Source organism: Urocitellus parryii, chromosome 12, assembly GCF_045843805.1.
Source record: "Urocitellus parryii isolate mUroPar1 chromosome 12, mUroPar1.hap1, whole genome shotgun sequence".
Lineage (NCBI taxonomy): Eukaryota > Metazoa > Chordata > Mammalia > Rodentia > Sciuridae > Urocitellus > Urocitellus parryii.
The window spans coordinates 64,455,066-64,526,770 of NC_135542.1; the positions used below are offsets into that span (position 1 = coordinate 64,455,066).

Here is a 71,705-nt window from a genome sequence, read left to right on the forward strand (position 1 = left end):
TTGGAACTTTCATATTTGCAAATTACTTAATGAAAAAGCAGAACAAAAAGAGGTTTGCATAAAATGTCCCTCACACAGAACAGGTAGGAAGACCCTTTCACCTGGTAAATGCCTGTCTTTTTTTTTGGGGGGGGGAGACCCAAATGTGACTTAAATGGCTAAAACAATTGTCCTGTGTTATATTGAAGTCAGGAGAGGAGGAAGCAAGGATAAGCAACATACATAACCTCGGTAAATTAGTAAGTTTCCTTCCATGAATTTCTCTGTTGCCATAAGAATAGTACTTAATATTAAAGTACTGAAAATGCCTGAGGTCTCATTTGACCCCAAAATATCACTAAAGCTTTAATAGTCACCGCTATTTTTTTTTTTTTTACTTTTCACTACTAAGGCTGACATTTTTTAATTGCCAAAGAGATGCACTGAAAACAATGGTCATAAATTTTTCTAGAGATACTTCTATGAAAAACTTTCTGTATGGATGGACATTACTAGCTGGATTATCTATGTTCAGGTCACTGCACTTCTCTGTGCTCAGTTTTCTTATCCACAAAATGGGCATGACGATGACTACCTCCCAGGGTTTTGTGTGGATTAAATAAAGTTGAAATATGTGAGAAGCCCCTGAGCCCAGAGCCCAGCCTATCATACATGTTCAGTCTATAATAAGTATGAACAAGAATAACAGAAGGAAGAGGAAGATTGCATTTATAAATTAATATTTAAGTGAAAGGTAATGTTGATGAGATCTCAATACAGGCACTCAATCCCAGTAAGTACTTCAAATCCTTCCACAAGAAGATTAAAAAAACAAATCAGTTATAGAAAATGACTATGTCAATTCATTTATCACTGAACTATCCAACTATCCAACCATCCACATGATAAATATTTGTGATATGCTGAATCAACAATCCAGTTGTGCTGAAAGACAATAAACAAGAAAATAAGCAATAAGGATGATCGCAAGTTTGACAAACTGCAATAGGTTCTATGAAGAAAACAACGAAGGTACGACAAGAGATGATGATGGAAAGAATTTTTAGAGAACATTGCTAGGAGGGTCCTGGCAGATGACATTTAAGATGAAATTAGGAGCCCAGCATGGTGGCACAAGCCTGTGATCCCAGAGGCTCAAGAGGCTGAGGCAGGAGGATCATGAGTTCAAGCCAGCCTCGTCAACTTAGAGAGGCCCTAAAGCAACTTAATGAAAATAAAATATGAAAAAGGGCTGGGGCTGGGGCTCAGTGGTTGAGCCCCCCTGGGTTCAATCCCTGATACAAAAATAAACAAATAAATGAAAGATGGAATAAGGAGGCTAAACAGAGCCAGCCAAGCTAAGAATGGAGGAAAGTATCCCAAATAGATGGAATAGGATTTGAGAAAGAATTCAAGGAAACCAGTGAGTCTGGAACATGCAGATGGAGCAGAAAGAGGAGAAGGAGGAGAGGGAGAGGACAATGAGGAGTTGAGATGAGGCTGAACCCCGGGTCAGGGATCCCATTCCACAGTCTTCGTAAGCCATGGTGAGAGGCTTGGTGTTCCCTTACCTGTGACTAGGGACCAGTGTCTACATTTTCTAAAGAAAAGAAATATAATTCCCAAATGTTAACTCTTCAAATTAGAATATTAGGCAAAAGTACATCGTTCCTTCATTGTTCAAACTAACGTGATCTTTTGATGTAAATTAAAAAGTCTTCTTGCAAGCTTACCACCCACAGAAGGGCCTGGGCTGCTGTTTCATTTTCTCTAATTATTGATAATAATATCCAAGATTATACCATTGGGAAAAACTGGGTGAACAGCACATGAGCCCCTGGATATTTTTCTGAAACTTCTTGTGACTCTATAATTATTTTAAAATTTAAAAGTTTAAAAAACAATAACATTAAAATATTAGATAGCCCTGCCAATTTGAGTTTAATTCATTCTATCCTATCTTTCAACATCATCTGAGCCACCAGATGGTATTTTAAAGACTCTGAAGCTGAAAAGCTGCTCCTTCCCATAAGTTTGTTATCATTCCAGAGGGCAATATAGAAACATAGCCTCCAAAGACTGCTTCCAAATTACAGGCATTTGCAAGCTATTCAAGACTTAGAATTTGCAAAACATCTATTTTTCTTCCATTTGAAAACTTACGTAGTGGGGGTAGTCTTTTGGAAACTTTTCCCCACAAAAGAATTGCATTGAAAGGCCTAACCTTGACCTACACTTTGTACACATTTTTGGTTCCATTTACATCTGGGAGTCAGTATTTTTTTCTCTTTCATAACTATGTTTAAAAACACAAGTGTGGAGTTGTGTTAACAAACATGTATTTAGGCAGTCTGGGTTTGCAGTCAACAGAGGGGAAAAGCAATCTCTTAACTTTGAAATTTTGCTAAAAAATTATTGAAAAATAATGTCATCTTTTTGGTTGGGGCTACTAATGGGTTCTTCCCAAGAGGCTTTTAGAGTCCCTCAATGATGCCTCCACTTCATTAGCTTCCCCCCCAAAAAAAGATTCTGAGCACTATTCATGTACTAGCCACTGAACTAGCCACTGGGAGCAGCAACTAGGCCAGGAGACCACATCCCCATGTCCAGCCAATGTATTTCAGGACAGAGTTGGATCTTCTAATAGTCTAACAGCAACAGATCAGACTACCAAAATTCACAGACACAGTTATGGAAACGAGTATTCTAATGTGTACAATTAACATGGGATTGACCCCTCACTCCCTTACCAGGGATCAAAGTACTTAAGTTCCCAGCCCAAATATCCAACTGAATATGCAAGTGCAAGGAAGTGTCTAAAAGAGGGAACCCAAGAGCCCAGCTGCCTGGGTTTGATTCCCAGCTCTCTCATTTATTATCTATGTGACCTTGGATAAATTCATTAACCTATGGGGCTGGAGATGTGGCTCAGCGGTAGCGCGCTCGCCTGGCATGCGTGCGGCCCGGGTTCGATCCTCAGCACCACATACCAACAAAGATGTTGTGTCTGCCGAGAACTAAAAAATAAATATTAAAAATTCTCTCTCTCTCTCTCTCTCTCTCTCTCTCTCTCTCTCTCTCTCTCCTCTCTCACTCTCTCTTTAAAAAAAAAAAAAATTCATTAACCTCTCTGTGCCAGTTCTATCATCTGCAAAATCCAGGCAATAATAGTAACCTATATCATTGATTATTGTGACAAATAAATGAGATAATACATGGTAGAGGACTCAGCACAATATTCTCTACCTTTGGTCTCTAAGTGCTTAGAAAGTATTCCCTAGTATTAATCAGTTGAATTCACCAGAAGGCTGTTTGTGAGCTTAGCTCAGGAATATCATTGAAATATCCCTTATCCCTCACACCAATAAACACTGTCTGGTCACCAGGCTGCTCTTGCATTCCACAGCCTATATTCCCCTCCTCAGCATCAAGCTGGAGAAGTTTGGCCCATCCATTTTGCTTTTATAAACCTCTTTTTCCATGTGAACCGCCTCTTCTCTGTTGGCCTGTTATGGGTTTGTTTGTTTGTTTTTCCCCCCATTTAAAGTGCAATGTCTTCCCACAGTCCTCGTAGATATTATATCTCCGCCCCATCCTGATCCAGTTTGGTGTTGATTCAATTAGAACCACTCTCCGAGCTCTGGCTGAGGCACCCAAGGTCAGAGCCCATGTGCACAAATCACATTACCTTCCCTGTGAGTCACAACCCATCATTTCATATTTGTGTCAGCACGATTTTTCAATAAAAGCAGCACATGCAATTTATAGTTGTATAGTTCCAGCTTTCTTTCTTTCTTTCTTTTAGTTTCCATTACTTCCATTACTCTCACAATGGAAACCATATATGTTTGCATAGTGTTTTACATAACAGGTAACCACGCTGATAGCTCCTTGCAGACTTCTTTTATCTCAGTTTTATTGTTTAGCTGAAAGCCAACTACTTCTTTTCTGGCCATCATGCTTTTGGATAACTGGATTTGGAAATCTGGCCTGAGCATAAAACTATTGACTTGACATTTCCACTTTGATTTCCAAAAGCTCCTTACATTCAAAAATGTCCAAGATAAAAATCTATGCTCCAAACTAGATCTTCCTCCAGGATATCCTCATCTGAATAATGGCACCTCTATCCGTGCATAGAGAGCTAGTGGTCATTCTTAATACCTTCTCTCTTTTGCCTTCTGTATACAACCCTTCTCCAAACTTTGAGTTCCTGAACATCCTCTGAATCCATCCACATCAATGCCTCAGGTTAGTTCAAACCAGCCTGGTTCTGAGCCAGATGATAACAATACCTTCCTGACTAGTCTCCTGGCCCTTCTTCCTGTCATTCTCCAATCTCTCACCAGGAAGTGTAACCGTGGTCCCCTTCACCTTTTGAAAATAGCCCTCACAGCTTATTTTAAAAGGGACATGTTTTTCTTTTCCTCTTCTCCCTCTCCCCCTCCCTAACATGGGTTGGGGAATAAGATTATCTTTTCCCATCCTAGGCCCAGTTATCTGTCCTTGAACAGAAACATACCACAGGAAGGAGATGTCACCAGAAGATCTAGGAAGCAACCATCTCCCAAACTAACAAGTAAATTTCAACACACCATCAGAGCACACCTAGGACCCTCCATCAGGGCACACCTGGAATGCAGCCTTTGAAGAGCTTCTTGAAAAACCCTCTGTTTTCCCTGATGGGCAGAACCACAGCCTCTGGGACTGGAGTCCCCTGTGCTTCTCCTTTACTAGCAAAGCAATGAACCTTCTGTTTCCTTTTTCTGAAAACCTTGTCCTCCTTATTAAATGGGCATTAGAGACAAGGACCAAGCTTCTGGTTGTATACAGAAGGTTCTGTTTCCCAGATTGTGGAGGCGTGGCTTCTAAGTTTGTTGCACATGGAATCGCCAGGTGCCCTTGCTAGTACACAGCATCCAACTTGTGGGGATTTTATTCACTGGGTTTTGAGAGACATTCCAGAATCTATTAAATAAGCACGCTAACCACTTGGGAAAATGAAGCAGGAGAATCACAAGTTCGAGGTCAGCCTGGGCAACATAGTGAGAACCTGTCTCAAAATTAAAAGAGGAAGACAAGGAGGAGGAGGACAAGAGGGAGGAAGAAGATTCCTAAAGTGATTCTAATGCCACTAATCTGTGAAGTAGCATAGGAGTGTCATTGGCTACAGCTCCTCAGGACCATTCCTGGCCCATTTTAGAGATGGCCAAAGTAATAATCTGATAAACTGTGCCCCCACTATGTGCCAGGCTCTTCAGGAACTTTTAGGGAACTAGTGATACACTAATGCGTAAAATGGACAAAAATATGTATATACACTTTTCTTCATGGAGATTACATTCTCAAGGTAAAAAACAAAAATAAATAAAATATATGAAATGCAATAAGTGCTATGGAGAAAAATAAGGTAAGTTGAAGGATGAAGGGTACAGCTGTGGAGGGAGAGATAGGTTGCAGTTTAAAATTGGGTGGCCAGGGAAGACATCACTGGGAAAGGGGCAACTGAGTAAAGATTCAAAAAAGAAGCAAAGCCAGCTGTAGGGATGCACACACATCATCCCAGCTACTCTAGAGGCTGAGCAGGAGGATCACAAGTTCCAGGCCAGCCTCAGCAACTTAGCAAGACCCTGTCTCAAAATACAATAAAAAGAGCTGAGGATGTGGCTCAGTAGTAGAGTGGGCCTGGGTTTGATCCCCAGTACCAGGAAGAGAGAAGGAGGGGAAGGTGCAGAGAGAAAGAGGAAAGTGAGCCATGCAAAGGGAAAAAAAGGCTTACCTCCATGAGCTCTAATAGAAGGAAACACACTTTGCCCTTCTGGCATTCTCCAAAAGAAAATATCTATTCTGCAGTTCTCATGTTAATCCTCAATTCAAAACTGGACAAGATGGTCCCAATAAAACGTGATATTTCTCACCTTGTTGTCATTGCTCAAGTCTTCCCTTTTTCTGAAAACCTGCTCTGGACCCTTCAGCTTGGAAGCTTTGCTAACTCACCTCTCCTAGGCTCCACCATGTCTGGATGAACTTCTACTATGGGTATCTAGGATACAGCATTAGATTTTCTGCTTGTCTCCTCCATCACCAAGACCAGACTTCAGGTTGTTTCTTTACCTTATCCCTTATAATATCCTTAGTACACAGCAAAGTATTGGGCCAGAGTAGATTCTTAAGTGTTAAATGCAGAAGAGAATGGGGAAAGAAAGAAGAATGGAAGGGGGGGTGGAGAAGGGAGATCTAATTTAGCATTAATGCAAAGGTAGCTAGCACAGAGTAGTAAATCTGTAAACCAGGCCTCCTGCTGGCTAGTCCTGAAGGAAGTGACACCCTCAGTCTTCAACAATCTTTCTACAGTCCCTGTGGAATGGCCTGCAGGTGCAGGAGAGGGATCAGAAGATAAGGTAGTGATAACCGTAATCTCCATGAGCAGGTCTCTCTTGGGCCCCTCCACATTGTCCTTCCCTCTCCTGTTTTTACTGACTGGTCTCTTGCTTTTCTTAGCAGGGATAGGGAGAGATCCAGGCCTTCAGAGCCCCCATAATCTCTTCAGGAGCTCAGGGAATCTTCAACAAAGCTCTACTCAGAGCAAAGGAAACAAGGACAGAAACAAGAGAATCTTCTTAGGGAGTTTGGGGAAGGTAGCTGGACTCGGAATTGGATCCAAGAGAGATGTAAAATCAAAAGGTTTCTAAGACAGACATGTCTTTTGAGTTGGCCACCAACAGACTTGGGGATGCTCAGCCCCCTGGTGCTGCTATAGTGGTGTTTTTGAGGTCCACTTATCATCCAGGGCCACCATGTTGCATATCTCCAAGGGTGCCAGTCCTCCTTTGTTGCAAGCAGTAGATTTCTTTTACTGGATCACCAGACCTGAAAGGTCCGTATGTCCACAGGATTTCTTATGCATTGCACAGAGACCCTTTCCTTCATCCCACCTCCTACATTTCCCACATTCCCAAGAAAAACCTTCCTTTCGTTGGGTTTTTCACCACCTGAAGAAGAAAATGTTAACTGCAGAGAGAGAGGATGAGGTACAGGTTCTTAGGTTCAGGGAGAAAAGACATGAAAAAGGGGTCTAGTTTGAGCTGCAGGCAGGGCCTCTGAGTCTGAGAGCTCTAAAGAAACTCGACACCAAGGCCAGGTCCAGGCCAGGATGGGGGGGAGGGAGTAAACCATCTTCCCAGAGCAGGAAGTAAGGGAGAAAGAGTGAGCTAGCTGGGGAAGCACTTTGTTTTCTTTGGCCTCCTCCAGCCCTGGAGGGAACTGGGAGAGAGGGAGAGAGGCTAGAGGGAGGAGAGATCCGGCTTTTGTGTCCTACCCTCTGCCAGGAGATAGAGACTTAAGGAGGATAGAGGGCCTGGAGGGGACACCCCAGCCAGGCCAAGGTTTCTTCCTGCTGCTCCCAAAGGGAGCTGGGGACACAAAGTCCTGGAATCAGAGGCCAGTCTAGTGAGAACGTGGAGTGTAAATGGTGGGAGGGATGATGTGTTAGACATGGAAGGAGTGGAATTAGCTGAAAAGCAGAATTCAAACACTCTAGGCAACTCCAGTGAGGTCCCTACCTTCCCTGAAGCCTTGCTCTCCTGCTGGAGGGAGCACCATTCTCTCCACCAGAATAAAACCTGATGGTTGGGGGCTGGGGTGGAGGGCATTACCCTGGGAAAAGCTCCAGGTTTAGGCAGACAGACAAGGGTTTCCCTTCAGGAAGTTGGACCTTGAGCAACCCAACGTGTCTCCTGAGTTTAGGCTTGAATTTACCAAGATGTCGTTGTTCTTTTCCTAAGAGAAGGGACTTTCTGAAGGGCAACTCTCTTCCTGAGCCAAATTCTCTCCCAGTGACTTCCATCCCAAATGTCATTCTAACCCTGAACTCAATCCCAACACTCATCTCTCACAGGAATCCCAAACCAGTCTCAACCCTAACTCTTCAAAATTGCTGAATTCAACCCCATGCCTTTATCTGCATCAAATTCTGAACTTTACTACTGCACCAAGTCCAGATTCTTACACCAACCTAAGGTGGAAAACTGATCTACATACAGGTGTCGTTGAGGAAAGAAATTTCACAAAAATGAAGAGTTAGCTGGGTGCAATATTGCATTCCTGTAATCCTAGAGCCTTAAAGCAGGAGGATTTCAAGTTCAAGGCCAGCCTCAGCAATGTAGCCAGACCCAGTCTCAAAATAAACAATAAAAAGGGCTGGAGAGAGACTGGGGTTGTAGCTCAGTGGTAGAGCGCTCACCGAGCATGTGTGAGGCACCGAATTTGATCCTCAGCACCACATAAAAATAAATAAACAAAATAAAGGTATTATGTCTATGAACAACTAAAAAAAATTTTTGAAAAAGGTGGGGTGCTGGAGATGTAGCTCAGTGGTAAAGCATGTGCCTAATATATGGGAGACCCAGGGCTCAATCCTTAACAGCAACAGAAGGAGGAAGAGGAGGAAGACAAGGAGACAATCACAAAGAAGATGAAGAAGAAGAGGGAAGAAGAACAAGGAGAAGAGTTAACATGTATTGAGTAGTTATGAGGCATTAGGCACCAAAATAGGCTTTTCTGGTATTCTGTCAGAGTTATATCATGCCAACCTATGAGTTAGGCGTGACTATAATCACCATTTCAGAGATGAGTAAACCAAGTTTTCAAAAAGAAGGTCGGATACTCTGGTAAGGCGCCCCCAGCCTCGGATAGGACTAATGGTAGCATGCATTCCCGCCCGCAGTATCTGCAGAGTGAGGGTCAGGTCTCAGCTGGACATCTTCTATCTACATGGGGAACATTGTGCTGCTCTAGAAGCCAAACCAAGCCCTGTCAGATGAGATCCAGATGGGGCCTCTGCTCAGTGATCAAGTGAGAGTTGGCCCTGAGGCCTTGGAGCCTGGAAATATATAGCAGAGGGACACAATTACAGTGTAGGTGGGAAGGATTGGATCCAGGAAAATGACCCCAAGCCTGATTAACCCTCAGGTCCACAAAATTACTGAGAAGCCCACAACTTCAGCCCTGACCCCACCACTTTGGGGGTATTTTTTCTGATCAGCCAACCCAAACTGTGCCCAGATATTATTCTGATCCATCCCAGGGATTATGCAAAAAGGCATTCTAAATGATAAGGTCCCAGAACCTTCTAGAACATGGTGAGGGGCTACCTCCATCACAACAGGAATCTTAACACAGTGGTTTAACCCACAAACATCTACAGAGGGGCTTGTTCATACACTCACACAGTGTTCCGGTCAGGATTTCTCCTGTTTCTTCTCTCTACCCCAAACATGATGATTCTCCAGGATGTAAAGGGAAGCCAGTAGGAGGTCTATATCCCTCATCCTAGAGGATCTCACCTAGGGGGACACTGGCCTGCAAAGATGCATAGACATTAGCACGTCTGGGCCCGACAAGAGGAAAGTCACCTACTCCCTGAAGTCCTCTATTCCTTCCTAGGTCAGGCTTTGTGTTAGGGACTTCATGGCCAGGGATCTGTCCAACAAAAGGACCACATTAAGAAATGCTCAGCACACCCCACTCCTATGACTCTCCATCAATCTTTAAAAATTGACCTAGCCAGGTATCCCTGGCCACAAAGAAGCCTGGTCAGAGGCCAAGTGGGAGACCCAGCCTATGGCCTAAGGATGCTGTGGCTTAAAAGTCAGCAGAACTGGAAACTCCTAGCTCTGGAAGCACTGAACACCCTGGCCTTGCACCCCTCAGCCTCAGTGGTGCACATTGATATTACCCTGAGCCTTTCCCAAACCCATCTGGAGACCCCCAACATAGCCTAAGAGTGACTTCCTGAAGCCACCTGTGTCCAGTCCCATCTCATTCTTCCTCCTCCCACCTCCCACATTCATCTCCCTCTCACATCTAACCTCAGTGTTCTTCCACCGCTGTCCCCACTTGTCACATGGGAGCCCTCACCTGGAGTCAGTAATGACAATAAGTATAATTATCTCCTGGAGGAGGAGGGGCAAATGGCATTCGCAGAGTAGGACCAGGAAGGGGAGAGAGCCTGGGGAGGAAGATGTGAGGGCTCAAATGGGATGGGCCCCCAGATGTCTCTGTCTGGAACTTGGAAGCCAAGAACCCGGGACTGCAGAGAGGTGGGGGTCTGGTCCTCCCAGCCCTCCCCTAGAAACTGACAGCTCCTGGAGCTGAAGACCCACCATCCACAGACCCCCTCCAGATTTCGACAGATGCAGATAAAAGAATAGAAATAATCAGCTTGCAGAGGGGCGGATGCAGATGTGGCCATCAGAGCCCCAGATGTGGCTCAGCCCCGGCCGCTGCTAGGGCTGCTGTGGCTGTGAACAGGAATGCACACCCAGATGGGGCCATAGGAAGAGACAGAGCTGCTTCTGGTCTCCAAGAGGGGCACAGCTCTGGGGAAGAAAGAGATCTAGTGTCTAACTTCACCAAAAAATGCTCAGCCTGCTTTTTCCTTGGGAAAATAGATCCCTACAAATGCATATTCCACCATCACGCACCCCAAACCTCCTCACTTCATTCTATTCTCTCCTCCAACTCCTGATCGTGACCTCAGCTTCACAGAGACCTTTCTCCTTGGGCACCTCCTGCCACTGAAGGGAGAGCAGCAACAGCTCTCTCTGTCTCTGGGATGGGAGGGACATGTCAGTTTCAGCCCGGCTGGTCAGCCTCTGTCCTAAGCCTCACTAATACCCAGCATTCCAGGCACCACAAAGATGAAGGGGCCCACGGCCCTGCTCAGGAGCCCCTGCACATAAACACCCCCAATGATAAAGCTGCCTACACTGTCACTCATCAGGCACATTCACTTCCCACTTTGTTTTCAATTTTCATCTCGGGAGAAGTTTGCAAATTGCTAACAGCAGGAACTTTCCAGAAGTTGTGGAAGATAATCAGTGCCTTCTCGGTCTTGCCACTTTCTGACAGAGCTCTCCCAGGGAGTGTCTTGCCAGGGAGCAGAGGAGACTGAAGGTTGACAGAGCCTAGAGTGGGAAGAAGTCATACAGGATGACCTTGCCCAGCCCCCACCCGTAGGTGAGCTTGGCCTGTTCCCAGCCTGTTTGTGAAAACACAGAGGCCAGCCCACACTTTGCTATTCCAGGAGGATTAGCTATCTCAACATAGAACGTCTGCCCTGGGCAGGAAGTTCTTTAAATATAGCCTGAACCCCTCCCATTGCAGAACCAGCTACATCCTTTGGAAGGACCTAAGGAGGGGAGACTAGACAAAGACAGCTGTCACTGTCATCCACTGAGGAGCCACAGCGATGAGATGGCCAAGGCCCCCAGCCTGCAATTCTCTTCTGCCTGCCCCACAGACTTGTTCATATGCAGAAATCTCTGGGATCAACCAGCCTTTGGGTGGAAATACCAGGACTCTCCGTGTCAACCTGTCTCTTCTATGGGATTTCTAAGGACAGCTTACTGCATTCACCACAGGAAACAAAAACCTATTTTAGGAAAATTAACACCCTTCCCCCACCCTAGTTTTCTCCCAAAAGCCAAACATTTCTGGAGCACCTGCTCTACGCTTCACGTACTCTCTTACATCTAATTTCACCTCGACAGCCCTACAAATGCAGAAATGCCACCAGTACATGCAACATGAGGAAACAGCCTCAAAGAGGGCAAAAAATTTACCTGAGGTCACCCAGCTACCAGATGACAGCACCATGACTGAACCCAGGTCTAATCAGCAACCTGTGCCTTCTCCTCCAGGGACAGGTGGGCAAGAGGGCTGGACCTTGAGGGTCACTGGGTGGCAGAGGAGCCCAGGCATCACTGCTATCAGATCCTCACAGTCTCACCTTCCTGACAAGTAAGCACCTGAGCTCAGAGCTGGACTCACCTTCCCACAGCCCAGGCCCAGGGGTCCCAGCAGCTGAGGAGCAGCCTCAGCTGAGGCTGAGGAGCAGCCAGAAACATTGCTCCCCATCCTCCGTCAAAGGAAAATTAATTGTTTTTAGAATTACAGATTTATAGGGATTATTCACGTCCAGTAGATTTAAATCAAGGCAGACTCCCAGGAAGAAGGAGATCACAGACAATTTTACAAAGACATGAAATTCTTTGGGGCAGAAAGAAGGGAGAAGGAAATCCCAGAGCAGAGAATAGAGCAGATCAAGGCAAGAGAAGTGGGCCCACCATCGTGCGGAGGAGGTAGGGGGTCGGGGCGCACACCATGTGAGGTTCTACCGGCCATCTGCAGTTCTCCCATCCCAGAGCCCAGAATCTGGATCCCGGAGGGGGCTGCAGCAGCCCTCTTCCTGCGGTCTACTCCACATTCCTCACATTCTTTACGCTCAATTAAGGAGAAATAATCAGGGGAGCAAGCAAGGCCGCAGCAGGCCGGCCATGCCCCAGGCTGCCAGGATCACGTGTGTAGGCCCCTCGGGCAAGCAGAGGAGAGCTCAGACCAGAGGGTCAGCAGGGAGGAGGAAAGCAAGCAAGCAGGACAAGTGTCCCTACACTCTTTACAGAGACCCAGGCAACAAAAGGAAGGAGGCTGGAGGGACCTGCAAGGAAAAGTCACTGAAAGGACAAGGTCAGAGCTAGCCGGCCTCAGCTGTCCACTTCTTAACCACGCTATTGCTTCACCACAAGCTCCGTCCAGCAGCATCATAGACTGCCCAGGATGCTTCGAATGTGATTCACCTTCGTCAGTTAGTGTGTGCACTAAGTATGTCATAGGGATAGCGCCTCTCTGTGGTCTTCAGAACATGCTGTCTGTCCTCTGTGGGCAGGGGAACACCATTCTTGACCTCAGTGGAGTATGCATGCTATTTCCCCCTCTCGGACCAAATAGGTCAAGCTTCTGCCCAAGACTGCCTCCCCTTCCCAGAAGCCTCTCTGGACATCCCAGCAGACCCAGAATCTCTTTCTCAGTTCCTCCCTCTTCTGCTGCGTGTAACCAGTTCAGTTCCTCTGCTGCTGTTTTGTGATTTTAGGTGTGTATTTCTGTATCTCCAGCAGAATAAATAAGAACTAAGTGAATAATCATTATTATTTATTGAGCATGTTCTATGTGCCAGGCCCTGTGTTAGCATTTGATAGATGACTTCATTTAATCCTGTTAGCACCCCAGAGGCCATTATTATCCCCACCTTCTCCTGAAGGAAGTTGAGACTCAGATAGATTAAGTGATTGGGTCCACAGTGACCCAGCTAGTAAATCTTCCTTGATTTACTTAAAGGGGCACTCGAACACAGAATGGTAAAATGCCAAAGCCCATGCTATTAATCTAACACAAAGTTTAAGGATAGGGTTTGTGTCCGTCAGCTTTTCATCACTGTTACCAAATTACCTGGCAAGAACAACTAGAAGGAGGAAAGATTTATTTTGGCTCACAGTTTCAGAGGTCTCTGTTCATGGTAGGCTGACTCCATTGCCCTGGGACTAGATGACCCAGAGCATCATGGTGAAAGGCTATGCCCCAGTGACCTGCCCAGAACGCACACCCCAGTGACCTACTTCCTCCAGTTAAGCCCCATGTCCTGGTAGTCCACTCAGCCATAAATGGATTAATCCACTGATGAGATCACAGTCCTCCATGATCCATTTGCTTACCAAAAGTCCCACCTCTGAACACAGGAAACTTTAAGGGACATTCCAGAGGGTCTGTCCGTATTTAGCCTTGCTTATCACCCCATAGCAAAGACTAGGTGCTTAACATAGGATGGATGTATGGATGGACAGACGGACAGGTAAACAGATAAATGCAAGGATGATGTGGGTTCTACAGAGTTTTAGCAATGGAACTGGGCCCCACAAAAACTCTTTTCTCATCTTTCTTATAACCAATAGGTCAAATGTGTGAGTTGACTTGTTAGACCAAAGACACATTCTATGCTCTGTGTTGGTTCACTGATCATGACACTAGTCTGTGGCCTCTTTGGGGCTTGACCATATGACGGTCTCAGTTGATAGCCACCTTGGCTTTTCTGAATGTGGTCAGAAACAGGAGCCAGTTTACAATCATTGTGGGAATCAGTCTGGGCCCAGGTTAAAGGATCAGTCTGCAGCCAGTGGAAGTCACAGGAAGAGAACACATCTCCAGCAAGCTGACTTGCTGCTGAATAGCATAAGCATAGCTCTCAAGTGAAGTCCCTTGTTTCTGGCCATTTGGAAATGCACAGAAGATGTGTATGAGCGTAACCGGGTGGTGTGTGGGACGGGGCAGGCCGGAGCACCCTGGGAATGGGGGCAAGGAGCTGGACCCACCAAGCGTGAAGCATGTGTGCTGAGTCCTACTTTCGTGAGACTGCACAATGTGGCACATGTGTATGCTGTGCGTTGGGGCGACCGGGGCCGGGTAGGGTGTGGGAGAGACAAGCACACACCTGTAATAACATTGGCTTCAGACGCTGGGAGAGAAGAAATTCCCCCAACTGTTTTATCAGAGCCGAAGTTACCAAATTATGTTGTTGTTTTAAATTTGAGCTTCTCTGCCTGCAAATGGGGGGATCTCAGGTTCACGAGCTTAATGCTTGGCTAGGCCTGGAGCTCCACTTCCCAACCCAACCAGGGCTCCCAGAGCTCCCAGGCCTGAGGAACAAAAGTCTTCTCTCTCAGGGCTTTGAAGTGGAAACACTAACTGCTCCCTTTAATTAGAAAGAAACCCCTTATTGTTCCTGCTTTATTACTGATGGATGAAGACGTAGCAGGGGGGAGATTGTGAAGAGCAGGGGTGCAGTGGGGGGAGGTGAGGTGGGGGCCAGAAATCTCTGTTTAGAATAGAGAATCTCCACACTCCTCCATGCACCAAACCAAACCTCTTTGTTCATCCAACCAACAAAGACTTCACTGGGCACCCAGCCTTTGATTAGGCATTTCTAGGGAAGAGAGAAGACACTCCCAGTCTGCAAAATGTTTATCATCTGGGTAAGAGAGGTAGGGCAGGGGGGGTGAGAAATAAAAACTAATTGATACAAAATTAGTCATGTCAACATAAGCAGTAAAAATTAAGGATCAACTGGACCTGGTGGTACACAATCCCAGCTATTTGGGAGGCTGAGGCAGGAGAAATGAAAGTTGGAAATCAGCCTGGACAATATAGCAAACATGGTCTCAAAATTTTATAAATAAATGAAAAGGGCTGGGGAGGTAGATCAGTAGTGGAGTACTTGCCTAGCATGTGCAAGGCCCTGGTTCCACCCTCCCCCAACATAAAAAAGAAAAAAATTTAAGTTAAAGTGAAAGACAGCCCCCCAAGGCAAAACCTCCTAGGAAAACTCTGGGGACGGTGGCTAGGGACTTGAGCTGAATGGTGCATTCCAGAAAGAACTAGCAGAGAGATTGGGGGAGGGTGTTTCCACGCCACATTGGATATATGGCCAGAAGAAGGAACAGGCTGAGCTTCTTTGGAAAACAATTAGAATATGGGCCTGGTTTTGAGGAGGAAACCGAGTGGGTGAGAGGAATTAGAGAAAATCCAGTTTAAAGAACAGGTAGAACTGAAGCACAGCACGCTTTGAAGGCATCCAGGGAGAAGGGTCTTGATGAGACCCCCGAGGGACCACTGGGCCTTATAGAGTGAGGGAGTGACCCAATAAGAGGTGGCCCTTGGGGAGAGTCAGCTGGCAGCCCCAGGGCAGAAGACATGAGGCAAAGAGACTTCAGGGAGCTCCCGCAGAAGCTAAGATAATGACGACTCAGACGAAGGTGACAGGTGATGGCACTGAGACCAGGAACATAAGGTGAGTCTGGACTAAATTTCAAAGGAGGAAGAGAGACATGTTGACAGAATAGCTATGAGGGGATAAAGGAGCGGGAAGAGTCAAAACGCCTCCAAGATCTCTAGTCTGGGAGACGACGAGGGTGGCAGAATGGGAAAGGAGTGGAAGTTGCCCTCCAGGGGGAGTGGGGGGACCAGAGGAGTTAATTAAAGTCCCCAAAATCTTCATTGCCCTTTCCAGAGTCGAAAGAGACCCTGAACCCTGTACTGGGGGAAGAGCAACTCCAGGGTAGGAAGGTCCTATTCTCCAAGGCCCAGAATACCATTCATGAAAGCAACCTTTGTACAATCTTTCTTTCATGCACTTCAAAGTGATTCACACCTGTGCCTCATTTGATCCTCAAAATAACCAGAGCAGGTGTCATTATCCCATTTTGTAGATAAAAAACTGAGACCCAAGAAGGCCAAACAATCTGCTCAATGTCCCACAGCTAGTTTAGGGTAGAACTGGGAACAGAAGCCTTCTAACTTCCAGCTCAGTGCCTGTCGGCAGTCCAGGGAAGAGGAGGGACCCCGGCAGCAAGTGCCCTGAGTCACTGGGGGCAAGGAGTCTGGGGCTCAGAGAAAGGGTCCAACCCCAGACTTCCACCACACCCTCTGTCTACTCCTCACACTCGCATAGGGCGTAAGTCGGGAGCCCGGGGCTGGAAACGCCAAGTCTAATCAAACCTCACAAGCCCACAGATGGTTTGAATCAAAGTGCTACCTTGATAGGAATAATGAGGAGTCCTGAAGACAGTCTTCTGCCAGCTCCGTCCGTCTGGACAGAAAACCACGACTTCCAGGAGGGTTTTCCTGTCCAGGGTCCCACACCCTCCAAGCCAGGCAAATCTTTTATGAGGAAATTCCCTGGCCTCACCTTACACCTGCCCCCGGTCCTCCACCAGCAGAACCACCCACAGATTTGCCAAATATCTCTGGCCTCAGGTTATGATTTGACAAAATAACTTCTTAGAACTTTCTTGAGGCCAAAAATGGCTCCTAGGGAGACTAAGTAACAATGGGCAACAGGCAGGGGAGTGGGCTGAGGGTCAACACAGTGGGGTAGATGGACCTGGGTACAGACAGATGAAGACCAGACAACTGCTTCTTAGCAGAAAGAGTGTCCCCAATGTTCATCACTCAACATGATAAATGTCATCATGACATTTCTTTTCATGGGACACCTAATCCAGGGTGCCTAAATCCCATGAAGACTAGGATTAGTAAATCTATGAGGTCAGAGTCCTAGAAACAGAACCAGATCTGTTACTGCGGGAGCCCATTGAAGCCAGGCCCCCCAGAAGAGCAGCAGTGGCCCTTCTGCAGAACAGCTCCAGCCCCTGGTTCGCAGTAACCCTCCTCCCCCAAATGCAACCCTTAGGACAGGAACCTGCTTTAATGAAAATTTGGCCCTGCCCAGCCCCCTTGCCTTGCAAAGCTTGTTTTGAAGATTAAAAAACAATGAAGTTAATTTTTAAAAACCTTTCATTGAGTTCCATGAGACCTCTATTAATTTTATTGTTTCAATAAAGCATTGATTTAATTGTCTCCAGAAGGGCCCTGCTAAAAGCACAGATGTTACCTGAGTTGGAATAGAGGGAGCCGGGAGCCTGAGCCGGGTTTTTTTCCACCCTTTCCCGTTAGCACATTAGCAGGATTCTGTTATTGGATTAACTGATTGTCACCTTAAAAGTCACCAAGTAAAGCCCTCAGGGAATGAGACACAAGGCAGGTAAATTTGGAGAAGGGCAGGTCCCAGTTACAGGATAAAAAGACTGCGTTTGGTTAAGACAGGACAGGATTTTTTTTTTTCCTTGTTAGTGAGGAAACACTTGGTTATTTAGCCTCTGACATGCAACTGTTGCTGCTGAAAAGTATCAGAAGACGAGTGCATTACTAGACGTTCGGTGCCCAAATCATAGGAGGGGAAGGGTTTGGATGAGCTGGTGAAGATGTCTATAATGTTATGTTTCCATTGCTGAAATCCTACCAAATGTGGTAGCTGCTTGGAGCTTGAAGTGCACAGTAATGAACCAAGAACCCTACTCTCCTGCTCTTGATACAGGGAGACTGATGACAGAAAAGTAAAAAAATGTGACAGATATAACAAGATAATTTCAGAAAACCAAGTGTTCTGAGGACATAAAACAGTGATGTGACAGACAGTGGCCAGAGAAGGCCTGTCTGATGAAGTGAATTTTGAAACTGAATATTCAAGAGGCAGCCAGCCACAGAAATGCCTGAGGCCTTGGATGTTATCTACAGGAGAGGGAAGAGCAAATGCAAAGATCCTGGGGCTCCATTGTGAAAGGAACATTATCAAACTGTTGAGCCATCAGAGAGGAGACCTCAGAGTCCTCTTTCATCAAGAATATTTCAAGAAATGCCACAGGAAATACCTCCATCATTCGTCTTTGCATTCCTGGTTATTTGCTTGGTATCGGGTAGATGATCAATAAATAGCGTTGAGTCAGGGGAAGGAAATGAGAGGGATGGGGAAAATGAACACACAAGGAGACTTAATTGAATCAGATTGTTATTTATTTACTACTACCGAGCTACATCTTTAGACCTTTTTTTTTTTTTTTCTTTTCTGAGACAGGGTCTCGATAAGTTTGCCCAACAAACTTGAGGTTGGTCTCAACAATCCTCCTGCCTCAGACTCCTGAATGTCAGAGATTACAGGTATGCACCACCATGCCCAGCTCAGATTATTTTTTAATTTGACAAGCCACTAAAGCAGAAAGAGAGTCACCATAGTGGCACACACCTGTAATCTCATTTACTCAGGAGGCTGAGACAGGAGGATCCCAAGTTGGAGGTTAACCCAGGCAACTTAAGGAGACCCAGTCACAAAATAAAAATAAGAAGGGTTGGGGATGGAGTTCAGAGGTGAAGAACTCCTGGGTTTAATCCCTAGTACTGAGAAAAGAAAAGAACAGAAAAAAAAAAATAATAAAACAAACTAAAAAGTCTAGTCTCTCCAATAGGTTATCTGTTAACCTAGCTGGGGAAGCAGGACTAGGGATGGGAGGCTGGCTTTAGAAGAGGTAAGAAAGGGTGTCATCAGGCAGGGGTAGAACAGAGCTTGTTCCAACATTTCTGAAGCAACCAGCCAGGCTGCACGGAGGAGTCAGGAAGTACTCGTGTGTATAAGAACACAAGAGGTACGTTGCGACCGACTTGAAATGCCAGGCTAAATTATCCTCCAAATGATGGGGAATCATCAAAGATTTTTGAACAGGAAAATGATGTGTTGGAAGCCGTGTTCTTGGCAGATGGATCTGGAGCCCATGCATGCTTTGAGGTGGGAGAACACTGAAGAGACCCAATCAACAGAGCAGATGTGGGAGGAAGAACCTAGACTGAGGCGGTGAGGGAAAGAAGGAACAAGTCCAAGAGGTGTTTTTAAAAAGCACAGGACTTGGATTTGAGTTTGGAAACATCAAAGAGGCTCTTGGGGTGTCTAACCTTGAAGCCCAGCGGAAATGACAGAACCCAAGGAAAACTGGCAGAGCAGGGGATGATGGGAGCCCAGGCATCTGAGGGATCCTTTATACTCTTGCACAGGTCATGAGGGTTAGTTACCCCAAGGATGGGGCTGGAGGGGCAGGCAAGGTGGCTCTCACATCTTACTATAGATAATCTCTTTTAATGGAGGGATTTTGTATCATTTTGACTTCCTTTTTCCTGCTTTTTGGGGAATTTTTCAAATAATTATTTTAATTCCACACAGACTCCCAGAGTCCCATGAACCCTTTGTAAACCTTCAGTCTATCTCCCCTGGGAAAGGAGGGGGAGGATGATATGATTACAGGACCTTCTGGGATCCCTGGAAAACACCTCTAGGAGTTCAGTTCTCCTGCTGAGTCGATGGTTTTCCCAACTGGGTAAAAGAGGGGAGGGGTCTAGTCAATGTGTAATCTTGTCCCTATCTTCCTTTCTTCCCCCAGCCCCTCCCCACCACCCACCCCAGGAGGGCCCACCTGTAAGCCTTAAGGGCTCCAACATCATCACACACTTATCTGTTAACCAAGATTGAAATGTCAGGCTTGGAAATACCGCCCTTGAGACTTTTGTAGCTGAAATTAGTCCAGCCCATGAACTAAAATACTGGACAGAATAGGGAAGAGCACAGACTCTACCGTCAGAGGCAGCTACGCCCAAGTTCAAGCTCTTTCTCCTCATAGCTGTCTTTGGGCACCTTACCTAATCTCTCTTATGTCAATTTTCTCATCATGAAAATTGGAGATAATAATAGCATTTATCTCCTACAGTTGTTAAGTGGATTAAATGATAATGGAAGGCATTTAATAAGTATGCTCTATCATTATTATTAATAAGAACAATAAAATAATAAATCTTTATGACCAAACTTTGTTGCCCAGAGGCAAAAATGACCTTAATGAACTTCCAACTTGGCTCCCATCTTGGTGCTGATTTTCCTCTTAGCCTTGAATTTTTCCCCCTCCCACTAAACTAACAAAGAGCTGAGAGAAGAGCCCCAATGGGGATCTGAGTCATTGTTTTTTTTTTTTTTTTTCATGATGCTGGGGATTGAACCTAGGGCCTTGTGCATGTGAGGCAATCACTGTACCAACTAAGCTGTATCCCCATCCCAAGAGTCATGGTTTCTTGATTTCATGATCATCTACTCTGCCACTTAGGATTGTTGCAGCATTCAACAGATTCCAGAATCTCACGAGCCTCAATTCTTTCACCTATAAAATGGGTATCATCATACTGACTGCACAGCATGTGTCAAGGGGTCACACTTCCTGGTGCACAGGAAGCTCTTGGGCAGGACAGTTCTCCACCAGGGTTCCAGGTATGGGCCAGATCTGTCCTGCCTATCCACCCCCATACACAGCACACACACACTCCCCCTCCCCCAACCCTGTGACCTGTAGTATTGGACAACCTAAGACAGGCATGGTCCCTAAGCCACATGCTTGTTGTTTAATTAAACAGAAGGGGGGAGATGTTGAGAGCCACAGCCAAGTAGGGATGACACCTGGCATTTTTGCCAGAAGGAGTGGTTGAGAGGTGACGCCAGTGAGCCATTAAGATGATGATAATTAAGTTAAGCTGTGTGTAATTGCTGTGACTGGATGATGCTGGATTGAAACAGGCTGTGTATTCAGTTGTATATAGACCCCTGCTATGGGCAATAGGGCAGCTCCAGAATAGGGCGACTCCTACTGCCTCAGGTGCCCACTACTTTTGAGTTCTCGAGGAGTTCCCGTTGAGATCCGGTTGAGCTCTCACGGGGATTCCTGGAGAGTTCGAGTTGGTTGGTGAAGTTCTGGTGGAGGGTGAAGGGAGTTCCGGTTGGTGTGTGGTGTTCCTATAAGGGCCTCGTGGCTGCTCGATTATTCTGTGCCCAGCCAGACTGCCGCATTTGGTGGCCCGTACGGGGACACCACACACCAACTGGTTGATGTCACCTCTCAACCACTCCTTCTGGCAAAAATGCCAGGCGAAATCCTGACTCGGCTATAGCTCTCAACAGTGACCTTCCACATTCTCCTTCACTTTAGACCCTAATGGTTTAGGGTGATTTTTCCCAATTGCAATGTAAGCTCCTAGAGAAGAGGCTAGCCAAGGCCTCCTTGAGTGTGAGGATCACTCTTCCTCCTGATCCTAGATCCAGGTGGCCTCCTGGGGGGGCAGGGAAGGAGAGGTCCAGAGCCTGGTGCACCAGCTCAGCAGCCTCTTGTAGCTTCCCTTTCCTCTCTGCTTCCCAAACAGCAGTCCTGATGCTGCTCAAAGGAACTGCTTTTTCATACTTGAACATAGCCTAGAGAAGTTGCCCCATCCACTGAGAGAAGGTTTAGATAACAGAGGGGTGATGTGTTTTCTCCTAAGCCTCTGCTCCATCAGCCCCTGCCAGAAGTCTATCTGTCACCAATTGTTCTAATGGCCAACTTCCCATCCCTCTTCCTGCCCCAAGGGGGAAAATGAACAGGCCCTGGGGTTCCACTCTTTCTTTCAGTTTCTCTTCTGGGGCCTCCCAAAGTTTTCAGGATGGAGTTTCCATTTAGGGCAGGGTCCCAATCCCAAGGATGCCCCTCACACCTTCTCTGGTGAGATACCCCTACACAGGTACCTCTCCCCCAACCTTCACCTACCCCCACCACCATAGGCTTCTGCCCCTCTGGGGTCATCACCACCACCACCACCACCACCCCTGCCCTGCCCACCCACTCTTCCAATCAAAGCAAACAGCCAAGAGACACACATCTCATAAATCCAGGAGAGCAAGCGAAGGAGAACCTTCCAAGAGCATTTCTGTGCCACAGATGAGTAAGGCTGACAGGAGAGAGGATGCAGGACAAGTGCCAAGCATAAGAAGGGATGCCTTAAGCAGGACTCACTGGATCAAGAGCTCAGAGGCACAAGAGTCCAGGCCAAGCTAGGGAACTCTGAGAGCTCACAGAGCCTTTTGGTTTCTGGGTTCAGGGAGGGCCTCATCCCCTGACGGGGTCTCTGAGCCCCGTCGGCTCATGTTCCCAGCCTGAGACCCATGGAGGGGAACGAAGCTTTTTTCCAGAGATGGTAGAAGGATCTCTCCTGAGCCACAACTTTCTCTTTGTCTCCCTTTGGCAGGATTCAGCGGGTTTTTTTTTTGTCTGCTCCATGTCTGGGCATCCTTGTCTATCTCTGTTCTCTCTCTGCCGCCCACCCCCCCACACACACCGTCTCAGATAATTTCTTGGGGACTCTGCCTTGGGGCTCACGCTCTCCAGTGTATAGGTAACCTGACCTTCATCATCTGTTTTTTATATTTTAAAACATCAGCTTCACTTCCTACCTGGAGGAGGCAGGGGCTGAGAAGCAGGCTGCCTGACTCCACCCCTCCATCCCCCTTCATTTTAGAATCAGTCCCTCCCCCAGAACCTTGCCCCAGAAAGAACAGAGCTGAGGCCCTGTACCTGCTCTGGGGCATTGTGGCCATCAGGTGGCTGAGCCCAGACCCAGATTCATGGTCTTCCCTCCCAGTTGGGAGCTCTGGGGAGGGGCGGCCACCAGTGAGAATTCTTCTGATCAATTGCTGGTTTGCTGATTTGGGAAAAAGTTAAAATTACAGGTCTCGATAAACCCCAGGAGGCTGAGAGATTTCACTAGTGGGAAGCAGGGTAGAAAGTGTTTAAAGTCATTTCTGCCTTTAGGCAGAGTTACAGCCAACCAAGTTGTCTAACATGCTGTCGCAGATGTTTGTTTGTTTAATATTATTAATACTAGCAGTAGATTACACACACTGAGCGCTTGTCTTGTGCCAGACACTTTGTTTTGGCATTTTGTTCTCTCAACAACTTTATGTTGTAGGTACTATTATTATCTCCGTTTTCCTAATTAGGAAACTTACACAAAGAGAGTATAACTAACTTGCCCAAGGAAACTCAGAACTGAGATTAAGTATCTGATTTCACTTCTTAATCTCTTTACACAAGTCTTCCAAGACCTGAAAAATGCATTTTGTACGTTTCCTTTAAAAAAACATAAAGCCACAGAATTCCCAAGAACATACCCTCCAGAGCCTCAGGGACTCAGGTACCCCAATTGCAGAAGTATTGTGTATAACTCACTTTGGGGAGAACTTGAAGAACCAGCTAGCAAAGACAGAGTGGAAAACCTAGCAGAAGGTATTTCAGGAAGGAGGTACTGGGAGGAAGGGACCTAGAGGAGAGGCACTAGGCAGATGATAGCAGCAAGTCAGGAGCCAGCACCACACCAGCCCTAGAGTCTGGCTTTCTATAGGAAGAGCTGGGGTCAGCTCCTGGAGGCCTGAGGCCAGTTCAGTTTATCCTCCAGGTTTTTGAGCAGGAGAGTGACACTCCAAAAGAGGTGTTCAAGACCTGGACTGGAAAGAAAAGAGTCAATAATAAACAACACTAATGGAAGGCTGGTATTACAATCCTGACAACAGCATGCAGAAAGAAGGTACCCCAGAGACATGTCCAAAGAAATGCAGCCTGGGCCATCGGCCTCCTTCCCAAACATGGGTAATCAAGTTAGTGTTTTGGATGGGGGCAGGGAGCGGGAGAGCCAGATAACATAGCGTCCAAAGCACTGAGCCTTCTCCTGCTAGTACCAACACTGCTCTGAGGGCTGTGGAGAGCACTTTGCTTGGGGACAAGGGGGAATGACTCCCATCTGAAGATAGCACAAGAGGTTGTAAGCAGGACATTGGCCTGAGGACTGTAGCCTGTGAGGCCCAGGCTATGGGTCCTACTTGGTGTTAGATAGAGAAATAGACATAGATCAGGGGTCTATAGTAGCATAACATAGTGTTTGGTGTCTTTCGATTTGAAATAATTCCTCTCCCTGGGTGACACAATATATAATAAGCAAATAAGCAAAATTTGATTAAAAACTATCAATTCAGAAACTGTAATCTGCTCAGAAACTTCAATCCTTTTATTTCAAAAGCCAAAAGCCTTTTGACCGTCTCAGATATACTGTATGTCTGTGTGTCTGAGAGTGGGTGAGAGTGGGAGAAGGAGACAACTGAGATGCCTTTGTTCCTATGAGGCTCCCATTTGGTGGGCTTCTGTGTATGTGTTGTGTGCGGGTGGGTGTTTGTGTGTGTGTGTATGTGTGTGTTACGTGTACATTTGTGCATTTCTCCAGTCCTGAATGCACTGAACTTTCAAACCATAACAAAAATACTGAAGCTTGGCAGAAATATCACAGGAATAATTATCTAATTTCAGAACATGTTATTATAATACCTACATGATGTGTAATGAACTTAACAATGTTCACGTTATAGTCACCAACAGGGAGCTGTAGACCCACAATATCAAGCCCTACCCTCAGAGGCTTCTCCAAGACATGAACACAGAGCAGGCCCTAAAGAAAGTTCTTCAAGGAATATTCCTCTGGCAAAGGTGCCTCATGGACTGAGATGTTTGTCTGGATAAAAAAAATCCATGGGGCATTTTCCAGAAGGGGGACAGAGTCTATCTTGGGATGGCAATTGCTCCTCCCAGTCCCCTCCCCAATAGAGGAGACCCAGGAGGAAATCACAGCCATATTGGGGCCACAGAGACAGACAAGCTTTCCCTGACTCAGCTGTGGGCCAGTGGGCCCCTGATCCACCCAGCTTCCCCTCTCCCCCCAGAGGCTGAATTGGACTGAGACAGAGTGCAAGGGGAATGTTTGCTGTTTGCTGCTGTTCCCTGTTGACTTTAGCCAGTAGCTCTGTTTACAAACCCAGGTTGGTTTTCCCAGCACAGTTAATTAGACCAAAGACATCTGGTGTGAGGGCTGGGGAGGGCATCTGCTCAGAGCCTTCCCCCAACACCAGGCAGCCATGGGCCAGTACAGGGCAGAGCAGTTAAACAGGAACAGACCAGACCAAAACCAAAGCTCTCAGGGGGGATCATGGCTTCCCTCACCCTGCCTTTTCCATGATGGTTAAGTTAGCCGGGGGCCCCACTCTCTAAAACTTACAGAACCAAGAAGTCGGTGTTGGATGGCCTACCTTAGTGGGATCATAGCCTGACAAGAGAACTGAACCCTCTCCTCTGCCCTTCCACGTTCAAAAGAACAGAAATATCTGTTCCCTTTCTAAGTAGAGACCCTGCCTTCTATAGGAAGCCCACCTCTTCTGAGAAAATTTCCCCTTTTTGGACACCCCCTCAGAAAGGAGGCTTTGGATCTTTCTCCTCCCCAACCATCCATTCCCAGCCAATCCTGACATTACTGGGAGGGCAGAATAACTTGCCCAGAGGGAGGCAGGAGGGTGCCCCGGGAGGTGAGAGGATCTAAGCGGACAGTTTCAGGGCGGTGGGGAAATGGAGAACTGTGGGGAGGGGGGGGGGGAGCAGCAGCTTATCTCTCCCCGGAGGAGGGAGCTTATTCCAAACAGCTAATGCACTGGCGTGTGAAAGCCCCTCAATTAGCACTAATGATGCAATCAGGGAGGGAGGGGGAGGAACCAGAAGTTCTAGTGGAGTCAGCACCAACTTCACACAGGGTACACACTCCCTTCCTGGGGCACAGTGGTCCCTTCGGACACATTGATGCATACACCCCACAGACGTACGTGGGCACAAATGAACTCTTTTGCACGTGGTTCGTGATCCGCTGCTGACCCGTCAGACCCCTGGGATTTCAGGGATAAGCCCTGCATTCCCGGCTAGGTATGGGGATTCAGAGAAGAGGCAATCAAAAAAGTCTTGGCAGAAAGGAGTTGAACAGGGCATCTTAGAAAGCTCAGGATTACTCCTCGGAGCCCAGAGTTCCCTCCCACGCGCGCTCGCAGGTGTCAACCCGGCTGTGCCTGCTTCCACAAACCGCCCTCCACCTCACCCTAACCCAGAATCCGGGGCAGAACACGGAGCCCCCACCCGCAGCCCCACCCGCGAGAGGCGTTCCCAAGCTCGTTCCGTTGGCCCAGCTCGCCCTGAATCACCGGGTCCCCAGGAGGAAGCTCTGGGCTCCCAGGGATCCCCGCTCCCGGGCCCCTGCGGCTCATCCCCTCCGAACCCGTTACTCGCCAGCCTCGCCCCTGTATCTCCCCCACCCACCCACCCACCCACTCTCCGGGCCAGCTCCGTTATCGGCCTCCCGGTCCCGTTATCCGGCCGCCCCGGCCCCGTTATCCTCCCCCGCTTTGGGCCGGAGCCCCAGAGAGCCGCGGGGTCGCCACCGCCCCCTCTCGCGCTTCCCCGCCGGAGCTCTGGGGGCCGCGGGCTGGGCAGGGCCGGAGCCGCCTCCGCGCCGCTTCCCAGGCCCGGACGGCCGCGGGAGGAGGTCCCGCTGTCAGTCAGCAGGGAAGGCCGGCCCGGGCGGCCGGAGGGGGCGGTGCCGAAGACGGGCTCGCGCCGGGAGCGGGGGGCGGAGGCGGAGGGGCGGGGGCGGGGGCGGCTCCGGGCCTTATAAGCGGCGGGGGCAGGGCGGGAGGGAGGCAAGTGTCAGGCCGATGTGCCTCCTGCGAGGGGCCGGGGTCGGGGCTGCCGGGGCCATGCGCGCGGGCTGGGCAGGGGGCCGCCGGGGCTCAGAGCGAAGCCGCCTCCGAGCCTGAGCCGCCCGGGGCCGGGGCCGGGGAGCCGCGCGGGGCCGGCCGGCCGGGGGGAGGGGAGCGATGCGGCGCCGGCGGGCGGCCGTGGCCGCGGGTTTCTGCGCCTCCTTCCTGCTGGGCTCCGTTCTCAACGTGCTCTTCGCACCGGGCTCGGAGCCTCCGCGGCCAGGCCAGTCCCCGGGGCCCTCGCCGGCCCCGGGCCCGGGACGTCGCGGGGGCCGTGGAGAGCTGGCCCGGCAGATCCGGGCGCGCTACGAGGAGGTGCAGCGCTATTCCCGCGGGGGTCCTGGGCCCGGGGCTGGCCGGCCCGAACGGCGGCGCCTGATGGACCTGGCTCCGGGCGGGCTGGGCCTGCAGCGTCCCCGGCCCCCGCGGGCCCGGCCCCTGCCCGACGGCGCCCCGGGCTGGCCCCCGGCTCCCGGCCCCGGCCCGCGCCTGGGCTGCGCCGCGCTCCGCAACGTGTCTGGCGCGCAGTACGTGGGCTCAGGCTACACTAAGGCAGTGTACCGCGTCCGCCTGCCCGGCGGGGCCGCGGTGGCGCTCAAAGCGGTGGACTTCAGCGGCCACGATCTGGGCAGCTGTGTGCGCGAGTTCGGGGCGCGGAGGGGCTGCTATCGGCTGGCGGCCCACAAACTGCTCAAGGAGATGGTGCTGCTGGAGCGGCTGCGGCACCCCAACGTGCTGCAGGTACGAGGGTGGAGCGCGGGGGTGAGGGTACTGGCTTGGAGCGCCCAGGCCCTGGTCACTCAGGCTGGAAGAGAACGTCTTGGTCTTACAGAAAAAGAAATGGGGCACCAATGGTGCCCATGTTAAGCTAGGTACAGAACCAGCACTAGGGCCCTTCCTATTGCACCACCCTGCCTCTTCTCTTTACTGAGCGATTTCTGGGTTTCTCAGCTTATACACATCCCTTAACGACAGGGGCCAGGACAGAGAGCCCCGGAACTCTAAGAATGGGGCAGTGCTACGAATTTAGGACCCCCTGCGTCTGGCTGGAGCTAGAGTATTGAACATCAGGATATCACCTCAAGCCAAAATAATCCCAAGCCAAGACACCGAACATCCCTGGCTGAGTCAGCTCCCAGATGCGTGGTAGAGTCTCCCATATTGATGGAACATGAACCCCAGTTCTTTCAACTCCCAGTGATTTGTCTGACTTTAAAGATGGGGTGGGACTGCAATGGAGTTGGGAAGGGCTGGAAAGAGACTGTGTGGCAGGCTTGATTCCCATAGAGTCCCACCCACTCAGCCAGAAACCACTGGAAGGGAGTGAGGGAGTTGACCAGAAAATGTACAGCCTTTCCCAGAAGTGACCCTGGGGATTCCCTGGGGCTTAAAGTGGGTCCACTTGAACCACTGGGAAGCCTTAGGATCTTAGGCAAGTGGACAGACTGAGGGCCAGAGGCTCAGAATCAGTGAGAATCTGCCTCTTCTGTTCACTGGGGGACAGGCAGGAGAGATGAGACCCCGGCCTTATCTCCTCCAAGCAGAACTTCAAGTAAGAGCACAATCCCTCACTGCTCTAACATACCCTGCTTCCTCTCTCCCAGGTCTCAGTTTTAAGTCTGCTTAGGATGAGACAAACTGTTCCTGCTGCACATGTCTGAGCAGACTGAGGGGAATCCCTAACTGCTCTAGCCCAGTGAACATAGGGTGTTTGCACTCCCCCCAGCAGTGAATGTCACCCATGACTCCCACCACCTGACCCACTCAGATTCACCTTTCTGCACCCAGTAGAACTGACCAAAAGGCCAAGAGTCCCTTCTTTCCCTGTGAAATGGGACCCTCGGCCCTGAAATAGCATAGGTAAGAAAGCTCCCTAGATTCTTGCTAGCTCCCAGTCTCCCCCCAGGACACTGCCACCCTGACCAGACACTGTGACGGGGTCGTGGGCTCTGCACTGGTCACATGTCGTGCAGAGCCCACAGTTGTGTGCTGTTATGCCTGGCTGCCTGGCTAACACTGTGTCTAGAGCGCCAGGGAGTGAGCGACTGGTTACGTGGCCATTCTAACTGGGAGGATCTTGTTCTCTTCACTTCCTGGGGGCTCTTGAGAACTTTCTGGAAATCCTGGGGTGTCAGCCAGATTCTGAGAGGGTGGAGAGGTCTTGAATTACTCAGCAGGACTTAATGTTAGTTAATTGACTCAAGACCCCCCCCTCTCTTAGGACAGGTTTGCTTTTGGTATGTCTTCCTACCTCTCTGAGAACTTCTCCCTCACTGACCTCTTCAAACTTTCTGATAAGCCTCCAGCTAGGCCCACATACACCAACCACAGAATGGTCACTCTGTGTGTGTCAGGCCCTGGTGCTGAAGGTGCCACAGAGGAAAACAACAACAACAACAACAAATTACAACGGGACAGTTTTCTCCCATTCCGTCATCAAGGCTGGGCCTGTCTGGGTTGGCTGAGTGACTCTCACAGGGTCAGAGCCTGGAGTCAGCTGCACTTAGGCACAAGAGTAACTAAGGTAGCTAGGACCCCAGGGAAAAGTAAAAAGTAGGGTCTCCTAGTGCGTTTTTGGGTTGGGTCTGCCCTGCTTATCCCCCGCACTCCCAGGCCAGTGTCCCTCTGGCTTCCTCAGCTACACCACCTCTGCAGCCAGGGAAGTCTGTGGTGGGGGTCTTCCTGCTCCAGGGACTTTGGTTGAGGTGTGCCGGGAACCAGAAGGAACCAGAAACCGTGTTGTTTTAATACATTTTAATCATTTCAAAATTTCAAACCCTTTTGTTTGCTGAAGTGGGGAGAAACCAGAGGGAAGGCTTCTAGCGTAACCAGTCACTCGGGCCCCCGAGGCCCCCAGCTTTCAGCAGCCTGAGTTGGTGCTGTCAGCTCTAATAGAAGGGCCCACTGTGCACCTCCCAATGTGCACTCCAGGATCCTTCTCTGAGTGACACCGCCCCATCCCGACACACACAAACGCCCCCTCTCCTCTCTCTTCGCCCCCGTCCCCCGCCATCTCTCTCACACACGCTTCCTCATGTGATAGACGCCTCTGCAGCCCAGGGTCAGAGGGCACAAGGGTCTACCTCCCCCACAACTCTGTCATCCTGGGAACTTCAGGCCTCAGATGGACCCTCAGCCTGCTTGGGCCCAGATTCTGGCCAGGCTAGAGTATATTATTTCTTCTCCCAAATGGAACAAAAGATGTGACTGAAATGCTCAGCCTCAGCTTCCTGGGGGGGTTAATGGTGTCTTTTTATTTTTTTCTGAGGGGTGTTGATTAATACCTCGTTAACAGCGCATTTAACGACCTCCGGGTGTTTAATAACCTTCAGAAGTTTCCCACAAAGGCTCAGACTCTGGGCAAGAAAATGAGAACCAGGCCCCAGAGCTGCTCCCCTTACCTTCCCCCTACCTCACCAGGGTCTGAGGCCTCCCTGGGCTGATGGGAGGGTGAAAGAGGAGAGAAAAAGAGGGTGCCTGGAACTGCCCTTGATACCCCATCCCAACCCACCCCCACCCAGTGATCTGATGGCCTACCACTGAGGTGCGCCTTCTGTGATTCCAGCAGAGTTGGGGCAGCTGACTCTGGGGAAGGGGAGCTGGAAGGGCACCTCTGGGGAGGAAAGGGGGCACACAGGGGGCTGGAAAGGGTGTGAATGATGGCATGACGAGTGACAATGTGCAGGAACATTAGGCCACGGACTCTTACCACCGTAGCTCTCCCCTCTCCCTAGTCTGGCCTGGACAACTCAGCTTTTGGGTCCGTACCCCACAGGGTGCTGGTTATTGAGAGCCCATTCTGAGCCCCTACTACTGTGGGGTGTGCTGGGAGAGGCTCAGAGAAGCAGGGGTCCCTGTGGACGCTGGCATAGGTGTTAATGACAAAGTCAGGCTGTGCTTCCCCTGATCGGCTGAGTGGTAGCAAGTCTCTCCCCCAGATGATATGGTGTGGGCAGCTCCTGATAACCATGCCCCCAAGAAATTGATCTTCCCTGAGAACCATCCCCCACTACAACCCCCTTGACACATGTCACCCACCTGCATATGCCAAGAGCACCCAGGGATGAGCCTCTTTGCTTTTTCTCCCACAAAACCCTGCAAAGAAAAAAAAGAAGCAGCAGCTGCCAGAAAGTAGGAATGGTAAGGAACAGACTAGGATTGGAGTTGGGGAGAAAGGATGGTAATCATTTGCTGGGTTGTGTATTAGCAAATGGTATTCTTGGAAAGAACCAGTTTGTGGAATCCGAGTGCTATAATTGAATCCTACCTCCTGTGTTTATTAGCAGTGTGACCTTATGCAAGCAACTTAACCTCTCTGAGTAGGTTTCCCACCTGAAATTGGAGACAGTAATAACAGTACCCACTCTGCCCTTCAGGGTTATTTATAATATATTGAATTCTGCATGTAGTGCATTTAGCATGGTGCCTGGCACCTGGTTAACATGTGGTGGCCAGACCTGCCCATCACTCTGAGTGGCAAGAGGTGAGGAGCTGGTGTAGTCAGTCAGTAGGAACTGCCGGCAGCAGGAAGAGGGGACAGACCTCCCAGGCAATGCTGCTATTCTCCTCTGGCCTGAGCTGTAGCAAAGGCCTAGGGATGGCCTCAGGCCAGAAGGAGGGGGCATCTGATAGTCCAGCCCTTCTCTGTCCCTCCCCCACCCTGTGACCTAATGACCTGCCCTGGGTTTTCCCCAGCTGTATGGCTACTGCTACCAGGACAGCGAGGACATCCCGGACACCCTGACCACCATCACGGAGCTGGGCGCCCCTGTGGAAATGATCCAGCTGCTGCAGACTTCCTGGGAGGATCGATTCCGAGTGAGCAGGGAGTGGAGCTCTGCCCAGGGTTTCTTGCTGGGATGATTCTCCCTTAGAAGGCCAGGCTTCCAGAGCAGCTTTGACTCCTCCTCAGCCCAAGGAGAGAGAGGGAAGGAAGCTGACTAAGCCATCGGCCAAAGGGTTAAGAAGCAAGACATAGAGGATCCCGACATTGTCAGTTCTCACTGCTTCATCCCTCCTCACATGTGCAGGTGCATGTGTGCACACACACAGCCACTATAAGAGGGCCAGTTTCCTGGGACCATGAACAACTAAGGTCATCCTGACCCTCCCTCTGCTCCCATACACTGAACTAAAATCATACTCAAGATGAAGCTTTAGGGAAGAGATTCCTTATCCTTAGACTCCCCTGCCTGCAGGGTCAGGCTAGCCAAGGGTTAATAAAATCACTGGCCTCCCCTTGAAGGTCCCTGGGGCCCAGAGAAGAGAAAGGCCAACCCCAAGCTCAGTTCAGAGGAAGGAGCGCAGGGTCCAGCAGGCCCTATTCAGCCTGTGTCTGCCCTTCAGATCTGCCTCAGCCTTGGCCGCCTCCTCCACCACCTGGCCCACTCTCCACTGGGCTCAGTCACCCTGCTGGACTTCCGCCCTCGGCAATTCGTGTTGGTGGATGGGGAGCTGAAGGTGACAGACCTGGATGATGCACGTGTGGAGGAGACACCATGTGCAAGCAGTGCTGACTGCATATTGGAGTTTCCAGCCAGGAACTTCACCCTGCCCTGCTCGGCCCAGGGCTGGTGTGATGGCATGAATGAGAAGCGGAACCTCTACAATGCCTACAGGTACCCTCCACCCCGACTCAGGAGTTCCCACCAGGGAAGGAAGTGAAGGAAGGAGCCAGAGCCAGAGCCAGCATGGGGTCCAGGAGGCCAGCTAGGGAGGAAGGCTCCACCCTGACCAATGGAGTCACAGGGGCGGGGAAAGCCTCTGCCCAGTCAAGAGGGAATGCTCAGGCTTCTGATGGTAAGAACTAAAAATAGACAGGTCCAAGGAGAATCTGGGTTGGAGGGTAGCAGCTGGAGGCTTCTAAAAATAGTGTCAGACTCAGGGGCTTGAGCTGGCATTTCCCCTTCCCCTACCATGGCTCCTGACCTCTGCAGAGTTCTTCATGGCTAAAGCCCCAACCCTGGCCTCCCCTGGACCGCACTGCTCTGATGCTGGGGCTCAGTCAGGGGTGATGTGGGCTGGAAGGTGGGAAGAATGGGGACACACACCTCTGGTCTCATTTGGGACTGAAGTTAGATGTGGTCATATCTGTGCCCAGGCCTCTTCCCAAAGAGTAGACTCCCTGGTATACACTCATAGTATGTCTGGTCACCAGGCCACAAAGGAATCAGATTCCCCAGCCACAGCTTGGGGTAAAGGAAGGATGTGTCTCCAAAGGCTGGAGCCCCTGAGCCCCTAATTTCTCTACCACAGGTTTTTCTTCACATACCTCCTGCCCCACAGTGCCCCGCCCTCACTACGGCCTCTGCTGGACATCATTGTCAATGCCACAGGTAAGGCTCAGGGCCCATCTGCCTTATCACCCACCCCTCCCCCAGTGGGGGATAAGAATGACACAGGGCAGCATAGGATCCAGGACCCACTATCTCTTAGGGCAGTATTCTGAGGCAAAGACCCTCCCAAGCCCACATGTAGGGTCCAGGCCCTAGAGGGAGGTGGGCCATGGCTGGCTGCCTACTGTGGAAAGAAGTAGGAACCCAGGCACCCTGTTATAGCCACTCTGCATTCTGCAGGAGAGCTCACCTGGGGAGTGGATGAGACCCTGGCCCAGCTAGAGACAGTGCTGAACCTCTACCGGAGTGGCCAGTATCTGCAGAACTCTACCACAAGCAGTAGCGCTGGTGAGTGGCCCAGCAGGGATCTGGGTGCTGGGTAAGTGAGGAGCAGGTAGGAGGGTAAGTGACCCCCCAGTTGGGCTAAGTGGCTCACCCTTCCTCTGGAGACCCTTGTCTCCAAGGCCATCCTGAGGGCTCAGTTGGAGTGACAGACTGTTGAGCCTTTACTTTGAGGTCCCGTCTCATGCTGAGCAAGAATACTGACATTCTGCCTGGAACTGGGGCAGGGGCAGGGGTGCCAACACCCCCTCTGAATAGCTTTAAGCCCCCCACCTGGGTACTGGCTGTGTGCGTTAGCCCTGGACCTTCACTTTCCTCATCTATGAATTGGGTTCTGTATTACTCACCTCTCAAAGTTCTTATGGGGATTAGATGGCAGGTGAGGTGTGTAAAAGTAATTAGCACAGTTCCTATTACACAGCTGGAACACAATATGTGTTTGCTTCTCTTTCCTTCCTCTGTACTCCCAGGGCTAGGGGGACAGCTGGAGGTGGAGGGGGACCCCACACTGAAACCAGACAAGAAGCTTGCTCTCTCCCAGGGCTTGGGAGAATTGTAGCCACCGGTTACAGGCTGTGGTCCCCCTGCGGAAGTCCTTGGGTTTAGCTGTGGTTGGCAGGGGGGCAAGGGGTGGGCAGCCTCTGTATTCAAGAGCTCTGGCCAGTCTTAGGGGTGGGGGAGCCCTCGTTAGCCCTGTAAATAAAGTTTAACGAGGTGAACAATGGCTGGCTCTGTCCCTGAGGACGCCGTTTATGGGGCTATAAATCACAGCCAGCCCTGGACTTTGGTCTAGTCCCTGGCAGGAGAAGGAGGCCGGAGGGCGGGATGGCCAGAGGCCCAGAGCTTCTGGATGATCAGTCCAGAACTGGGGCTCCCGGGCAGCAGGAAAGCTGGGGTAAGCAAGAGACCTGAGGCTGAGCTGCTTTCTGATTGGGAGGTGTTTTCAGAGCCCCCATAGTTCTTTGTGCATCCGGGGAGATCTCAGCTCCCTTCCCTGCTCTAGCCATGGACATGTTTGCATCCATGCCTCTTAACCTCAGAACTCCCTGACTGTTCCTCTAGGCCTGTCTGAGGAGTTTGCCTGACCTCTCTCCCCAAAGCCAGGAGAAAGTTCAACTGAGGGGTGCTCTGACCTTCTGCAGCCAAGTGAGGCCTGCACACTAGCAACACAGGAAGCTGGTTAGAAATGCAGACTCTAGGTCCCGCCCACACCTCCTGAATCAGAAGCTGCATTTTAACAAGATTCCCCAAGGATTCACATGCTTATTGCTGTTTGAGAATTTTGCTCTAAATGTCTAAAATTCCCTGGCCTCAGCAGCCAGGTTGGACAGCCAGTAGCTCTGTGTGTCTGTGCCACATCTGTGCCCTCTTATCTTGTTGAACCAGTTCTGTGCCCTCAGATTTGAGAGCTGTGTATCTCTCCAAAACCAAGCCTGTACTTGGTCTTCATTGAATGATCAGCCCATGGAGGTGGTCCCTGCCTTCACCTCCATGCTAGGAATGCTGGCCTGGATGTCAACCTCCACTTAGGAAATGAGTCTTACAGCCCTAATTCAGAAAGTGACCCCAGCCCTCACCCAGCCAGAGTTCTCATGTTTGCTTCATCCCCACCCCATAGAATACCAGCGCATCCCAGGCAGCACCATCCCCCAGGAGGACTACCGGTGCTGGCCATCCTACCACCACGGCAGCTGCCTCCTGTCTGTGTTCAACCTAGCAGAGGCTGTGGATGTCTGTGAGAGCCATGCCCAGTGCCATGCCTTTGTGATCACTAACCAGACCACCTGGACAGGTGAGCAAGAGGGAGAGGACACTCCAAGGAAGGTGGTGGTTCTTCTCTGGAGCAGGTTGACACATAGGGGGTCTCTTCAGAAATCTGATGGGCAATTCGGGTATGTTGGCACATGTGGGAACTCAAAGCTATGTGGGAGGCTGAGACAGGAGGACTAAAAATTAAAATTAATTTATAAATTAATTAAAAATCAAAATTTTTAAAAAATGAAGAGTGCTGGGAAGGTAGGTCAGTGGTAGAGTGTTTGCCTACCATGCATGAGGCCCTGGGTTTCACCCTTAATACCCCACTGCAAAATAAATGAATAAGAAACCAGAGGGGAGGCTGAGAAAATGGAGAGATAAGTGTCTTCAAGGCAGTTGCTTTAGGAGAGTGGCCATGCCTCCAAGATAAGAACCAGCCTGACCTCTTACATCTCACCCCCCAGGTCGGAAGCTGGTCTTTTTCAAGACTGGATGGAACCAAGTGGTCCCTGATCCCAACAGGACCACATATGTGAGGGCCCCTGGCTGACCTGTCTGAGGGTTCAACTGAAGATCCTCTCCAGCTGGGCTTGCCTATGGTGGAAGTGACTTGCACTAGCAGGGCTACATGTCACCTGGTAACCCCTGCAGACAAGACTGACATCCCAGACAGACCGATGTGACCAGGACAAACGTGCAATAATGCAAAATGTTAAAATGTGAGTTGACAAGGCTAAGTCTGAGACTGCTGGCTCCCAGACCAGGAATCAATGGTTGCGGGGGCGACTGCTATTCCAGCACTCAGGGCTGTGAGCAAGGCTCAGGCCAGTCTGAACTGGGACAGCTCTGTGGGCAGCCCCATCACTGTGTTCCTAGTGTGAGAATGTAGCCAAAGCCCTAGCTGCTGCTGCCGCCGCTGCCACCATTGCTGCACATGCCACGGTAGGCGGGGGCCGCGTGGGGACAATCGGTCACAGAGTGTTCTCTCAGCTTAGCTCCAGAGAGGAAACTTGGGTGGGGATGCTCCAGGATGTAGGTGATCCTATACCGACAGGGCACACTCCCAGGCCAGCCCAGGGGTCGGGGGCAGAGGTGCACACATCAATATGAGCCAAGACTAGGGTGAAGGAGCAGGTTGCAGTTTGAGCCAGGACCTGGGGTGGGGGTGGGACTGGGACCTTTCTGCCTCATTTGCTTTCAGTGAAAGCCTCAAGCAGCCACACCGGGCTCCCCCCTCCTGGAGTTTGCATATCCAGAAGCTTTTGTACTTCTTGTTTATTAAATTGTTTATTTTTGTAAAAATAAATATATATATATAAATATAAATATCAGTTAATAAAATGATGTTTCGTGGCAAAAATTCTTCTCAAGGCACAGTTTCTTGGGCTGTGATTTTCTGGTCCTTCATCTTGTCTTTGGTGTGTGTGTTGTGGGGTATGTGTATGTCATGGGGCATGATGGCTTTTGAGGAGTGAAATCTCCTCAAAAGATGCCAAATGTCTCCAGACCCTACTTCCGTGGTACCTACCTCCTGCCGTGGCTCTCCACCTCAATGTCCAGACAAAATACATGGGAATGCCCTTTCTCTCACGGAGGTTCTCATTTTAACTTATCCCAATTTTTCATGCACAAAGCCCTACCCAAAAGGAGTGAGGTCCCCATGGTGGGATGTTAGCCAACTCAGTTAACTGATGGATAAATAGCCCAGGAAAGAATTTGTGACAGCCTTCAGGCAAATCAGCTTTGTTCTGCACAGGGTTGGACCTTGCCATTATCACCACTCCCCACCACAAGTTCAAGAAGGAAGGAACCATCCAGCTCTGGCACAATTAGACTTCCAGCCAAGCCTGGAGGGTCATTCAAACCTTTGTGGGTTTTAAAACAAACAACCAAACTCTAACTCGGAACCCACTTTCTCCTCAGCAGAGATGGTGGGTGTTATTTCTCAGGTACAACATGTTCCTGTAGTTCTAAGTGATTGAGGAACCAATATCAGCTCTGGAGTCCTCACCCTGGGTACTGCTGTGCCCCCCACCTCTATGCCCAGTTCACAAACCCCGTATCTAGTTTCTGGTGTCTAGGCTTGTGACTGGGCAGAGGGGGAGAGTCAGAGTCGCCACAGCATCTCACACCATGACTTACCCCAGTCAAACCCTGCCCAAGCTCACCACCCTCAGTCCTCAGGCCTCTTGAGAAGGACCTTGGCTTCCATCAGCCTCCAAATTCCATCCCCAGCTGAACTCAGGTGGCCCACCCTCTGTCATTCAGGATTGGATTTTGCATCACCCTCCATTATTTTCCAACTGTCACGTAGCCTATGGGGCTCTGAGGGCAGGAGAGGTCACATCACAGATCTGGGCCTGAGAAGGTACTGGAATTGATGAGAACCTGAGGAGAGATGTCTCAATCTAGGGGGAACACAAAGACCTAGGTATGATCAGCAGGGAGACCCATAGAGCCCAGGATCCACATGATTCAGTAGGAAAAGAAAAGGCTAAAGATGTGCCCAGCGCTGCCTTCCAGAAGTGGAGAGGTTTCCAGATGACAGGTCCACGGGCCCACTGAGAGGGGCAGAGGGAAATAACACCCACAGAGAGCCACACTCTGGCCTTAGGGAGGTGCAATTATTCCATTTTTACAGACCAGAAAGCTGAATCCCACATCACAGGTGCAGAATGATTTAGTAAGCATATAAACCCAGCCCTAATTCAATACTTCTAAAGGGCAAAACTGCAGTCAGAGGACTCTTGATTTAGAGAGACCTCTCTTTACTTTGAGCATGTGACAAGCTAAAATGGAGGCCCAACACGCATAAAGTCTTTTTAGAAAGATTTGCCACACTGGGCACTCCTGTAATCCCAGCAGCTTGGGAAGCTGAGGCAGGAGGATCACAAGTTCAAAGCTAGCCTCAACAACTTAGAGAGGCCCTAAGGAACTTAGTGAGACTCTGTCTCAAAATAAAAATTAACAAAGGGCTAGCAATGTGGCTTAGTGGTTAAGCATCCTGGGGCTGGTTCAATCCCTAGTACAAAAAAAAAAAAAAAAAAAAGGAAAAAAGAAAAGATTTGCCCATAAATCTTGGGCATGGAGGACACCTTCTCCCTGAGAATGAGCCTTGCCTCAGAACCTCTTTCTGAGGACATAAATGGCCAGGCTCAGTCCTGCAGAGTTGAGAGTACAACATTTGCAAATTGGAAGTGGAGAAGTGACGGAGTGCCCAGAAAGAAAGAGGATAGTGGGTGCATGCCTGAGTTAAAATCTCCTCCCCACAGATGACCATTGACATGCACAGCCACCTGTAACCCAGAAGACCTTCCAGTTCCTAGGTGCATCTTGTTCCCTTTCCTGAGGAAGCCAGAACTATACCCCTTCCACCTCCTCTACAAGACTATGCTGTTTCAACTCCACTGAAATAAAGTGACGCCCAGGTATATGAATGGGAGAAATATATTCACTTGAGGGAAGGTTTAGGAGACATGTGCCAGAGGAGAGAAGCCAGGGGCATTGGTGGGAAGGACAGGTCCTTTCCAGAGTTGGAGAAAGAGGAAGCGGCACAGAGGGGCAGTGTTGTCTAGTGTTTCCCCATAAGGCTCTGGAGCCGGGCCAAGCTGGGCAGGAATCCTGAACAATTCTGCTTTTTTTCTCAGTGTTATCTAGCTGTGACAACTTCCCTGAGCCTCTGTTTCCTTATCTGCAAATCTTGATTGATCATATCTGCTTCACAGGAGCATTATGGGAATTGGATGAAATTATGTACATAAAGGTCTTAGCCAGTGTCAGCAACTGGTAAGTTCTCAGCAATACTGGCTGACACTGTCATTGTGTCATTATTAGTGGGCTGAGTGCTCGATGTTCATCCATGATCTGGCCTGGAAGAACAGCCCAGTCAGCTGGGGAGGACCAAGGCACGGACGGACTGTCCCCACCCCAGTCTGTCCCCCACCCCCACTCCCCACCACCAATAGGGAGCACTGCCTTTGACAAGAGGAGGTGTGGCCCAGATCTCCGGGTCAGTGCCCTGGGAGTTGAGTGTGTAGCAGACAGAAGGAGGAAGAGGATTAACATGAAAGCAGAAAATGGGATTAGGAGACCTCAGGATAATGTGCCCACCCGTCCCCCATCCATGACAACGGCTTCTTGCTTTCACTCCGTGGCTTCTGGAGCTTGTAAGACTTGGTTGCCTTCTGCTCCTATTACCAGGAAAGGAGACTTGGAGGAGATTCACTCCATTTGCTAGAAAAGGGGGCTTTGCTACTCCTGGCTGCCAGCCAGGCCTGGCTGCTCTATGTACACTTTCTCATTCAGTCCTCATGGCAACTGTGAGATGGGTGGTGGTCCAGAGAGGCGAAGAGCCAAGACCCAAGCCTAGGCGATTGCATCCAGAAGCCTGTGTTCCCTCCCCTCCACCCAACACCCCTGAAGATCAGTGTCAGTGCACTATCAGTGATGTCACTCACACCTGCCGCTGCCCCGGGAGGGATTCCAAGGCGCACACCCTGCCTTTGATGAGAAGCCACACAGGCAATTGAAGGAGACCAGATTCACCTTGCTTGCGGTTATTCCCTAAGCGTGAGAGTGTCCCCAAAGAACCTGACCCTGAAAGATCACTTTGAGGTCCACTGTGCAGGACTTTTATTTTCCTTGTTCACCTCTCTGTGACACAGCTGCTGCTCCCTGTTACCTGCTACCCAAATGGAGAGAGCGTAATATCAGGGCAACTTATGTGAAGGACAGGGACCATCCTTCCTAAAATTACCGCCAGAGACTCCCTGGCGGCTGTGTTGAGGCTGGGGAGGGGGGATTCATTCTCCCACCCTATTCCATTCAAAGCCCTTTTATCCACCTTTCTTCTGGATCATGGTCCCTTGTTCTCCTGCCCCATGCACCTGTATCCACTCACCTGCCCACCTCTGCCTTCATCCCAGCTCCTGAATGTCTCTCCTGAGATGCAGTGACAAGACACCCCCACACTCTCTCTTATCCAGGGTTCCAGCAGCACAATGAGTAGTGACAAATGTCGCACACACAGGGGAACGTATGGAACAGTGCTGCCCCCTGGGGCTCACCGTCTCTAACCAAGGGAAGAGGTGGCAGCCATTACCAGGCCCTAGAATGAGAACACTGATGAGGAGACCTGTACAAGAGGACACCACTCTCCAGGCTGTATATAGGATATAAATTACCTTTAAATGCTCTGGTCTTGTTCAGTCTTTTTTTTTTTTTTTCCTGCCATCAATAAAAAAAAATTTAAAGGCAGCCATTATTCTAAGAAATCTTGGATACTAGTTGGTATAAGAAATTCTAAAATATCAGATGTGCCCCCTGCCCCTCAGGAGTTTACAATGTCACTAGAGTTGTTACAAAGATAGACAAATTCAACAAGGCAATATATAAGCTATGACTAAATGGCCATGAGGCTGATTTCCACCCATGACTTATGAAGGCAAAAGGGTTTGACAGTCATATCTCCAATCAGTAAGGATCAGTGAGCCTGGTGGTCCAGAAGCATCAACGCCTGCAGCAGAAGCCCTGCTGTGAACATTTTTTCCTCCAGGGAAAGACTTGTTTATCCTCACTCTTTACCTTCTTATCTCTAAGCCGGTTCCCTATTTGTCACCAGACATTCTCCCCATTCCCATGGTGACTCAGCTTCCTTAACAGGCTTTGGTGTGGAGCTTTCCGAGGATTCTTGAGAGTGTAAATAGATTGTGTCTACTGTTACCCCCTTATCCATACACTTATTTGACCCTTCAAAGAGCTCTAGTAGATTAGGGAGGCATGATTTCTTCTTAGCAAGACAGGCTGCCTGCCTTCCACCGGAGGTGGAGTTGGCTCAAGTGCTTCATAATCCTGCCCTTAGAGGTTCTGTCGACTTGCCTGGCGTCACAGGAAAAAAAAAAAAAAAAAAACGGTGGTGGGCCATTTCCCAGATTCCCAGAGACCCCTGGTGCCTTCTGTTGCTTGGCGCCAGGTACCAAGGTGCAGATGTCAAGAAAAGGCCCTCGTTTTGTACTGCCTGTCCATGATATTGATCTTCTTTATTGGCTCTAAGAGATTGGGGAGGAGACAGGAATAAAATAAAAATAAAATAGAAATAAAATAAAAATAAAATAGACAGTAGGCTTTGCGTTCCACTGCTTGGAGATTTAAGGCCCTGAATTCATCTGAACTTATGCAGAAGGTAGTAGTGAGGTTATCTGTATCAGATTTCATTTTATGACATCCACCTTGTTTACACCACTCTCCAGGCTGTATATAGGATATAAATTACCTTTAAATGCTCTGGTCTTGTTTAGTCATTTTTTTCTGCCATCAATAAAAAATTTAAAGGCAGCCATTATTCTAAGAAATGACGACTATACTTAAGGCGCAGAGCTGTTGTAATTGAGGAAGACAGTTTGTCTTGTATCGTGGCCTCCTGTATTTTTTTAACAGGTCTTTGATGCTATGTAGAGTCTTCTGACTCCACTGTAGAGCTATGCAGCATTTTGCTGTTAAGAGCAAGTACGTTTCTTCTTCAAACATAGATCTCTGCTTAGCATATTTAATACTATTTGACTTGGGTCTCAAGATAGTGCTATTCCTGGAATGGACTTCACATGCTGAAGATTTTTTTTAATTACCCACAATCCTATCACATATGTTGAAATGACCTTTTTTTTTTTTTTTTTCCCTATAGCCTCTCCAACAATTTGCTGAGATGAAGAGATTTCTACAGGGCACTTTTGGGTTAGGAACTTGCAGATTAACTCTTTCAAGCTCAAGTCTTTCTGTAGCCCTCACACTGCTTCTGAAAATACATTCTGGGCAAATAATTCAAGATGTGGAGAGATTAAAATACGCATAGATGTCCCTTGCAACATTATTTAGAATCACAAAACACGGGGATCATACAATATGAGAAAATGTAGAATTGTGGGGTTAAATGCAAAAAGCGGGATGCAAATCGCAGCATGTAAAAATGAAAGTGGAAAAGACTGGAAGGAAATATGCAGAACAGATACTTCTGCAAGAATGACAAACTAATTCATATTTTTTCTTCATTTTTCAAAAATGTTCATGCACGTTGTGATATTTGGTTAATAAAAATGGTTTTACTTAGAGCATAGTTTCAATGTATTAAAGGAGTGATTCCATCTTTTTACCTAAAATGGGACCAAACTTTACTTTGTTATATAACCTTCATTTCAGTTGGACTTGCAGAAAGTTATTCCCGCTAATTCTCTAAAACATTAAAAAAAAAAAAAAAAACAGCAAAGTGAGAAAGAGACTCTGTAGTGAGAGTCCCTATCCCAGTGCCATGAGGGCTGGTGGATCCCAGGCATGACCTCAGTTCATGGGGCAGCAGAAGGAATCAGTAGTTCCGGGGGCCACCTGGGGAACCCAAGCATGAGCTCTAGTGAAGGGGAATTGGAGCTTTTTCTAACTCTCCTCATTGTAGATTTGGGGCTACTAATAAAAATTCAAAATTAAAAAAAAAAAGGACATTTGTGGACCAAACAGAAGATGCCTACAAGTTGGATTCACCAAGCTGGAGGCCAGTTTGTGGCTCTAGGGTAAAGGCCATTTCTAAAGTCCTAGCCGGCTGCCTGATTTCCCGGCACCCAGGCAGTAAAACCTTGTCCGTGTTCCTCTGCTCCCTCCTTTGCAGCGAGCCCTGCACCACTGCAGCCTGCCTGATGAGAGTGATGAAGCATGGTAGCCCTCAGAATTGTGAAGGCTTGTGAATCTGTCCCTAGTTGGAAGCATTTGTCCTGCCAGAACATGAAAGCTGGCAACATTTTTGGTATTAATTTGTTTCTCTGTCTGTCGCTTACATTTAGTGTGGCTGTGAGGAATGGATTTGATGCTGTTCAAATATGCCCAATTTCATCCTTAAGCCCCTTTACAGTTGTCAGATGGTGCCAGCTAGTCCCAGGCTCTGCTTCCAGATTGTTGTCAATCAGACCTCAGCATTCAATGTGTTCGTCACCATGTCTTCCAACACTGTCGCCCTGCTCAGCCCCTGTGACCAGCTTCAGAAGACTGATGTGAAGATGTGACTGCCTTGGGCTGGGGGTGTAGCTCAGTGGTAGAGTGCTTGTCTGGCACACTCAAGGCCCTGGGTTTGATCCCAGCACCACCCACACGTACACAAAAGAAGTGGCCCCCTCTTCTGCTGCCTCGGCTCTCTCAGTCTCCCTCCTTTCTTGTCCCTGGGAGTACCTTTTGCACAACGACCACTGAGGAATCCTACCTTGCAGTGATCCTGGTGGCTTTGCCACACAGATTTCCCATTGTTCTTGGGTCCTTGGATATTTGATCCTCGTTGACACCCCAGGAAGGACCATCATTCTCAGCTCCTGGTACACTATCTGGCCCCACAAAGTCAATGTAATGTCCCTGCTGCCCTGGGGCCATGGCAAATTGCATCAGCAGGGTATTCTAGGAGCTTGTACATTGGTCGATTAACTAATCATCAATCAATAAACGAATGAGTTGAGCCAAGTAGCCCCTTTGGCTCCTACACAGTGAACCACCCTTTCTTTCTTCATGCAGGACCCACTGTGGTCACAAATGCCTCCTATTAGTTCTTAGTTTATTTTGGGCACTTGCAGATGCTGCCAGATGTTTACTTTTAACGTGAGGAGAATTACACTGCTCTTGTGGTTGGGGGAGGAGAGGGGGAGCTCAGGGCTGCAGGGCTGCAGGGCTGGCAAGCTCCTCCACAGCCCAGCCACTGGGGGCTCCTTCCCCCTCCCCTCCAGATGTGGCCCAGCCCCCATCCTGTATTGCCAAGTCAGCAGATCCACACTATACCACGCATGGAGGGAGGGCCTCCAATCCTGCAGAGCCCAGGCAGCAGCACACATGGTCCACCATGTGGGGTGCATGTGTGTAACTGAGGTCATGCCTGGGCTCCACCAGCCCTCATGGCACTGGGATAGGGACTCTCACTACACAGTCTCTTTCTCACCTTGGTCTTTGAAAGACTTTCCTCCTTGACAAGACCAAAGGCAGAATCCCCCTTCAAATTCTTTAACTATCAGAAAATGACACTTTGGGCACTTGGAGCCATGATAGGACCCCAAGACTAACCTTAGAACCCCACAAAGCCTGACCCACTCACAGCTATATTCCTGTTTCCTGATCACCTCAGAGCTTGCAAACTCTAGTAGATTTTTGCTGCCAAGGGAGGGTCGAGGCATATGGCTGAGCCCAGTGCAAACACAGTTCTTCCACCCTGGTCCAAAGCCATCCAAAGACACAGTAGGCAATTATCTCCAATCCATATCTTATGAAGAAAAGTACTTGGTCACACATTGCCTTGTGCCACCACTGTCTCCACTGCTGGACAAGGATGTCCCTCCATCTCTTGTCCTACTCCCTTCGGCTCTCTTGGGTTTTAATATCCTGAAGTTTAAAAATATCTTCTCTTTTTTCCTTGTCCTTCTTGATGCCCAAGAAGCAGGACTAAAAACAAGAAGCTCTTATCTAGTCCATGCTCCCAAACAAAAATGGACATGGGAAGAAGAGGGATGAGCAAGAGCTCCCTACCCAGCCCAGCCCTACGGAGGCCAGCCAGGAGGAACCTTGCAGAGGAGAGAGGCCCAGGGGCAGAGCTACATGTATTGACTAAGGACTTAAGATGAGTCTGACTAAGTTGGGTACAGCCCACATGCTGGATTTCTTTTAGAATTTTAAAATACATGTCCCTCTCATTTCTGAGCCATTTATCCCAAACTCAACAGTGATTGAGAGCTGGTAGGAGAAAAGAAGATTCTCGTCGGTATCTTTCTCAAGAACTTGTTTTTCCAATGATAAGCAAGATGCAGAAATCTCAAAGCACAGATTCAATATGAAACAGTGAACAGGCTCAGTGGACTTCTTGCTAGCCTCCAGCCCCATCCAACCACCATCCAAACCATCTCTCTCCCATCATCACGGATCCATAGTATAAAATCATTCCGTTGGAAATTGAAGTGCCCCCCAACCCAGCTCTCACTCTTCCCCTTTTTCTCCCAGGGCTTCTCTGGGAAAGAGCCATGCCAAGGTGATCTGCATCATGGCTTCCTCCTAGAAAACCTCCATCATCCCCTCCATGATTACTGCCACCCCCAAGGTACCTTTTCCTTTCTCTTTTCCATTCATACAGTCTCTGAGCCTCCCAAGAAGATAGACTCAGCAATGAATGATTCGGTCATACATACACACAAGCCCCATTTCACACTCTGTTTAACTGGTGACTATCTCTGACCCCAAGGAAATTAACAGAAGGGAAGAAGAGCCTGGGTACGTCTGGGGAGGACAAGGAGATGTGTGGCTCTGGGAAACCCTCATGAATGTGACCTGAAGTGAGTTATTTCAGCCTTCTCTAAAGCAAGCAGGAACTATCCAAAGCCTTGAGCATAGCCTTCTCCTGTAGTCAGATTCTCTCAGACCAGGAAGAAGGCATTGGAGACAATAGAGAATGCTGTCAGGCCCCTGAACAGAGGTCACTGAGGAGTTACTTTGGTCAAGAGGTTATGAGTTTGAGCTCTGAAGTCAAGCACCCCAGGTCTGAATCCTAGCTCCATAACTTGGGTGCAGGGGGACCCTACACAGATTCACTTAGATATCCTTGGTTTCTGCATCTGTGAAAAGGAGACATCATACTACTTACCTTAGAGAGGAATTATGAAGTACAAATAAAGTAATATTGGTAAATCATTGAGCATGCCACATCATAAGTCCTTAGTAAACATTAGCTTTATGGTAGTTCATGATTGAATTCTGGTCCTAGCCCTCCCTCATGGTCCTGAGGGAATATGACCATCTCTCTGGGGGTGAGTGCCATGAACCCCTCCAGGGTAACCCCGCTCTGTATTCAACCAGATGTGGCCCAGGAAGTGCAACAGATGAGGCAGGCTGGGAGGGCCAGGAGCCAGACAAGACCACCCATCAAGCCATGGAAGGTGCTGGCAGGACGGCCTCCTCTGCAGCTGCCGGGCAGCCATCCAGGGTGACAGGCACAGTGCAGTGTACCAGGGTGTGGAAACGGACAACAGGTGGCAGCTCAGCGCCGGTCAGCACTGGGGAGGGGCGGAGCAGATCATCTAGCATTTGGTCACAGGGCTTCTCTGCCAGCAGGTGGATCCCAGCAATGGGCAATTCCAGAGGGGTTTTCTGACATCCAGGCAGACACACAGCCGCAGGAACATCTGTCTTCAGATCCCAGAATGCAACTGAAGGCTAGATCTGGGGATCTGGGCATCAGGCAGTGACCAGAGAGGGCAAAGCAGAACCTCAAACCTAGAAAGACTAGAAAGGTTACCAGGACCAGGACAGAGGTGGAGGCTCATGGAAGCAGAGGTATTACCAGAACACAGGTACCCAGCTGGCGGGAGGAGAGGAGAACTGAATGCATGGCCTAGCCTTAATCCCAGCCCCAATCACCAGGGCCGGCAAGACTATACTGTCCCCACAGTGAGCCTGCAGGAGAGAGAAGCTGGAGGATAAACATATCTGCTCTTTTTCTTTTTCCTTCTTGGTGACCGGAAGGTGAGACAAAAAAGCAAAAGCTCAAAACCAGGCTGTGCTTCCAAACAGAGAGGGACCTGGGAGGAGGTAGGAGAGCGGGAGGGTGAGCAATAGCTCTCTCTCTCTGGCAGAAGGCCATCACATGGGATAAGTCAGTCTCTCTCTCTCTCTCTCTCTCTCTCTCTCTCTCTCTCTCTCTCTCTCACACACACACACACACACACACACACACACACACACGAGTTCTGTCAAGTGTTCCTGATTCTTACCCTTTGCCTTCTTTCTTTGCTCCACCTTCTACTTCCTGCTGAAGAAGAACTACAGGATCAACTTTTCCAAAATGAAGAGCACAGTCTGGCAGAGCCTGAAAAGCCCCCCTGATGGTCACATGGTAAGTGACATATCACCAGCTTCTGCTCTGTGCCCCAATGGAAGGAGCAGCCTATAGTAGTGAACATAGATGGAGGTAGGTGGGCATCCAATGAAGGAGGGTGAGGGTCCCCACAGCCCCTGACCTGGATTCATCTCCCATGTGTCCTATTCTTAGGCTCAGCTAACACCCACTCCATTCTAGACCCATGTCACGCTCTTGACTCCAGAAGATTTTGTCTGGGAGACCAAGTAATCTTGGGGGCCTGGCATAAGTTCATCCACACAAGACCCACATCCTCACAGAGGAAACTAACCCATATTCATGTGTGTAGGCTGATAAGCCCCACATCTTCTACATCCTTATTAGCCCCTAAACCTCACACACACACATTTATACTTTTCCCTAAACCACACACCCACTCTTAATCACAGCCTTTGACTGGGGTGTGAGCAGTGAAAGTAGACACCACATGAAAGGGCCCCGTAAGAGTAAATAGTCAGGGGCCAGGGTTGTGGCTCAGTGGCAGAGCACTTGCCTAGCACATGTGAGGCCCTGGGTTCGAGCCTCAGCACCACATAAAAATAAATAAAATTAAGATATTGTATCCATCTACAGCTAAAAAAAAAGATTAAACAGTCACTAGTGCACCCTCACCCCACCCTGTGGACACACCAGCCACACCACCCTCCACCCCTGAACTCTTCTTCCTCCCTAGTAAGTTGGTCTGAGGAGCTAGTGACATGGGCTTGGTGGGAGCAGGCCAGGCTGCCTTTGCAGTCTGCTCTATGCTCTAGGATATGATTGCTGCTGTAAATACCCCATGGATTCTCTGTAGCTGAGACTGTGGAATCCACTCTGGAGTTAGAACTGTGCCTCCAGTCTTGGAAAAACCGTGTCACAGGAGCTTCCCTGATCTCCAGGGCTTCCTGGATACCTAAAAGGTCAGTCTAGACCTTTCCAACAGGAGGGAATTTATTAATTTTCCTTCATTAACATTAATGGCCTTTACTCTGTGAAAGATGCTGTTAATAGAATGAAAACACTAGATGCAGCGTGAGAGAAAATATTTTTAAATCTTTCTACAGGACTTTTACACAGGATATATGCACAGCAAATAAAAACATTTTAAAAGATGTTCAATATCTTGGGGCATTAGAGACTTGTGAATTAAAATCACATGTACCTATTAGAGTGGATAAACTAAAAATTATCAGCAATACCAAGTGCTGACAAGAACGCAAAGCAGCTGGGCATGGTGGAGCACGCCTATAATCCCAGTGTCTCAGAAGACAAGAGGATCACAAATTCAAAGCCAGCCTCTGCAACTTAGCAAAGCCCTAAACAACTTAGCAAGACCCTGTCTCTAAATAAAATACAAAAAGAAAGGACTGGGGATGTGGCTCAATGGTTGAGTACCCCTGGGTTCAATCCTCAGCGCCAGAGCAACTACAGTTCTTATATATTTTGGGTGGGACCAACAGAAGGAATTTAATAGAAGAGTTACACAGTGATGGGAAAGCCAAGAAGCCAGGACCATCCAGTGGAAAGCACAACCACAGAAAGGCCCATGTGATGTGAGCTGGAGCCATGAAGAGAACCAGCTTCTGCCAAAGATACCATAGGAAGCCAAGAGAAAGGAATACACTGACTGCCACCTTCTAGTCTAGTCCTCTACCAGTACCTGCCCATGCCCCACTGGTTAAACTCACCTGGAAGCCAAAGGTCAAGGAACCTGGGGAACACAGTCCTTGAAGGGCAACACTGGAAGATCAAGGAATCAAACCAAAAGCAAGCAGACAACTGACCAGCACCAGCCAAGGCTCATTGGGCCTCAGATGGGCCATTTGCAAGTGTCTCTTTCTAGAGAAATACTGAAACTGGCTCCCCAGGAAGCAGCATCCTCCTGAGTCCTCTTGGACTCACAAAGGTGGAAATGGGTTAGCTGCCTCTGATGGAAAAGAGGTCCTGTTAATGAGTTCAATCGAAAGACTGTTGTGACTGGACGCGGTGGGGCACACCTATAATCCCAGCTGCTTGGGAGTCTGAGGCAGAAGGATTGTGAGTCCAAAGCCAAACTCAGCAACTTAGCAAGGCCCTAAGAAATTTAGTGAGACCCTGTCTCAAAATAAAATATATATATAAAAGGGGGAGATAGGAATGTGGGTCAGTGGTTGAGTGCCTCTGGCCTAAACCCCAGTACCAAAATAATAATATTAAAGTTAATGTGCATATTTATCACAGTAGAATGATACCCCTGAAGGAAACTGGGCATTGTCTGTAAACGGGTGGTGCTTCTTTGTGCCCCAGTTAGAGACTGGGCTGGGTCATTTCCTACCCTGGAAGAAGGCATGCCCTGTGCCTTGAGGACAGGCCAAGAGTCTGGCTATGAACTAGGAGGGAGGAATTGTCCAGAGAAGACTGTGGAGCTGCCTCCCCCTCCCCAAATTCAGATCACATTGAAACAGCTGGTTAAACAAGTACTGTTGTTTTAGAGAATTGTGCTATGTTATTTCTTTAAAAAGCTAAACTTGGTTAATATAAAAACATCAATGTAATTGTGGTGCTATTAATGTGTTCATATCTTCCAGGTATACAAGTCTGTAAGGTAGAAGCTTTAGAAAGAGCATTATATCAAGCTGGTGTTCTAAAGTTGTATGGTAATTTTAGGCTTAAAAGAAAAACATGTTGGAGATTTATTTATATCATTTGTGTTCTATAACTGAACTTGTTATCAATAAGATATGTAGTTCTATGTTACTTTTTATACTAAGATACAATTTAAATGTATTTTTAAGTTAATGAGAGCCTAATCTGTGTAAAGGTTTTATTGCAAAACACAAAAGTACTTTGCTACTTTTCTACAAAAGGTTAAAAGCTTTCAGCTTTTCTTTAATTCATGTTTTAGGTGTGATATTATATTTTGTTAGCTAATATTCATGTGAACTTGAACAACAATTTATGTAGACTTTATAAAATGATGTCTAAAAAGCAAAGATCAGCTTCAGAACTATAGTACTTAAGACTTATGAAGAACCCCGCCTTACCTGAGATAAGACTCTGTGTCCCATCTCACTACATGTGAAAGTGACTATGAAAGAAGTAGGCCAGATTTCAGTACATTTAAAGTTGTGTCCAAAAGTTGGTTTTTGTCACGATTACTAGGATCTCAAACAGGGGATTATAATATATAACTCTGCCAAAATTCAAGGTAGCTATTACATGAACTAAATATGTTTTTACTCTTGTTAATTTTATTTTATAGTTTTCTTATAAATGGTCTAAAGATTGCCTGTTAATGTTTTGCAGAGGTACTGCTTTAAGAACACACAACCTGGGTTAATTTAAGATAATGAGTTATCACCTACAGGATAGAGAGATAGACATCAAAGCCCAGTACTCTTAATATAAGGCTGCTGAAATTGATTTGCTGGATATTTAAGATAAAGTTTTAAAATTAAAGTTAAATGTTGTGTTTACATCCCTGATAATTCTGACAATGTGACAAATATCCTTAAAGATTTACATGCTCAGATAAAAGCCATGTCCTCACCAACTTTGTCATGGAAACAATATCTTAGCTCCTGGTTCTCTGGTATTTCCTGGTGGAAAACATTGTTAGTCTTTGTCTTTGTCATCATACTCATTGGCATATTCCTGTGCTGTGGCATTTCTTGCTGCATCAGTCTGGTTGCAGTACTAATGAATTCTTGTTTCTCTTATAGACCACCCATCACTCAAATGGCCCTCCAGCCTATTACTTCTCAATTGGACTTCTATCATGGACCACTCGATAGACCTGATTTTTAAAGGGGACTCCAAACTGCTTGCCCCACATAGTCCCCTTTCAGCATGAAGAAGCCAGAAGGATCTTCACCCCCTTTCCTTACAGCAGTAAGGAGTTCCCAAAATTAGAGGGGGGAATGAAGCCAGATTTAAAATTAGTTAGTCAGTGTAGTTAGGTAAATCGGGTCTAATACCGAGTAAGATCTAAAATGGAGGCCATGCTGGGAATGAATTCCGGGAAACGCAGGACAACTCACAGAATGTTAATGAAGAAAAGCGCTAGGCCCAAAGTCCATCCCAAAGAAGTGTTAATGAAGTCCTTCCTGCCCAGATTACTTCTTTGGCCCACCTTTGTCCCACGCCTCGGGCCTTCCTACCTACATTCCATCACTGAAAGAACTATAAAAAGGGGAGACAACAGCCCTTCCACGGATTCCACCTCTTGGGTCCCCTTCTTCCTCCGGGAGAAGTCTTTTCTGCTGTCCTTTAATAAACTTCTATTTTCCACTCTGACCTTGCCTCGGCGTGCTCTCTGGTGTTATTCTTCAACATTGGGGAAGCAAGGACTCGTCACCGGTCAACAGCGGTAACAATGGCAGAGTGGGTGTTGGAGCAGAGCTACTCACCTCATGGAAGCCAGAAAGCAGAGAGAGAGAGAGAGAGAGAGAGAGGAAGGAAAGGACTAGGGACAAGATATGGTCCCCAAAGTCATGCCCTCAAGGACCCACTCCCTCCAAGTACGGCCCAGCTCCTGTAGCTTCCATTACTTCCCAAGAGTCCATTTAAATCATGAATGCATCAAGGTATTAATCCAAGGATGATCCTATCACTTCCCAAAAGCCCAGCCTCTGAATATTGCTGCATTAGGAACCAATCTTTCAACACATGAGCACTTGAGGGACATTTCAGGTCTAAATTATAACAAAGCCTACAAATGACTGCAGACCACCTGACATCTGAGTGCAACCAGAGGAGAGATCCCTAGTGAGAACTACCTGGCAGAACCCAATCAACACTCAAAACCATAAAAAATGATAATAAATTGGTAAGTCATGAAGTTTTGTGGTGGTTAGCTGTATAATAGATAACTGGGTCATTTTCCAAGGATGTATTCATGTAGAATACAAGGGAATGTCCTGGAATGTATGACAGGATAGTACCAGCTGAGCACACAGTAGGAGCTCAAGAAAGCCAGGTGGCTGACCTGACAGCATCGGCACCAGACACATGGGGCCCCTGACCCAGTATGTGCCCTCTCTCTGACAGATTCTCTTTGTGGTGAAATATTTGCCATCTAGTTACAACCTGACATCTCCCTGGCTAAGGAGGATGCAGATACTGCTGTCTTCAGAAATTCATGACCACCTCCTCCCCGACCCTGTTCCTACCCTTCCTATCTCAGGAAATGAAAAGCAATTTTTCCCCCAGGGCCTGTTTACCCATGGCAACATAGCAGAATTCCAAACCCTATCTCAAGCCAGTTTCAATATCTGTCTTCACTGTAATAACAATACAGATGCCACACCTGCCCACAGATTCCCTTCTCTGCTCTTCTATTTGTTCGTTTGTTTCTCCAGGATCTTTAAACACCTGATTCAATTTCATGCTTCAAATGAAAAGTTCTGAAGATGGAAGATTATCAGACTCTGTGACTTTCATTGGGCCTCCTCTCTGCTTGGCAGATTTGGGCAACTCTGTTCTCACTCCTCACCCTCTGCCTCAGAGGTCCTCTTGTGTCCTGTGAACTCCTCTCCCAGTTGCTGAGCACACTCTTGTCTCCTGACTACAGCCCACCTGGGTAGCCCATGCCATGGGCAGCCCCAAGAGAAGGAACCTAAGTTGGTGCACTGCAAAAGCCAACAAAATTGAACACCCCAAGATGTCACCTGAACAAAGAGGAGCCTGAAAAAGAGGCTCACATTACATCCCATTCCTGCAATCCTCCTGAACACCTGGTCCCACTCTTTATAACACAAACTCCCCCAAGATTCATCCCTCCCCCCAAAGTGGGCAGACAGTGCAGGGAAAACCAAGCGACCAGAGGCTCAAGGTGCTAAGTCGGTCTGTGTAACCATAGGGCAGGGAGTTCTGAGCCTGAGTCTGCTGCCCCCTGTTCCTTGGGGAAACTGAAGGATTTAGAGGAATCCATGCCATGCTGGTCTGCAGAGACTGATCCTAACCTGCATGACACTCGATATCCTAGTTGCAAGACAGGACCCCAAGCAATTCTCATTTATCATGTTACATGCAAGTTACATGTTCAGCTACCAGGTGGGCAGTGATCTCAAAGCCAACAACTAAAATGCAAGAGAAAACATTTTTGAGATAATGACCCATTTCTTCCCTCCCTTCTGTCTTCCCACCCCACCCCCAACTCCTATCCAGCCGCCAGACTGTTGGATGCTCTCTGCCTCCAGGGAGGGATGGGATAGGGAGAAAAAGGGAAAGACGAGCTTTGATGTCTGGAAAAGATTGAAATATTTAGGAAAAAGCATCTTGAGAGAGAGTAGGGTTTCTTTCCACCCTTCTTCCATATCCCTAAAAATAAACAGTGAGGAGTCCACTTAAATGATGAGGGGAGGCAAGAGGGAGGGAAAATGATAGGAGCAGAGAAACTGGTCGGTCCAGGCCTCAGCCCTGAAATGAAGAGCTCATGGAGATGGGATGAAAATGTGCAGCCAGGGTCCTTGGTGAGGGACCCAGCTGGCACCCAGACTCCAGGCAGCAGCCAAGACAGCAGTGGCTGATTTTCCTGGTGGACCTACCAGAGCGGCTCCTCCTTTGACAGCAGCAACATGGGACTGGACTTTGCCTTATTCTATCCAAGTTACCCCTACCCAGTCCCACAATGTCCAGGTCACCTGAATCATCAACAAAAAGAAACTGGGCCTTCAGGCCCCAGCACCATCATCAGCCCATACACATCTACTGTGAAGCAGCTCAAACCCCAGTGGTCCCGCCGAAGCTGAATGAGGGTTAAATAGACCTAGTTCCAACACAGACAGCCTCGCTGGATGGCAGGCATCCACTTAGGGCTTCTCATATCCTACTTCACTTGGTGAGCAAATAGGCATACAAGTCCTTCCCACCCACCCTTAAGACCTGGCCTTGGACTTAGCCTTTTGGCCAAGCCTCTCCCGATGGAACTCACCCAAGTGCTTCCTCTTTCCTCAGATCACATCTATAACCTCTTCTCTCTCTTCTATGTACTGTGATTAGTACTAGTAGGTCTATGATTATCACTAGTGGGTCTATACCTGTTGTTGGACAGAAGCCCCTTAGGAACAGGCTCTTACCCATGTTTACATGCATTGTAATTGGCATATAACAGGCACGAAAATTAATGTTCCTAGAGTTAAATTGAACCGTCCATCCCATTCTATTTTCTTCAACTATAAGTGGAATTCCTCCTTTAAAACGCCTCAGAGCAGCCAGGGTGGTGCACGCCTGTAATCCCAGTGGCTCAGGAGGATTGCAAGTTCAAAGCCAGCCTAAGCAAAATCGAGGCCCCAAGTAATTCAGTGACTCTGTCTCTAAATAAAATACAAAATAGGTATGGATGTGGCTCACTGGCCAAGTGTCCCTGAGTTCAGTCCCCAACACACACCCACCCCAAAACTGCTGCAGAGAAAAGGAGGTGGTCCTACAGACCAAAGCAATTAACAACACTGCAATTGTGTGTGTGTGTGTGCATGTGCATGTGCGTGTGTGTGTGTGTGTGTGTGTGTGTGTGTGTGTGGTACTGGGGATTGAACCTGGGGTGCTCTACCCCTAAGCTATACCCCCACCCTTTTATTTTTTATTTTGAGGCAGGGTCTCACTAAGTTGCCCAGGCTAGCCTCAAACTTGCAATCCTATCTCAGCCTCCCAAGTTACTGGCATTACAAGCATGTGCCACCCACACCTGGCTAAGATATCACAATTTGACCAATCATCATCAGATCTCACCTGTTCTTACAGTAGTGGCCCCAAGCCCTGTCACCTTGATTTTCTCAACTGTCCTTGAGCTCATTCTTACCAAGTAGCCCCTTGATGTGAACTTTGGCAGAATCTCACTTCTTAATAAGAATAAGAATGTGAGATATAAGATCCCACGAATTTCCATCCCTCTGCCTCAAAATGTTTCTAAAATAACCAGCAAACGTGTAAGAGAAGAGGAAACCTCTCGCACTGCCGGGTGAGATTGATAAAATCTCACTGGAGTGCAATCTGATGATGTGTTTGGGTGCACACCTGGAGTCTGCACTACTCTGGAGGCTGAGGCAGGAAGATCCCTAGAGCCCTGGAGTTCAAGGCAAGCCCATACAACATAGCAAGACCCTGTCTCAAAAAAATAAGATATGGATAACCTTGACCTAGCTATTCAACTTCAAAAATCTTTTTCTAGAGAATTGGACAAGTGCACCAAGAAATCCACAAAGGTATTCTTTGCCGTGTTGTTCATAAAACAAATTCTCCTACCTTGTTTTTATCCTATCTTTGGTTTCTGGGCTTCTGCCATTCTGGCCTTTCAGTTCCTCTTCCGCCTCCCTTTTTCTAGGGTACCCTAAGTTTCCAAGTTCTATTCTAAAGTCTCTTCCCCTCTGTCTCCCATCCTGTTCCAATTTCTTAGAGTTCGTTCAGAGCCTCCACACATCACCTGGAGATCCTCAGAGAGAACAACACCTGGTGAAGAGTACCAAAAGCAAGATCCCTGAGGAGTGACAAAGAATAGCTCATGCTGGGCTCCCCGACTCCTTCCCCTCGCTGGCCACACCACTCTTTTTTCCTGTGTTTGCCTGAAACAGATTAGAATGCTTCAAAAGGAACTTTAGGGTTTATTTTTGTTGTTGTTGTTGTTGTTTTTAAGGGAAAGAAAGGGGGTTGGGGTACAGTGTGTACTTTGTATCTATGAGGCTTGGGTTCAATCCTAGCACTAAAATAATAATAATAAATAAATAAATACTTGATTAAAGGGTGGAAGAAAATGCTAATATACAAAACATCTTTTAAAAATAACATTGGAGCCAGGTATAGTGTCACACACCTGTAATCCCAGTGACTAGAGAGGCTGAGGCAGGAACATCACAAGTTCAAGGCCAGCCTCAGCAGTTAAGCAAGATCTTAAGCAACTTAGTGAGCCCCTATCTCAAAATTAAAAATAAAAAGGTCTAGGGATGAAGCCCAGTGGTAAAACACTCCTAGGTTTAATCCTCAGTACCAATAATAACAACAACAATGGGACTGGGGTATAGCTCAGTAGTAAAGGGCATGTTTATATGCTCAAGACCTTGGGTTCATTCCCCATCACAAAAACAGAAGGAACCCTCTTTGGTTTCTGGGCTTCTGCCACTCTGGCCTTTCAGTTTCTCTTTCACCTCCCTTTTTCTAGAAGAGGCAAAAAAGGTCAGGTGTTTCTATTATAAATAATGATAACTGGTAGGATTCTTCTTCCCTCGTAAAGCCAACTGAAGCCCCAGGCCCCGATCCTCAACCCCTCAGTACTGTGAACAATCCTACAACACAACTGGCTTCTTTTTCCCAGGGTGGGACAAATGGAATGGCAAGATGGACCTTGGATGAATAATGACAATCACATATTGCTTTGTGGTGGTTGTTCCGCTATAATTATTAGCATAATTAGCACTGCATTATTGTACATTTTTGAAAAAAAAATTTTAAAGGAGATACTTGAAAATATTTTTTAAATGCTTTTCAACAATAGCAAAGCATATGCAATGAAAACCTTGCTTCCTCTCACCCCTACCCCTGGCATCCTGCTCTCTTCCCCAGAGTCAGGTACTGTCTCCTTGCCAGCATACATGAACATGCACATGTAGAACATGATCTATACCCTATTCTCCTCCTTGCCTTTTCCTCTTAATGACTGACATATCTTAGAGCTTATTCCTGGACACACATACAAGCAGCCTCATTCTTCTCATCAGCAATATCCTCCTAAATCCACACACCAAGGCCCCTATGGATGGATACGGTGCTGGTTTCCAGACTTTTGATGTTACAAACTGTAAAAAAAAAAAAAAAATCTCTGTTTACTTCCCACTATATTTTTTTAGAAAAATGCTAGAAATGGAATTTCTAGATCAAGGCAAATGTGTATTTAAATTTTTTATGACATTGTCAAATTGTCCTCCAAAATAGTGTTCCAATTCACACTTCCACCAGCAATATGTGAGAGGACTGTTTTCCTCCAGAGTTTTACCAACCTTCCACCAAACATTTGGATCTTTGTTAATCTAACTTATAAAGGATGATGTGTTGGTGTGGTTTTAATTTGAATTTCTTTTAAAATAGGTAAAGGCCAACCACAGTTGCCCAGGCCTATAATTCCAGCTATTCAGGAGGCTGAGGTAGGAGAACTGCAAAATCAAGGCCAACCCGGGCAACTTAGTGAGACTTTGTCTAAAAATAAAAACTATAAAGAACTGTGGATGTGGCTCCAAGGTGGAGCACCCCTGGGTTCACTCCCCAGTACTTCAAAAATAAAAATAACTATAGTAGGTAATGTAGGTAAGGTTAAACAGAAGTGGATAAGAAGTCAAACTGGTCCCCGATTGTCTAGGTCCATATCCTAACCCAACCACTTATTAGCTGAGTGTCTTTGGCCAATTTATTTAATTTCTGTTTTTAATTTCTCATCCTTAAAATGACATCATAATGATAACATTCCTCACAGAGTTATTATAAAAATTAAATGTGAAAATAAAGATAAAGCTCCACATAAATGTTAATTATCATTATTATCTTTTCATATGTTTAATAACATTTGTAATTTTTTTTCCTGTGAAGTGTCTACTCACATACTTTGCCCATTTTTCAATCAGATGTCCTTTTTTTCTTTCTTCACTATAGCTCTTCATGTATTTAGGAAACCAACCCTTTGTCATGTGTACAGCAAATGTTTTCCCCACTTGTCCTTGTCTTTTGACTTTATTTAAGGCATTTTATGTTTTATTTTTACATACCAGCCTTTCCCTTTTACGACACTTGAACTTTAAACTATGCTTCAGAAACCTCACACTTCTTGAGGTATGAATGAATAGAAGCCTGTTCTCACCGCCTGTCCTGTGAGTGAGTCCAAGATATCTCCCAAGACCACCTCCATGCTCTCTCCACATTCAACCTATGCCTGCTTCCATCCAAAGTCCCTCAAGAGCAATGACAGTTAAGACCCACAGTTCTGCCTAGATGACATGGACTCATTTGGCCAGCTGGAGACTAGGAGGCAGTTGCTGTTCTCTTGCTAAATCATGGCATCTAGATGGGGGGCTGGAGCTGCCTGCCCTAGTTGATCTCTCCCACAGTGTCAGATAGCAGCTATGGGTTTACCCTTTCTCAGTCACAAGTGAAAGAATACCCAATCTTGGGGCTGGGGATGTGGCTCAAGCGGTAGCGCGCTCGCCTGGCATGCGTGCTGCCCGGGTTCGATCCTCAGCACCACATACCAACAAAGATGTTGTGTCTGCCGAGAACTTAAAAATAAATATTAAAAATTCTCTCTCTCTCTCTCTCTCTCTCTCTCTCTCTCTCTCTCTTAAAAAGAAAGAAAGAATACCCAATCTTTAAATAAAAAGAGTACTGGGGTAGATTCAGGTTCGCCAGTGTTGTCACCCAGAGCTTGTTTCTCTCTCTAGTCCTCAGCCTCACTTCCTGTATATTAGTTCAGGAAGGCTCTCTCCCTTGGAGGCAAGATGGCAGTAACAGCTCTAGTGGTCAATTATTCTCTCACATCATCCCCTATTCAAGTCCCAAGGGAAAGAGAATGAGCCTTTCTCTCAGCAGCCCCTGCAAAGGCCTTGCTGCCCTTAGCTGTTTTGCATTGGGTTCGTTGCCCCCAAACACCTTGGTCAAGTTTGATGACCACAAGAATGTATTACTGGGTAGGCCTGAGCTCACATCCATGAGGGGAGCCAAGGGTGGAGGGGAGTCTACCATCACACCAGGCACAGTGGACAAGCTGGCACAGCTCCAGAGAAGGAAACTGATGTACTGTTACCAAAAGAAAGAAAAACAGAAGAACCAAAAATACCCAATATCTGCCAGGAGGAATGCCAAATATCGCTGCCCTTCCAGAAGAGGGAGTGGGTTTGAAGCCCCAACCCTGAGCTATTTCTCTCCTTCCAGCCACTCTCCCCTGCCCCAGAGGCAACAGTTCCATCTTCCAAACACAACATGGTCCCCCCAGGTTTGCGGCTCAGCCACAGGACCAGTGCGAACAGATCCTAACCAAACCCCAGACCAGGCAATGGCTGGCGTGGTCCCGCCAACTCCAAGTTATTAGAACCAGGAGTCCCAGTCCCAAGAGTTGCAGGATTGTTTATCTTTGTTGGGGAAAAACTGTAGCCAGAGCCATAAATCACTGCCCAGCTGGATGGCTTCGCTGAAATGTTTGTTTAAACAATGAAATCTCCTGACGGACGGAAAATATAGGCTGGATCGCCCTGTCCTTCTCGAGCCCCATCTCACAGGCTGGAGCTCGGGGCCTCTGAGAGGGACTCAGAATTGACTCTCCACCCCCCACTCCCCATCCCTCTCACCCCCAATATCAGCCCTAAAGAATGAAGCCGCAGCATAGCTAATCCAAAACAGCAGATAATGCAAAAGCCATGTCTATCAATCTTTGAAATGCAATCTCAGGAGTGGTTCGCATTGGACGTGCCTTCCTAATGGAAGGAGCGTTTCTTGGCTAATGTGAACAAAGAGACTGCATAAAGGGTGGCCTCTAGAGGAACACTTCATGGAGTGCTCTTAGGAGATCTGGCTCTGCCCTGACCTGGGGTGCCGCATGGGCGGATGACATATGCTCTCTGGACCTCAGTTTCTCCACTCGGTACATGAGGGAGTTACACTGGGTCTTGTGCTTCCTTCCAGCTCTTGCCTACTAAGTAAGATGGCTGTGGATATATATTCCCAAAACCAAAGCTAGATGAATAGAAGTGGGTAGGGAACCAAGAGGGAACAGAGGATGTCAAACTAGCTGATTCCCTTAGGTCTGTTTCTTCCAGCACTGGGACATTCTCTTCTGGTACGCCTGGCCCTTCAGAGGAGAAAAGGGGAAATTGATGACTTGACTAAGAGCCTGGTTGGCAGGACTATGATCAAGAGCCTGGTACATTCCAAGGAGGAGGTAGAAGGGTGACCACAGATCCCAGAATGGGTATGACTTAGAGCAAGTCAAAGCCCAGGACTAAGACCTGTGCTCAAGCACCACCTACCTTCTGAGGAGCTGTCTGGGATGATGGGGCTGGGTGGGGGCAAGGGAGCATCCAAAGGTAAGCCACTTCCACCTTGGCTGTTTGCTGCAGGAAGAAAGGTAACCTTTTCAGTCTGGGAACTGTGACCCTGGCTCTATTGAATAATCTGGACACTGGTTTGCCAAATATTTTTAAGAATATATTAGCTGTCAGGTAGCTGTCAGCAGGAGGCATCAGGAATGACAAGATGAGTAAGAGTAGCATTGTTGGAGAGTTTGATGAGATACCCTGACGTGGTGAGCAGTAGGATTTGCAACAATCATCGTGGAGGAGATGGGGAAGAACGGTTGAAGGATTTGTTAACGGTTAAGGGAGGGAGGAGCGGGCAGTGAAATGGGGTCTATTATCAAGGTCTGCAGTAGAGTCTGTGATGGGATTGTTTAGGGGGAGTATGATGGAATGTTTAGGGACAGTCCATCAGCTATAAATAGAAACATAGGCTGGGCTCAGTGGCACATGCCTGTAATCCCAGAAACTAGGGAGGCAGGAGGATTGCAAGTTCAAGGCCAGCCTCAGCAATTAATCAAGATCCTGCCTCAAATAAAAAATTAATGTATTGGGGATGTATCTCAGTGGTTAAGTGTTTCCAAATTTAATCCTAGTACCCCACCCCACCCACACAAACTGTTAAAATAAAAATATAATGGCACGTGTGATGGCAGGTTTAGCAGGTGACAAGAAGGGATGGGTGTTGTTAGGATATGTATTGACAACCTTTCCTGATCCCCCAGAGAAGATCAAATTCTTTCTGTTAATATGGTCTCAGAGCGCTTTATATTGATCATCTGTAGATCTTACCACAGTTGAAATGAACCCATTGCTTTGAAACTCTTTGCTTAATGTCTGTTTCCCTTCCAGGTTGTAAGACCATGCTGGGAATGCTTTTGCGGTATCTTGTTAATTGCTGTATCACATCCCTGCACCAACACAGCCCAGGACTAGGTTGGACATAGTAAGCTCTCAATGATTGTTGATTGAACAAATGAATGAAGATGGAATCTATAATCAGGTTAACTCCATGATAGTCAAGGTGGCCAAACCGTCCCCAATTCCAGAACCAAATCTATAGGGCAGCTCCAGGTCCTCAACATAAGCCACAGTTTTGTGTTCCCCAGATCAGGGACTTTGATTCTGTTTGAAGGGAGGTATTGCCATCTGCTGGCCAAATTGGAAAAAAAAATATACTGCCGGAGAGCCCATCCTGCTGCATTCACTAAGGGACCAGTGGGTATCAGCCACCCTTCAGCAAGCAGCCTAACCCTCACCCACACAGAGATCAGCCCCAGCTTTTCCACTGCCTCAGGGGTGGAGCAAGAAGAGGCCAGAATATGGAAATCACTCATCCCTGGGCTGGACTGCCCCTTCCTGGATCCCTCCATCAGCTCTCAGGTCTCTGGTCATCATGGGCACTCGCCCTGTCTGCTGCAATCTGGGCTCAGCCCCTCTTCTCCCCGTCTTTGAACCCAACCAATCCTTCATCCCAGAAAGCAATAAATCAAGTTGGGGGAGAGAGGTACACAAACGAAGTTTTCATATGAGAAACTGCTCATCATGTGAACTTTTACTTGAGGTTGACCAAAACATGTTAAGAAATAGGATGACAGTCCAGGGGAGGGGAGGGTCATCAGGACTCTCTGGCCATTATGTACAGCCAAGATTCCACTATATTTTGTGAAGTTGGATTGACTGCACAGAGAAGGACTCTGAAGGGATGTTTTGAATTCAAGACCCTCTCACTGATAGAGGAGCACCTTCCTCGGCAGGTACCAACTGCCTCCTCTTCCTCTCCTCTCTCCTCTGTCTTTCCCTTGGTTCAAAATCACCACCCCGCCCAGAGGTTTGTTTTCTTTTGGGGGGGGGGGTGTTTTTGTTGTTCTTGTTATTTTGATACTAGAAAGGGAACCCAGAGACACTCTACCACTGAGCCACATCCCCAGCCCTTTTTATTTTGCATTTTGAGACAGGGTCTTGCTAAATTGCCCAGCATGTTTTCGAACTCATGATCCTCCTGCCTCCACCTCCTGAGTGGCTAAGATCACCAGTGTGAGCCCACTGTACCCTGCATGGGCCCAGGGTTTTTAAAAGTCCTATGTTCAAACCAAGGTTACAAAGCAGAGAAAACTGAATTCTGCCTGTGGTAGAAAAGGAGCGGTTTCTTTATAATTTGAGTCATTCCAGCTTCACTGATTCAACACATACTTGTGCTCCTACTGTGTGCCAGGCAGGAACATCATCAGTGAGCAAATTTGGCAAGAGCTCTGTCTAGCGGAACATGCCTTCTATTGGAGCATCTTTCAGCATGGACCCTTTGTACAACTTTTACCCTGGAGCTCCTCATCTTGTGTCATCTACTGTCAACTTAAGTGACATCAGCATCCACCTTGCTACCTCACAGAGCAATGTGCATATCCTTGAAAGACTGGTTCACCCAAACACAGATGCTCTGTAAACTGAGTTAACAAGATCTGTATTTGCTTGGTATATCTTTATATTTCCATTTTCACTACTGAAATTGGATGAGGGACAGTGGCAATGCCCCAAAGCCATCTCATAGGAGCATGTCAACTGAGTTAAACAGTGTTTTCTCTAAGCAAATCCCAATGAATGACAGTTGCTCTGTTGCTCCCCTGTCAGGTCCCTAACCCATTATGAATGAGCATGCTGAGGCTGTCACAGCCAGATATGGTTCCCTAGGGACAATGGAGCTTCTCTAAGTGTCCCTCATTAGAATTCTGCTCCTCCAGTGGACAGCCAGGGTCCTGGGCAGCTCACAAGTAATTAAAGATTTCCTTCTGTTCCCTGAACACCACTCCTCTGGCAACCAGTGTGGCCCAGGTTGGCACTACTGCCAACGCTGCAGTTCTCACTGAGGTGGGAAGAGGCACTCCCCAGCATTTTTAGTGCTACTCATTCATTTTCCTAAGGGTAGCCTGATTGTTTCATTTTTACTAGAGTCCCTTCTTTTCAGTGATTTAAGGAAAAATATTCCCCCAGGGCAAAGTTGAAGGACAGAATAGTATTCAGTAATGCCACCTTAAAAGTGTCCCTCTGGCCAGGCATGGTGGCACATGCCTGTAATTCCAGCAGCTTGGAAGGCTGAGATAGGAGGATCATAAGTTCAATGCCAGCCTCAGCAAAAGTGAGGCACTAAGCAACTCAGTGAGACCCTGTCTTGAAATAAAATACAAAATAGGGCTGGGGTTGTGGCTCCGTGGTCCAGTACCCCTGAGTTCAATCCCTATTACAAAAAAAAAAAGTGTCCTTTTGGAGCATCTCTGGACTGGTGCCCCAGCACCTGGCCCTTCCTTACCTTTGGGTGAGAGCTCCATAAACAGGAACAGTTACCACCAGGAGAGGCATCCCACAGCCCTCCCATCTGCTCAGATTTTTCTTCACTATTCCTCCCAGAAGTCTCGCAGTCCATCCTTGAACCCACAATTCTCAGGACAGAGTCCACTTCCCCAAGGGATCCTTACTGCCAATAGATAAGCTATATACAATCCAAAATTAAGTTATTAATACTAGTAAATAAAGCAATATAGACCACAGGAAAGAAAAACTGACTCTGAGAATGGAGTTAAGCAGGGTAGAGCTCTTGTCCATTATGCACAAATCCCTGGGTTCAATCACCAGCACCAGAAAAAAGAAAGGAAGAAAGGAAAGAAAAAGACTGGTAGATGAATGAAATAACTCTGCCATGTTGAAATATACCCATATTTCCACAGTCCTTCTCTAATAAAACAACTAGAAAGGTAAGTGAATATATCTTACATGTTGTTCTAAGGGAACAAAGTAGCGCTGTTGACAGAGAACGCACTCTAAAGACTAAAATAGAAAGTGAGAAGCCATCCAACATTCCTGGCTGGAGCACTGTAGGCAAGAAAGCTTCAGATCCCACCCTGGGGTCAGGCCCCCGGCAGGGACTCCATCACTTGCGTGTCACAGAGAGAACATTGTGTCTCTCCGTGCCACCAGGGAGAGCACACCGTTGGAAGGACACTCTGAGAAGCTGCTTGGGTGGAGGAGTGGGTGGTGGGGGTCACACCACTGAGGATAACAGCAGATGCTCAAGTGACAAAGACAGGGGACTGACTACATTGAGAAGAGACAAACTTTTGTTTAATTGGGGGGATGTGCACATTGGAGGCCAAAATGCAATTGCCCAGGATATTGAAAGGGAGACAGAGACTAAAAGGTGGAAGGACAGGGAGGAGCAGCCATAGTGGGGGCACAGGAGAAAAGAAGAAAGGCCAAGGTCTGTCAAGTAAGGGGTTTTTGTTGTTGTTTTTTTCCATATGTGTTTTTTGTCCACGCACACATACATGTGTGTATTTTTTTTTGGGGGGGGGGGAGTACTGGGAATTGAACCCAAGTACACTTAACCACGGAGCCACAACCCCAGTCCTTTTTATTTTTATTTTTTTCTATTTAGAGATAGAATCTCACTTAATTGCTTAGGGCCTCACTAAGTTGCTGAGGCTGGCCTCGAACTTGTAACCATTCTGCCTCAGCCTCCTGAGTCACTGGGATTACAGGAGTGCACCACCATACCTGGCTCCATTTTTTTTTTTTTTTGGATGCATTATACTTGTACATCATGGTAGGATTTCCTCTTCCATATTTATACATACACATAATTTAACAGTATAATTTGGCAAATACCATTCACCAATATTTCCCCTTTCCCTCTCCTCCTCCCTCCCCCAGTCCCTTTCCTCTATTCCACTGATCTCCCTTTAAATTTCATGAGATCTTCCCACCCACCCCCATCCCTTTTTTTTTCTTTTCCCCACCCCCATCTTTATTTTCCTTTTTCATCTCTAGCTTCTACATATAAGAGAAAACATAACCCTTTCTGAGTTTGGCTTATCTCACTTAACATATTATTTCCTGCAACTAACATAATTTCATTCTTCTTTATGGCTGAATAAAACTCCATTGTGTATACATACCATAATTTTTTATCCATTAATCTGTTAGGGACATCTTGGCTGGTTCCATAGTTTGGCTATTGTGAATTGTGCTGCTATAAACATGGGCATGCATATATCACTACAGTGTACTGGCTTTAATTCTTTAGGATAAATACCAAGGAGTGGTATTGCTGGGTCATGTGGTGGTTCCATTCCTAACCTTTCTTTTTTTTTTTTTAACACTAGGGATTGGACTCAGGGATTCTCGACCACTGAGCCACACCCCCAGCCCTATTTTGTATTTTATTTAGAGACAGGGTCTCACTGAGTTGCTTCTCACCTCACTCTTGCTGAAGCTGGCTTTGAACCCTCAATCCTCCTGCCTCAGCATTCCAAGCCGCTGGGAGTTCATTTCCAGCCTTTTGAGGAAACTCCTTATTGATTTCTATAGTGATTGTACTAATGTACAGTCCCACCAACAGTGTAGAAGTATTGCTTTTCCTCCACATCCTCTCCAGCATTTATTATTGTTTAATTCTTGAAGGCTGTCATTCTGACTGAAGTGAAATGAAATCTCAGTATAGTGTTGATTAGGCAAAGAGATTTTAAAGGAGAGTATAACTGTCTAGTGAGAATTGGCTCTCCTGCCCAATACTGGAAAGAGCATTGTTCCAACATGAATAACAAGAGAAAAAAAAAATATGGACAACTTACAAAATCCCTAACTTTTCTTGTATTTGTCAGGGACCTGAGGTCATAGTGCAATAGAAATCAGGCACCTCCAGGCAGAGAAGGGTCACTAAGCACAGGCTCACCTGCAACAGAGTGGGAAAGGAAAAAAATATGAAGCACCAACCACTCAAGCAGGTAAGAATTCAATTAAAGTGCTTAACATATTGCCAAAAGCCTTGAGCCACTGGGGAAAGACAGCAGAGCCTGTCATTTCTAAGACACAGGTATAAGAACATCATACTAGGGAAGAGAAGAAAAGAGAACAAAACAAAATTGTCTACCTTAGAATAAAGGCAGAAAACCAACCCAGGTCACCAGAGGTCTTTGGCAGCAGGGAGAGGGGCAGGATCCCCAAGCTGTGGGGACACAGGGACACAGGCCTGCCTGAGACTGGGTTAGACCAGGACAACGGAGCAGAAGGAACAATGGAAGTTTACCACCAGTGGAGAAGGGGGGGTGGGGATAGACCCACTCCAAGGCCAGGCCCAAAGGGAAGGCTGAAAGCTGAGGGTGGAGCAGGTACATTGAGGAAAACCTTTCAAATACCCAGTACCCACCCTAACCACAGCAGTGGAAAAGATATGCCCACTAAAGGCATCGGAATGATTTACCTCAGTCTCTACTATTCTACAATAGGATGACTGTCATTCAATTAAAAAATATATAGCTATATTTTTAATTATATATTTTTAATATATGTTATTGTATATTACATACATTACAGTCAAGAACAAAACAGGAAATAACTGACCTACTCTCAAGAGATAGTAATCAACAGATTCAGAGATGACCCAGATGTTGGAATTATTAGACAAGAAATTTAAAAATCTATGATTACTATGTTAAATGCTCTAGTGGAAAAGATGGGTGATATGCATGAACACATGGAAAATTTCAGCAGAGAAATGGAAACTATAAGAAAGAGCCAAATGCAAATGCTGGAAGTAAGCAAGAAAGAGAAGAATGTATACAATAGGCCTGTCAGTAGACTTGCCATAGCCAAGGGAAGAACCAGTGAAGATAGGTTAATAGAAACTACCCAAATGGAAACAAAGAAAAACAGGCTGAACGGTTTAAAAGAACATATAGCATCCAAGAGCTGTGGGACAATATCAAATAGTTCAATATACTTGTCCAAAAGAGAGAAAGAACAAGAAATAAGTAATATTTGAAGAGGTAATGGCTGAGAATTTTGTGAGAATTGGCTCTCCTGCCCAATACTGGAAAGAACATCGTTCCAACATGAATAACCAGAGAAAAAAATGAGCAACTTAAAAATCCCTAACTTTTCTTGTATTTGTCAGGGACCTGAGGTCATAGTGCAATAGAAATCAGACACCTCCAGGCAGAGAAGGGGCACTAATCAAATCATAGATCCAGGAATATCAGAGAATCCCAGGAAACATTAAAAAAAAAAAAAAGAATAGACCTAGTCCACACCAATTGTGTTGGGCTTCCATTCAAACTGCTAGAAACTAAAGATAAATAGAACATCTTGAAGGAAGCTTTGTATACAAAGGAATAAAAATAAGAATTACAACAGATTACAATTCATCAGAGACAGCTTCAGCCAGAAGAGAATGAATTAACATTGGGAAGAAAAGGGTTGGGGATATAGCTCTCTTGGTAGAGTGCTTGCCTCGTATGCACAAGACCTTGGATTCAATCTCCAGCACCAAAAAAAAAAAAAAAAAAAAAAAAAAAAATTAAGAAGAAAATGGGAAGGAGGGGCTGGGGATGTGGCTCAAATGGTAGCGCACTCGCTTAGCATGCATGAGGCACTGGGTTCAATTCTCAGCACCACATAGAAATAAAATAAAAATATTGTGTCCACCTAAAAGTAAAAACTAAATATTAAAAAAGAAAGAAAGAAAATGGGAAGGAGACGGTCATCCCAGAACTCTATACATAGTAACATATTTATTAAAAATTAAGGAAAATACTTAAATGTTTTATAAAAACAAAATGGAGAGACTAAATATCAGTAGATTTTTCTCATATGAAATGTTAAAGGGAGATCTCCAGACAGAAGGACTATGATAGCAGAAGAAATTGGTATGTACACAGAGAAATCTAAATTTCCAGAAAAAAGGTAAAGTCCAAAATACAAGATTGTTTTCTTATTTTCAGTCATTCTCAAAGATCATTGACTATCTAAAGCATATATAGTAGCAAAGTGTAAGGTTTATGGCGGCAAAATGAACGACAAGAGTCTAAAAGTCAGAATGGAGAAATTGGCATTATAGTGTTATAAGGGGCTTACGCCATGGCTAAAATGTTACTATTTGGAAATAAGTTGTGGTTAGTTAAATATGTAGGAGTTAAACCCTAGAGTAACATAAAAAAAATTGGGGGAATATTGGTCATGCCTGTAATCCTAGCAGCTCAGGAAGCTGAGGCAGGAGGATCACAAGTTCAAAGCCAGCCTCAGCAACTTAGTGAGAACCTAAGCAATTTAGTGAGAACTTGTCTCAAAACAAAAAGTAACAAGGGCTGGGGATATGGCTCAGTGGTTAAACACCCCTGGGTTCCATCCTGGAGTCCACCCCACTCCCCTCAAATTTAAGGCCTAAATAATAATCTAGAAGTGAAGACAAAAAATAAATAAATTCTCAATTAATCCAAAAGCAGGCAGAAAAAGTGGGAAAATGACCAAGTACCTGTAGAACAGAACACAACTAGCAAGACTTTAAATTTAGATCCATCTATACAGTTTAAACAATCAGTTCAAAAGAAAGAGAGATTGTCACATTGAGTAAAATAGCAAAAGATTCAATGCTGTCTACAAGAAACCCACTTTAAGCCAGACACAGTAATGCATGCTTGTAATCCCAGCAATTTGGGAGGACGAGGTAGGAGGATTGCAAGTTCAAGGTCAGTCTAGGTAACTTCACAAGATCCTGCCTCAAATTTTTAAAATAAAATTTAAAAAAAGACTGAGGATGAAGTTCAGTGGCAAAGTGCCACTGAGTTTAACCCCCAGTACCAAAAAAAAAAAAAAAGAAAAGAAAGAAACTCACTTTAAATATAAATATATACTTATATAGGTTAAAAGTAAAAGATGGAAAAAACCATACCATGAAAACACTAATCACATAAACTATAAGCCTGGCATGGTGGCTTAATATCAGGCACAGCCGACTTCAATACAAGAAATATTACCAAAGTTAAAGAAGGATGTTACTTAGTGAGAAAGGGGTCCATTCACCAAGCAGACACAAAAATCCTAAATTTGTAGCACCTAACAACAGAGCTTCCTTATACGTGAGACAACAACTGATGAAACTGAAAGGAGAAATAAACAAATCCCCAAGTATAATCGGAGACTATAATTAAGTTATAAAGCAAATAGAAAAGAATCAGTAAGAATGTAAAAGACCTAACATCACTATCAATGAACTTGAACTAATTAAATTTGTGTGGGGGTTCAATGTGTGTGAGTGTGGGTGTGTTACTGAGGATTAAACCCAGAGGCTGGCCTGGAACTTGGGATCCTCCTGCTTCAACCTCCCAGATTGCTGGGATTACATGCATGGGCCACCATGCTGGCAGCCCTAACTGAATTTATAGAACATTCCATCAAATGTGTGCACATGAAGCATCTACCAAGATGGTCTGCATTTTGAGATGTGAAACAAGCCTCAACAATCTGAAAAGAATTGAAAGTATATGAAGTCTGTTCTTATCAAAATGGAGTTAAATTAGAAATTGATAACAACAAATATGCCTGGACAATCCCCCAAATATTTGCAAATTAAATGACTTATAGGAATATTTATTAGATCATTGTTGTTATATGAGATATAACCCCCTACTCTACCATCTCAGAAAGATCCTTAGCAAAATCCGTATATAGCTCACTAATGCTTTATTCCAGGGACTGGCAAAATGTGACCATGGGACAAATTTGGCCCTTGGTCAGTTTGTGTTTGACCTGCAAGCCAAAAGGGCATTTGCAATTGTGAGGCTTACAAAGGTGGAGAAGGAGCAGCCTAAGCCTGAAATATTTTTTTTAATATTTTATTAGTTGTTGATGGACCTTTATTTATTTATATGTGGTGCTGAGAATCAAACCCAGTGCCTCACACATGCTAGGCAAGCGCTCTACCACTGAGCCACAACCCCAGCCCCAGCCAACCCAGCTTTAACCTTATAAAATGAGAGTTAAAAGTGTTTCTTCCTCTGTGTCCAGCAAAAGGTTGTGACAAAATGGTACTGTTTCTTCTTTACATGTGTGACTGATAAATTTTACTAAAGAAGACCTGGACTTCCTTTATAGGAGGTTTTAAATGTTTTTTTTTTTTTTTTTTTTTTTTTGTACCCAAGAGTGCATTACCACTGAACCACATCACCAGCCATTTTTATTTTTTATTTTGAGATAGGATCTTTCTAAATTGTTGGGGCTGGCCTTGAGCTTGCAATCCCCCTGCCTCAGCCTCCCAAATTGCTAGGATTACAAGCATGTACCACCAATGCCCATCATTAGTGTTTTGTCTTTGTTTTTGTTTTCTCATATAAGTAATATAGTTGTTTTTTCTGCCTGCTCTTACTATTTTTCTCTTTGTCATTAGGTTTTAGCGATTTTAAATAATATGCCTTGGTGTGGTATTCTTTGTGTTTATATAGCTTGGGATTTCTTAGATATTTGAGTTTATAGCTTCTGTCAAATTTGAAATTTTTTTCAGATTTTTTTTTCTGATATGTTTCTGCCACATTCACTCTTATTTCTTTCTGGAACTCTACATATTTTTTAGACTACTAATATTATCCCACAGGTCAGTGAGTTGAGAGTTTCAGTTTGGATAGGATCTTTTGCTGTGTGCGTGTTTATAGATATTTTCTTCTGCAACATCAATCAATGTACTATTGAGCCCATTCGATAAATATTTCACTTTGGTTATTGTATTCTTTAGTTCTAGAAAAAATATAACACTTTCTTTTTTAGATTCTATATTTCTCATTATGTTTGTGTTCTCCCTTAAATCCTGAACATCTTTATAATAGCTCTTTTAAAAAGGTTTATACTAATTCAGGAGTAGACATTTATAGACCTGGTTGTTGTAATTGATATTCTACTGGTACAGGTTGTTTTCCTGCTTCTTAACATGCTTAGTAATTTCTCACCAAATACAGGTGGAGTGTTAAATCATTGCATGTCTGAATTTTGTCTTTCTTGAAGAATGCTGATATTGGAGGTAGAGGGTCAGATAGTTGAGTTACTTCAGAGAAGCTAAATGCTTCTTCCAAGGCTGTTTCCATGCTTTTTAGGGTGGATCTAGAGCAGTGGTTCTCAGTCAGGAGTGATTTTGGCCCCATCCCCCCACCCTAAGGATATTGGCAATGTTTGGAGATATTTTTGGTTTGTCAAGCCAGGAAGGTGCTACTAGCATCTAATGGGTGAGTTCAAGATTGCTGCTTCAATGCCCAGAATAGTCCTCCACATTAAATACATACACAGGCACACCACACTAATACCAACAGTGTCAAGGTGGAGAAACCCTGATGAAGAGGACCTTTGTTGTAAGACCAGTTTTACCCAGTGCAGTGAACTGCATGTTTGTGACCCAAAAATAGTCATGTGTTGAAATCCTACCTCCCAATGCAATGGTACTAGAATGTGGGGAATTTGGAAAGTAACAAGGTCATGAGGGTAGGGCCCTTGTGAGTGGGATCAGTGCCCTTATAAATAGACCCTGGAGAGTTCTCCAGCCCTCTTTCTGCCCAATGACTATACAAGAAAAATGCAGGTTGCAATCCAGAAGAAGGTCCTAACAGACCACAGCCATGCTGGCACCCTGATCTCAGACCTTCAGCCTCTAGAACCATGAGAAGTGAATTTTGATTGTTTATAAGCCTCCCAGCCCTGATACTTTGTTGTAGCCACCTGCCCTGACCAAGGTATCCTAATACTAAGATTTCTTCATATTCAACTGTGTCTCTCCATTCCTCTCTGGCCGGTTGGAACTTAAACATCCTCCAAATTAATGTGAGCTCTGGAAGCCGTCTGGCTTCCGGTTTCCTGGTAATTGTTTTTCCAGTAGTTGTCCTTCTCCTTAGTGGAGT

General features: G+C 46.9%; 1 protein-coding gene across 2 annotated transcripts; it reads left to right on the forward strand.

The window, feature by feature from the left end:
* The first annotated feature begins 26,612 nt into the window (after window positions 1-26,612).
* Window positions 26,613-36,416, forward strand: Pkdcc (protein kinase domain containing, cytoplasmic). 2 transcript variants are annotated; one of them, XM_026411001.2, is made up of 7 exons: window positions 26,613-27,397; window positions 31,352-31,474; window positions 32,003-32,274; window positions 32,912-32,991; window positions 33,232-33,339; window positions 34,952-35,125; window positions 35,553-36,413. In XM_026411001.2, the coding sequence occupies exons 1-7, from the start codon at window positions 26,774-26,776 to the stop codon at window positions 35,636-35,638; spliced, it is 1,467 nt and encodes a 488-aa protein (XP_026266786.2). In that variant the 5' UTR covers window positions 26,613-26,773; the 3' UTR covers window positions 35,639-36,413. The 2 variants fall into 2 exon arrangements, with proteins under 2 accessions (XP_026266786.2, XP_026266787.2); XM_026411002.2 differs by lacking the exon at window positions 33,232-33,339 and having other exon boundaries at window positions 35,553-36,416.
* The last annotated feature ends 35,289 nt before the right edge of the window (window positions 36,417-71,705 follow it).

Excerpts from the sequence above, each read along its gene's own strand:
- Pkdcc (XM_026411001.2), top strand. The coding sequence starts at position 26,774 with ATGCGGCGCCGGCGGGCGGCCGTGGCCGCGGGTTTCTGCGCCTCCTTC. Across the intron at positions 33,340-34,951 it reads TACCACAAGCAGTAGCGCTG|AATACCAGCGCATCCCAGGC; the intron begins GTGAGTGGCCCA and ends CCCACCCCATAG. Across the intron at positions 35,126-35,552 it reads TAACCAGACCACCTGGACAG|GTCGGAAGCTGGTCTTTTTC; the intron begins GTGAGCAAGAGG and ends CTCACCCCCCAG.